General features: G+C 44.1%; 2 protein-coding genes across 2 annotated transcripts; one reads left to right on the top strand and one right to left on the bottom strand.

Annotated features, from left to right (window-relative positions):
* Window positions 1-6,651: 6,651 nt before the first annotated feature.
* On the top strand, window positions 6,652-14,733 carry LOC140105817 (pepsin A-like). The gene is made up of 9 exons (XM_072129919.1): window positions 6,652-6,782; window positions 6,903-7,056; window positions 9,059-9,176; window positions 11,435-11,553; window positions 12,780-12,979; window positions 13,845-13,961; window positions 14,055-14,199; window positions 14,278-14,376; window positions 14,472-14,733. The coding sequence occupies exons 1-9, from the start codon at window positions 6,727-6,729 to the stop codon at window positions 14,619-14,621; spliced, it is 1,158 nt and encodes a 385-aa protein (XP_071986020.1). The 5' UTR covers window positions 6,652-6,726; the 3' UTR covers window positions 14,622-14,733.
* Window positions 14,734-18,748: 4,015 nt separating this feature from the next.
* Window positions 18,749-48,471, bottom strand: TMEM132A (transmembrane protein 132A). Its single transcript, XM_072131112.1, has 11 exons — window positions 48,198-48,471; window positions 38,760-38,977; window positions 37,847-38,053; window positions 35,423-35,724; window positions 35,200-35,343; window positions 33,590-33,776; window positions 31,583-31,726; window positions 31,315-31,496; window positions 28,521-28,818; window positions 25,395-25,589; window positions 18,749-22,220 (listed from the first exon to the last, which is right to left on the bottom strand). The coding sequence occupies exons 1-11, from the start codon at window positions 48,253-48,255 to the stop codon at window positions 21,075-21,077; spliced, it is 3,081 nt and encodes a 1,026-aa protein (XP_071987213.1). The 5' UTR covers window positions 48,256-48,471; the 3' UTR covers window positions 18,749-21,074.
* Between the last annotated feature and the right edge of the window lie 5,488 nt (window positions 48,472-53,959).

Below are 53,959 nucleotides of genomic sequence, written 5' to 3'. Positions count from 1 at the left end.
GTTCTGGAGGAACTGATGTGTGTATTAAGAGGTTCTGGAGTAACTGATGTGTGTATTAGGAGGTTCTGTAGTAACTGATGTGTGTATTAGGAGGTTCTGGAGTAACTGATGTGTGTATTAGGAGGTTCTGCAGTAACTGATGTGTGTATTAGGAGGTTCTGGAGTAACTGATGTGTGTATTAGGAGGTTCTGCAGTGACTGATGTGTGTATTATGAGGTTCTGTAGTAACTGATGTGTGTATTATGAGGTTCTGCAGTAACTGATGTGTGTATTAGGAGGTTCTGGAGTAACTGATGTGTGTATTAGGAGGTTCTGCAGTAACTGATGTGTGTATTAGGAGGTTCTGCAGTAACTGATGTGTGTATTATAAGGTTCTGCAGTGACTGATGTGTGTATTAGGAGGTTCTGTAGTAACTGATGTGTGTATTATGAGGTTCTGTAGTAACTGATGTGTGTATTATGAGGTTCTGCAATAACTGATGTGTGTATTAGGAGGTTCTGGAGTAACTGATGTGTGTATTAGGAGGTTCTGCAGTAACTGATGTGTGTATTATAAGGTTCTGCAGTGACTGATGTGTGTATTAGGAGGTTCTGTAGTAACTGATGTGTGTATTAAGAGGTTCTGGAGTAACTGATGTGTGCATTAGGAGGTTCTGCAGTAACTGATGTGTGTATTAGGAGGTTCTGTAGTAACTGATGTGTGTATTATGAGGTTCTGGAGTAACTGATGTGTGTATTAGGAGGTTCTGCAGTAACTGATGTGTGTATTAGGAGGTTCTGCAGTAACTGATGTGTGTATTAGGAGGTTCTGGAGTAACTGATGTGTGTATTAGGAGGTTCTGCAGTAACTGATGTGTGTATTATGATGTTCTGCAGTAACTGATGTGTGTATTATGAGGTTCTGCAGTAACTGATGTGAGTATTATGAGGTTCTGCAGTAACTGATGTGTGTATTATGAGGTTCTGCAGTAACTGATGTGTGTATTATGAGGTTCTGGAGTAACTGATGTGTGTATTAGGAGGTTCTGCAGTAACTGATGTGTGTATTAGGAGGTTCTGCAGTAACTGATGTGTGTATTAGGAGGTTCTGCAGTAACTGATGTGTGTATTATGATGTTCTGCAGTAACTGATGTGTGTATTATGAGGTTCTGCAGTAACTGATGTGTGTATTAGGAGGTTCTGCAGTAACTGATGTGTGTATTATGAGGTTCTGCAGTAACTGATGTTTGTATTAGGAGGTTCTGCAGTAACTGATGTGTGTATTAGGAGGTTCTGGAGTAACTGATGTGTGTATTAAGAGGTTCTGCAGTGACTGATGTGTGTATTAGGAGGTTCTGGAGTAACTGATGTGTGTATTAAGAGGTTCTGCAGTGACTGATGTGTGTATTAGGAGGTTCTGGAGTAACTGATGTGTGTATTAGGAGGTTCTGGAGTAACTGATGTGTGTATTAGAAGGTTCTGGAGTAACTGATGTGTGTATTAGGAGGTTCTGCAGTAACTGATGTGTGTATTATGATGTTCTGCAGTAACTGATGTGTGTATTATGAGGTTCTGCAGTAACTGATCTGTGTATTAGGAGGTTCTGCAACAACTGATGTGTGTAGTATGAGGTTCTGCAGTAACTGTTGTGTGTATTAGGAGGTTCTGCAGTAACTGATGTGTGTATTAGGAGGTTCTGGAGTAACTGATGTGTGTATTAAGAGGTTCTGGAGTAACTGATGTGTGTATTATGAGGTTCTGTAGTAACTGATGTGTGTATTAAGAGGTTCTGCAGTAACTGATGTGTGTATTAGGAGGTTCTGGAGTAGCTGATGTGTGTATCAGGAGGTTCTGGAGTAACTGATGTGTGTATTGTGAGGTTCTGGAGTAACTGATGTGTGTATTAGGAGGTTCTGCAGTAACTGATGTGTGTATTATGAGGTTCTGCAGTAACTGATGTGTGTATTAGGAGGTTCTGCAGTAACTGATGTGTGTATTATGAGGTTCTGCAGTAACTGATGTGTGTATTAGGAGGTTCTGGAGTAACTGATGTGTGTATTAAGAGGTTCTGGAGTAACTGATGTGTGTATTATGAGGTTCTGTAGTAACTGATGTGTGTATTATGAGGTTCTGCAGTAACTGATGTGTGTATTATGAGGTTCTGCAGTAACTGATGTGTGTATTAGGAGGTTCTGGAGTAACTGATGTGTGTATTAAGAGGTTCTGGAGTAACTGATGTGTGTATTATGAGGTTCTGCAGTAACTGATGTGTGTATTAGGAGGTTCTGCAGTGACTGATGTGTGTATTAGGAGGTTCTGTAGTAACTGATGTGTGTATTATGAGGTTCTGCAACAACTGATGTGTGTATTATGAGGTTCTTCAGTAACTGATGTGTGTATTAGGAGGTTCTGGAGTAACTGATGTGTGTATTATGAGGTTCTGCAGTGACTGATGTGTGTATTATGAGGTTCTGTAGTAACTGATGTGTGTATTATGAGGTTCTGCAGTGACTGATGTGTGTATTAGGAGGTTCTGCAGTAACTGATGTGTGTATTAGGAGGTTCTGCAGTAACTGATTTGCGTATTAGGAGGTTCTGGAGTAACTGATGTGTGTATTATGAGGTTCTGCAGTAACTGATGTGTGTATTAGGAGGTTCTGTAGTAACTGATGTGTGTATTATGAGGTTCTGGAGTAACTGATGTGTGTATTAGGAGGTTCTGCAGTAACTGATGTGTGTATTATGAGGTTCTGAGGCAGCTGAGATGTGTATTATGATTGAATTAGGAAAGTCTACAGCAGCTGACATTGGAAATATGAGGTTCTGTGGTCTGTATTGTTTTGCAGCAGCTTTCATGCCAGCGTCATGGGGGACGGGCACAAATCTTGAGGTTCACCCTGTTGTCTGGATGACCCAGAAGCTGCCTTGATGTATACAAAATGAGAATCTTCTGGTGATAATAACATACGACCTTACTTTCTGCATTTCACCTTAGGGGCGGCACCTGTGGAGAGTTTTGGCAATGGTTCTAGTAACACAGTAGAGATAACGTTATTAGCTCGGGTTATCACTCGTGAGCACCAATAGTTTTATGCTCAGCTCATGTCTATGAAAGATTTTATACTGAAACAGTTATTATGCCCAATATTTTCCAAGATATTTCGGAGCAGTGCCACAAATTTTTTCTTGAAAGTAACTAGAATTAGAAAATATGCAAAAAGTTTTGAGAATCAGTTTTTATGCAGATTAAGCTGTAAATGATTATATGCAGAAAGGGCAGAAAGTTTATAGGTTTAACCTGTTTTTGCAATTCAGTTTTTTTTGCCCCAATACTGAAAACTAAGATGTCTAATTTCTTCTGCAGATGCTTATACACAAGTATATATGTTGAGTTTTTCAGCACCAAAAATGTGCTAAAAAATCTCACCTCGGCTTATAAACGATTCAATATAAAAAAAATAAAACTTACTTCCACTACTGGAAGTGGCTTGAAAAAATGATGAAGAAAAGAAACTTTATATGCATTGATGGAATTCTACCCCCACAATTTACCAAGCACACTTACATGACGGTGTGTGCACCTCCGGGCATCATCCACTCTTCTCTCCGCTTCTTATGCTCTGGTTTTCATGAAAAGAGGCCTTAAAATGTATGCAAATAAGCCTGTGTTCCATAGCTGCTAATCGAGCCCAGAGCCCCTCAGGCTCATTTGCATAATATTGAAAGCCTTTTTATTTTGTATATGCCAGGGCATAAGAAGCTAATAGAAGAGAAGATCCAGCATGTAAGTGCGCTTGGTTCTTCTTGATCCTGCCCCCAGCATGTAAGTGCGCTTGGTTCTTCTTGATCCTGCTCCCAGCATGTAAGTGCGCTTGGTTCTTCTTGATCCTGCCCCCAGCATGTAAGTGCGCTTGGTTCTTCTTGATCCTGCCCCCAGCATGTAAGTGCGCTTGGTTCTTCTTGATCCTGCCCCCAGCATGTAAGTGCGCTTGGTTCTTCTTGATCCTGCCCCCAGCATGTAAGTGCGCTTGGTTCTTCTTGATCCTGCCCCCAGCATGTAAGTGCGCTTGGTTGTGCTTGATCCTGGTAGTAGATTTTCTTTTAGCCTAAATGTGCAGGAAACTTTCTTATTATGTTAGGTTTTCTGTTCAGCAGTCTCTCCATTACATCACAGATAGGATTTCAATAAACATGAGGGGGAGGGGACATTTATCAGGGCCCTTTGAAGATATTGTATAGCTTTTGAACATTTTTTGGGAGTGCAAATTCTTGCCGAGAAGTATGAGTTTACAAGGTCACAAAAAGTTGCATCATGCTTTTTGGTGGCAAAAAGTTGCAAAGAGCATTTCATGCCTGAAAAAGTCGCTGCAGAGAAGGACTTTGCATTTCGCATACAAAAATTGCAAAGCCACTCGAGTACCCGCACCTCAACTCCACCCCGCCCCTCCCCTCCCCCTGATGTATGTGTCGTCTATGTAACTTTTTATCATAACTACAACTTAAATTTAAAAAAAAAAAAAAAAAAACTGAATATAAAAACACTGCTGCCACATTGACTCATTAGGGGAAATTAATTCATGTGTGACAATGCAGAGCTCAACACTGGCCTAGTGCTTCTCTCTAATCCTTCTCTCTCCTCGTTTCTCCTCTGCCTCTCCAATGGTTTCCCATTTCGCAGCGATTTCAGTTTAAAATATTAACCATATGGTGGAGATGCAGAGAGGAGGAGGGGTCCTTTCTGCACATGTTTTGGTCCTGTCGGGTCCTTGCTCCGTTCTGGGGAAACCTGCAACGTTTAATCTCCTCAATCTGTGGGGACTCTGTGACACTAGATCCTCCTCTCCTCGTCCTCCATCACTGTGACGTCTCAACGAGGACATACAAGAGATCCCTCTTACGCTTCCTAATAAGCTACCACCATTGCAATGTGGATTTCTAAAGTGAATGACATCATGCACATGGAGGACCTCACCTCCTCTATACATGGCACATATGTTAAATTCAGTAAAACTTGGCAGCCATGGATCCTCTTCCAACAATCTGCCGAGTACATGCAATCTATTTGGTTATTCCCCCACTTCCCGACCTGAGTGCCTCCACCCCACCTTCCCCGTCCACCTCCGCTTCTTTCCCTCCGCCCTCAACTCTTATTAGTATCTTCCTACTCTCCACTTCTCTTCCCGTTTGTCGTAGTTAGGTGTTACCGCGGGGAGTTCTCCATAGACCGTCATGGGATCCTGGAGACTCCTTTGGTTCTTAATCCGTAAAAATCGATGGGGGCACGGGAGAAACTGGAACATGAGCTTGTAGAGTCCAAACTTGTTATAATGTTATATGTGACTCCTAATTGATGTATTTTTAATGTGATAAGGACTGTGTTCCTAGTGCTCTTTTTGTGCTTCGGTCTTCAATAAAACAAATTTAAAAAATAGATATAAATATATTAACCATGACTTACAAGGCCGTCCACCTCCTGTCCCATCTATATGTCTCTGAAGTAATCAGCCAATTAATCGTCCCACATGTAATCTCCATTGCTCCAAAGACCCAAAGACCTTCTGCTTCACTCTTTCACCATCCATTCTTTTCACAATCATCTCCAGGACTTCTCCCGTGCATCCCCCTATTCTCTGGAATTCTCTACCAGACTGTTCCGCCACCTTCCAAACATTAAAACATAAGCTAAAAACCTACCTGCTTAGGATTGCCTACAATAACTGCACTGCTATTCTCCCTCAACTCATGTCTCCATCAACCCTCCCGTATACCGTGGATAGTCCTCACAGGCAGCGTCCTCCTTCCATTTGTTCCAGATCTCTGGCGATTTTGTATTTTGCATTTGTTCTGGTCTTAAAGGAAATCTACCACTAGCCGGTAGACATAATAAACTACAAATACTTACCTGCCCTCCTCTGGATGTTGATCCCAGCAGTGTCCTTCTCTGAAGCAGAATTTTGGCTATTTCCTGATTTGATAAAGATTTATTCATGTCATCAAATTCCTATGAACTGTAGACATGTCCATCCTTTTATTTTTTATAAAACGATTGATCTCAGTAGATTTTGGTTAATGAGACCTGTTATTTTTTGCAATCAAGTAATTTTTTGAAAAAATTTTAAAACAAAAAAGTGCACTGTGAATAACAATTACATGATGCGGTAAAAATCCTTTGTTTTGTGATTTTGGTTTTATTTCTACATGTTAAATTGTAAAAAATTCTCTGGAAATCTAAGTGCAAAATTTCCTAACAGTGACATTTTTAAGGCCACCGGCACACGAAGACGTCAAATATCAGCTGTGAAATATTGGACATGATCTTTTTGGCAGAAAGGTCATACGGTGCATTCATGTAACAACCTTGGGCTCTGATCCACTGCAAAGTGCTACATTTAGTGCAATTTTTTGTGCATCTGTTCTAAGGTTTTTTTTTTTTAAGATGTGGAAATTAATTTGGTTGCCAAAAAACAAATAAGATTATCTGTGCCCTCCAGAATGTTATTTGTTTCAGGACTTTATTATAACTTTAACCACACATTGGACGTTCCCAACGAGCCGAGATAACCGGTTCTAAACAGAATCGTATCATATACCCTTCCCCAAGGTGATGGAAGACGTCCCATCAGATGGAGCTTTTCACTGAACGTTAAGGCGGGGCTTCATACACAGATGTATAAAAGATGCCGGAATGTGACAAATTCTATCCAAAGTCTGATTTGTATTTAGATCAGTCATTGGAACATCAAAGATGAAGTTTCTTATTCTCTTGGGACTGATAGCTCTGGCAGAATGTGGTGGGGTGAAGTATGTCACATACATTGTTTTTATGTTACTACGACTGCTTTTAGTTTATTGGGGGGGAGGGTCTTTTACTGTTACTTACAATGTAAATATTAATCATGACAATCGCCTTCTATTTTATAGGGTCCCCCTGATAAGGGGAGAGTCTCTCCGCAGCCGTCTGAACAGACTGGGGTTACTCGGTGACTACCTAACCAAACATCCGTATAACCCAGCAACTAAGTATTTCCCTAGTCTGGCCCAGTCATCTGCTGAACCTCTTACAAACTACATGGATGTAAGTAGAATTTCTACCTGTCTATTTATCTATATATATATATATATAATGCAATTGTATCTTTTGTTATGTATTTCACCTTTGTTACCTTCTAGCGGAAATATAATTAAAAGCTAATTAGAAAAATCAATAGTTCTGTAGCAAAAAACTTCTGTAGCATCAGTCTCCATGGGATGTACAAGCAGCGGACCATCCACCTCTGACGTGTCTGCATTGTACAGTGAGGGGTAAAATGGTCAATCTAGTTTTCCAGTTTGCAGGTATTTACTGCAGCTCACAAAACTCTTCACAAATCGGGCAGTGCAAAGATCTTTGTAATTATCGTTTTACATGTAGGCATTGTCCGAAAGATATAAAAAACAAGCAATGTGGTCGGTGGGGGGGGGGTGTTAAAAACTAAACAAAACAATAATCATGTACAGTACTTACCTCCCGCCTGCGGTCTCCCTCTGCCTCTCCCCTGTTTGTTTACAGCTTGCGGCCACCCACCTGTTCCCTGTATCAGGCGATGGGACATGGTCACGGTGGAGGTGCCTGTCTGACAGCAGCTTCTGTGACCATGTAAACAAACACGGGACAGGACGGGTGCTCAGGACTGCAAAAACAGGGATTTTATAAAAAGTCATTGCCCAAGGGTGTTACATGGAAGTGGGGAAGTAAGTGCTGCAGGTTTATTATAAGCAGAATATGGGATAAAAGTCGATCAAGTCTTATCCATTCTGCCAGCAGCATCCATCACAATGGGCTAGTCCTCCATACCGCACCGTGTGGATGAGGTTTAAAAGGTTTATGTTTTAGTACCTTTAGAAAAATTTAATTTTCTTAGAAAAATAAGTCTCTTTAACCCTATATTCTGACGTTTTGACGCTTCAGTGTTTGGTGTTTTGTAAGGAGGAAGTTTTTGTAGAACAAGCTGACATTTCCATTGATACCTTCTGTAATTCCTTCCCTTTACTTTTTATTTATTGGCGGAAGAAGCATTAATGGACATTTTTTTAATAGAATCTCCCGGATTTTGTAGTTATTTTACCAGATCTGGCGGTTTGGGACAAAGCAACATGAATATATGTTTACAATTCTTTACGATTTTTACAAATGTTTACTGTCAGTGTAAAACACTGTAAAATTACTGTACGGAGATTTCCAAATCATTGAGTCTGGTGAAGTAATTGTAAAGCAGCTGAGGGCAGGATAGAAATCCTCAGATCGTTTGCAGATTTATCATTATAGGGGTCGGCTTTTATATAAATTGTCCAGGTGCCTTTACTGACCTAATACTAATTCCTAGATGTTCAGCCGTCTTGCTACTTACTTTAGTGATATCTACAGACTCTCGGTGGCTCTTTGTTTGCAGGAGATTATGGGAGGCATTTATTACTTTGGTAGCAGGAAACATGCTGTAATTTTCAGTGGGATATAAGTTTCTGGCACCAGGGATTGATGGTTTGGTGGATTGACAAAAAGGTTTAGAACCGTCTCCCCATTGATGGAGGTGAAATAGAACTTCCTACACCAGCTTTCAGCTCTAATTCAGGCTATATTTGCATTGTGGTATGGGGGACGTATATACAGCTGACATATACACACCGTATATACTCCCCCAAAGATGGCAATGGGCGCACGTGTGGCACCGTACCATTCCGTACCATGTGTGCACCATGTTTCTCTATGGAGAGGGGCGGGGGTGAGCGACCCTCCTCTCTGCGGCACCAACGTGTGCCTGCCATACTACGGTACAGTGGGCACACGTTAGTGTGAATAGAGCCTTAGGGCCACAAATTGCGCCAGGAGTGAGAAGCAGGAAGTCGTGTGTACATGCAGAGGGCAGCACAGTGAGAATGGGGAAAGGCTGAAGTTATCAAAGGAGGCAAAGACACAGGTACGTAAACATGCAGAGACATGAAAAAGATTTACCAAAAAGTGGCCAACCCCTTTCATTTCAAGACTAAACCCTTTACTGAATTTGGTTTTTGAAATAAACCTCACATTTCACTCTTTCTAGATTGAATATTTTGGAACCATTTCCATTGGAACCCCACCACAGTCCTTTACTGTTATATTTGATACCGGATCCTCTAACCTGTGGGTGCCCTCCGTGTACTGCTCAAGCCAAGCATGCAGTAAGTCTTTAACCCTCTAAGATGCAGCAATTATTTCATACACAATACTGTACGTTTTAGCAGACATGTTTTACGCATTGTTTCTGGTTCACCCTCCAGTTCATTGATACATGACATCTTGGAGACCATAGTTAGGCTTCCTGGCTGCCATGGAATCTGTCCAAGGGGGTGACCTGGCACAATATCAGTTTTCTTTGGGGAGTGTAGGGACAGTTTTTTGGAGCCAAGTCCATAATACGGCTGGTGCAGCTTCTGTAGGACATTTTGTTTCCCTTCATTTCTGCTTATTCCGTACGCACTGCCCAAAGTCGAAAGTACAGATGTATTTTCTATGTGAATCTTTAAAACTTTTGATATGTTTTTATCCCTTTCCTTATTTTCCTAATACATCCTAACACTATAAGAGTTATCACACTAAATCCCGGCACCGTGATGAACTTTATTTTCCCAATTTTAACGCATGTAGGGGGGGGTGTCACATTTTAGCATACCAAGAAATTTTACTACAGCCGGTCCCCTACTTAAGAACACCTGACTTACAGACAACCCCTACTTACAAACGGACCTCTGGATGATGGTAATTACTGTACTTTATCCTTGGGCTACAATAACCAGCTATAACAGTTATCACAGGCGTCTGTAATGAAGCTTTAGTGTTACTCCTGGTTCTTATGACAACCCAACATTTTTAAAATCCAATTGTCACAGATACCAAAAAATTTTGTCTGGGGTTTCGATGATAAAATATACAGTTCCAACTTACATACAAATTCAACTTAAGAACAAACCTACAGAACCGATCTTGTATGTAACCAGGGGGCCGCCTGTACATGTTTTAAATACCATGGTAAATCCAATCGGTGCAGTCTGTGAGAGCATCTGCCAATTAACCATGCAAAATGGGTGACCTCACAGATCAGAACCTTTGGACTACATTCACATTCTGCAAACAGAACATCATTGACCAAATGACAAAATAGACATAAATGGATAATAAAAATCTTAAATGAAAGCAATGTAAAGTAATATACAAGGCACCGTGTAGCGATATAGATCTATATGTCAGACATACAATGTAACATTATGTAATCTATATAATAAATGTTACATTAGAAGAACCTGTCATCAGGAAAGTCATTTTTAAAGGTTCTGATAGCCCCTGGCATGTTCATTTCAAAAATGCTTTTGCTGTGAAGTGTTTGGTGAGTCCCGGTGGCCCAAACTAAGTCCTCCGATGTACAGGTGGTACAAACCAACACCTTACACAGTAACAGTATATGGATGAAATGGAAAGAGACTTTTTTTGCCTTTTCCGATTGTGGGGCTACTGTAATGATTTGCTATTGTTCTACCAATCGGAAGTGGGAAGAGAAGGTCAAACATGTAAGTCACTGCAATCAAATACATTTTCAGACTACCTGTAAGTTTATATTGCTACATTGCTGTATAAATGGAGATTTCTGCTTCTGGCACTATCCTTTTGATTGGTCAAGTGGAAAACACTTAGCAATTGTGCTATAAGTTATGGTATATAAAATGTGATAAAACAGTGATAATACAAAGAATTTCCATGACATATTGATATGCATTTTATTGTAGTATAATGGCAACCCAAAGTTAAAGGGAACCTGTCACCAGGGACCTCATTTTCACTACAGACGGGTTGCAGAAGCCCATGACACCTGCAGTGCACATCGGCCTCTCTGCCTTTTCTAAGCATTTGCATAACAATATAATTGTGTGTTATAACTTACCTTGCATCCTGAGGTAGTCCTAGGGTAGTCCCAGAGATTGGGCTTTGGTTTGGATGCATTTAAAAAAAAACAACATGTGACTTGTCTGAGCTGCAGTCTGCCTCGATATTTGTGCTCCTGTACAGCTCCTCCCTCCCCCACTGATGCCAGGCTGACCAGGCTGTGACCCCTGAGAAGAAGCAGGAGGAGGAGCTGTACAGGAGCACAATGGTGGGGGACAAGAGTGAGTAACACAGACAAGTCATATGTTGTTTTTTGAAATGCATTAAAACCAAAGCCCAACCCCTGGGACTACACAGAGTATTCTGTCAGGGTGCAAGGCAAGTTATAACACGCAATTATTTTGTAATGCAAATGCTTAGAGAAGACCGAGAGGAAGATGTGCACTGCAGGTGTGATGGGCTCCTACTACCTGTCTTTAGTGATAATGTTTATATATACACACATTTATGTATATATGCTCGTTTATGTTTCATGTAAAAAAACTTTACTTTTTTCACATAGCAAATCACCACATGTTCAACCCACAACAGTCGTCCACATTTCAAGCTACCAACACTCCAGTATCCATCCAGTATGGCACTGGAAGTATGACTGGGGTCCTGGGATATGACACTGTACAGGTAAGGTGCAAGAAACATTGTATTCAATTCAATTAGGGGCAACAAAAAACATATTACAATAATGAATAAATGACAAAAAAATTCTTTATTAATAGAAATGTTTATGTTGGTTTTGCCATTAAAGGTAAACGAAACCCAAAAATATCTGATTTACAATAATGTGCCAAGACTTTAAAGGGAGAACAAAGGGTCGTGTTCACACACTATAATATACACCAGCGATGGGCACCACCTGGAAGATCTTGGTACTTTGTCAGGGAAAAGAAAGAGATGAAGGAAGGGAAAAGTTGTGTAAACTAAAATATAACTTTTATTAATTCTTATAAAATAGTTTCATGTTTATTATATATCCAAAAACCTAGTATCAGTCTACTTTATGATATCCAGAGAGGCTCAGGTGCTGCCCAGGACAACTATACAGGAGGGGACCCCCTAATTCTTCCTGTTACTTCCCCTTTAAATATATATAACGTCCCCCCAATATATATTTCTATAAGGGAGGCAGAGTATTATCACTGTACATGCAGCAGGGAGATGCCGCTGCACAATCTGCTCTCACCTGGTGGTAAATACAATGTAGCGCTGATATTGTATATGCACCAGAACACCTGAACAAGCAGAACAATCATTTACTTGTGCCACAGCGGCTTCACTATATAGTTATATCGCTGCCTCAGAGACACAAAGGGGCACTGCTCTTATGTGTATACAGTAGCCCCTGCTCTTATGTGTATACAGTAGCCCCTGCTCTAGAAGAAGCCGGGGTGATACAGCGAAACGTGTGTTGGGACAGTGTCTGTTATGATGGCCAGAGTTTCACATCACCCTCCATCTGCAGTCATTTTTTGGTCAGGAATCTCTGGCTGATGAGGTAAAAGACAAGATAGGAGGCTTCACTTTACATATGCAGAAATCGGAGCAGAACTAGTAATAGCTGTATACTGGTAAATGACTTAATTGTATGTCTATATTATACTTTCCCTATGAATCCTTCCTTGGCGATGTCGGCAGGCTCCAGGAGCGACCGGTCACATCATCCCACCGGTCATTAGAGCAGGGACTTCCCGCTAGATCCCGTCACTGCTGGCTTCAGGCAGTCGCAGGAGCTTTGTAGTCATCTGTCTGCACATCTGCACCATCATAACCTTCACCATGAGCACACAAAATAGATATTTATACATTAGAGGTGTCACCTGCCGCTTTCTGAATTTTCCTTCTTTTTCCAGGTTGGAAACATACAAGTAACAAATCAGATATTTGGTTTGAGCGAATCTGAACCCGGCTCCTTCCTGTACTACTCTCCATTCGATGGCATCTTGGGACTTGCATTTCCTAGTCTGGCATCTTCTCAAGCTACACCAGTCTTCGATAATATGTGGAGCCAGGGTCTTATCCCCCAAGATCTTTTCTCCGTTTATCTGAGCTCGTGAGTTCAAAGTTCAATCTTTTAAAGAAAAGTTTAAGCAATTAGCAGGAATCTTTAACTATGAAAAAAGTTATATGTTATGTAAGGGGAAAACTCCTGATAAATACTGGAGCCGTCTGGAGGATTATTCAAAGGAAATTTCATCTACCGACCGATAGATCAGAATTTATGATGATACTTTTAGTCCAGTGAGTAAGACAAAGTGCAGGGGCCCTGAGGATCAAACCGGGATATGGGAGGAAAAGGGTTTAAAGAGAGATTAGATTTGATAGATCTTATGAAAGGCCGATTTAAAAAATGAGTTCAGCTACGAGTGCGGAGCCGACTCATTCTTCTACACTGTCTATAATTATTAAAGGGAACCTGCCAAAGTGTTTTTGTATAAAAAAAAATAGGTTTTAAAGACAAAAACATATGTTATATATGACCTTCCAATACCATGTGCTGTGTGACTGGGCACTCATCCCTGGGAGGGGCTATAGAGGAGCAGTCCCCTCCCCCACCCTCGGGAAACCGCTCCTCCATGTGTCCTTTTCAAATATATGAATAACTCCCATCACTCGGGATTGGCTGTAGAGGAGCAGGGGGCGTCGCTAAGCCAAGTAATGGGCGTCTTCATATATCTGAAAAGGAAAAATGGAGGAGGGGGGGAAGCTGCTCCTCTAAAGCCCCACCCAGGTGACGAGTGCCTAGTCACACAGCACATGGTATTAGAAGGTACAATATAACATCTTTTTTTCTGTTAAACTATTTTTTATACAAAAACTCTTTGGCGGTGCATGTACTATGCTCTGTGGGGACTGGGGGAGCGCTAAAAATGGCTCTCCTGGTGACAATTAAACACTGATCTCTTTCTCGGTTTCAGCCAAGGACAGAGTGGCAGCTTTGTTCTCTTTGGTGGTGTGGACACTTCATATTACAGTGGAAGTTTAAATTGGGTCCCTCTGACTGCTGAAACCTACTGGCAAATAACAGTGGACAGGTGAGGACAGACTTGCCCCTTCTCTATAAAAGTCCAATTTTTTTTAATATTTACTATGGAAAGATACAAACTTTCATTTTCATTTGCATATAGCATATCAATCAATGGACAGGTCGTGGCATGCAGTGGTTCTTGCCAAGCCATTGTCGATACCGGAACCTCCCTCCTTGCTGGACCCTCTACTCCCATTGCTGACATTCAGTACTACATTGGAGCCAGTCAGGATTCCAATGGAGAGGTTTGTTGTTCTCATGTAGTGTTGGCCAATTACAATGAGTGATCCACAGACTAATAGACTTGTCTTTCTTATTTTCAGTATGTGATCAATTGCAATAACATAAGCAGCATGCCCACTATTGTGTTCACCATCAACGGTGTTCAGTTCCCACTGCCGGCCAGTGCCTACGTGCGCCAGGTGCGTGTACATTGCCTTATACCTATTATATAGTGGTGCTGCCGTTGTATTACAGTAAAGCCTTGTGTTCTGATATGGCTTTTGTTATTCCACAGAATCAGCAAGGTTGCACCAGCGGATTCCAGGCCATGAACTTACCAACCAACTCCGGGGATTTGTGGATCCTGGGAGATGTATTTATCCGTGAATATTACGTAGTATTCGACAGGGCCAATAACTATGTTGCTCTGGCTCCACTTGCATAAGTAACATTTCCCCACGGTCCCTTCTGGACATAGACACCATTGACTGAAGAAACTACTTCTATAATGTATTGAGCAAGATGACCGCTAATAAAATGCTCGTTCATAACAACAATCTAATCTTTCCAGCTCTTTCTTATTACTAGCACACACATAGGGATGGTTATGATTAAAAAAAGATCTTTTTTTTTCATTATTTTTTCTTTGGGGACAAAGGGGTTAAAGTTACAAAACCTAGATAAGTCTTTCTGTAATGTATAGTATACAATTTTTCAGTTTTCAAATCAACTCAGAATGATCGTCCTAAATTAATTCCCTAGTGTGTGACTGTTTTGGTATATAATGGGCACATTTACTGTAGTTCCCCGAAAGTGCATTGTCCGTGTATGATGCGGTGTGCGGGGAGTCACTAAGATCATGCACCCGATATCCTGCATGTGCCGCTTCCCCGCTCAGGTCCCCGGAGTTCACCTTCTTCTTCCTGGTGCATGTAAGTGCATTGTCCGTGTATAATGCACTGTGCGGGGAGTCACTAAGATCCTGCCCCCGATATCCTGCATGTGTCGCTTCCCCGCTCAGGTCCCTGGAGTTCACCTTCTTCTTCCTGGTGCAGGTAAGTGCATTGTCCGTGTATAATGCGCTGTGCGGGGAGTCACTAAGATCCTGCGCCCGATATCCTGCATGTGTCGCTTCCCCGCTCAGGTCCCTGGAGTTCACATTCTTCTTCCTGGTGCATGTAAGTGCAATGTCCGTGTATGATGCAGTGTGCGGGGAGTCACTAAGATCCTGCGCGTGTCGCTTCCCCGCTCAGGTCCCCGGAGTTCACCTTCTTCTTCCTGGTGCAGGTAAGTGCATTGTCCGTGTATAATGCGCTGTGCGGGGAGTCGCTAAGATCCTGCGCCCGATATCCTGCATGTGTCGCTTCCCTGCTCAGGTCCCTGGAGTTGACCTTCTTCTTCCCGGTGCATGTAAGTGCATTGTCCGTGTATAATGCGCTGTGCAGGGAGTCACTAAGATCGTGCACCCGATATCCTGCATGTGTCGCTTCCCCACTCAGGTCCCTGGGGTTCACCTTCTTCTTCCTGGTGCATGTAAGTGCGCCAAAATCCCAGTGTACACATTTGTTAAATATCTGTGCAAGTAATCCCTGAAAACAAAGCACAGTCTGATGAAAGTGAGCCCCAATATGAGCAGTCTCGTACAAACGTGGCAACTATGGCAATCTTTTTTATAGTGTAAAGAAGGTCTTAGACTCCAAGGGGACATTTCCACAATTTTTTGCATATATAAGACCCTCAGTTACAGAGGAAAACAATCCCCTCTGATTAACCCCTGCAGACCTGGCCATCATGTGGCCGCCGGATCTATAGAACCGATGTAGTGCCAACTCTGCTACTCACTGCATAACACTTCAGCACTGTATAGTGAATAAAGGAGAAGGCAGAAGCAGTAATAAACGCCTTTGCCTTCACCCTATGGCCTCCAGCTCTGCTCCTGCAATTAGCGTTGGAACAGAAGAAACTACAGCAATGTCGAGAGTCGCTGTAGATTCGGGACCTGCACTCGCCGACGGTCAGGCTTAAGTTAATATAACAATACTATGAAACATTAAGAGAACATAAACATAACAAAAGTAAAAAACTGTAAATAGGCCACAAATGTTTATTAATCCAAATCATTTTACTTTGTGCTTTTATTGGTCAAAATTGCTTGTAAAATACAGTCTGACATTTGCTCCGAATAGACAAACGTACAATATCACCAGAAACCACAGGAGTGTATGAAGAGGAAATCATTCAATAATGATAATAACATTACAAGTGACATCGTTTGACGTGATACAATGTAGACTAAAAGGAAAATATGGTTATTACAAAAACAGCCAAAAGAGGCTCAAATATGGAGACAAGAGCCACAGTGAATCTTTCCGCAGTCCACAAGATTTCTCAAAGTTAGAATCAAAAAGACTAGAAAAAGGTTTTAGTTTTTCCCCTTATACAAGGTTAGGCGGCCTCCACACAAACGTGGCCAAAATTGTCTGATTTGTCACAGTCTGGCAAACTGTTCTGACTGGGACGTTCTGTACTTGGTAACGGATAACTCACGTGGTCTACTGAAGTAACGGCCGTGGGCACGGTCATTCTCTTCATTATGAAAAGGTTTATTCTCAAGGAATTAATTTACTACAAATTGCATCCTTACTCCTGACTCCAGACGAGGGAACCTGATGGTTGGGTTCTAGTTCGGCCACTTTACTTAAATATTTCCAGATTGACGGCCAAACAGCTAATCCAGCACCCAGCACCTAGTATGGCAGATTGGCCCCCTTGTCAATCACAGCCATGGCCAGTTGTTAATCCAGTAAAATGTCCGAGTAAGGCGGCCGAACCCAAGCATTGGGCCTCATCTCTACTCCTGACCAACAAAGTGGAAAGTTTTGTGGTTATTGCGTCTCAACATCTTCATCCTGCAGATAAATTTTGAAGGTCACAATCACATATTTCCACAGTACCAGGTACATTATATTGTACAGGCAGTCCCCAGGTTACATACAAGATAGGGTCCGGAGGTTTGTTCTTAAGTCGAATCTGTATGTAAGTCGAAACTGTATATTTTATCATTGTAGATCCAGACAAGAAAAATTTTTGCCCCAGTGACAATTGGAGTTTAAACATTTTTTGCTGTAATGGGACCAAGAATTATCCATGAAGCTTCATTACAGACACCTTACAGCTGATCATTGCAGTCTGGGACTATAGTAACATCCAGAGAGGTCACCAGAGGTCACAGGGGGCAGAGGGGTCCGTCTGTAACTAGGGGTCGTCTGTAAGTAGGGGATCGCCTGTACTTGAGTACAAGCCATGAAAAAGTAGCAATTTCTTGCACACAGCCAGAATTTGCAACATTCCTTTACGGCACCTTCACACCAATGTGGGCACGGAGGGTCGGGGATTGGGCCATACTTAGACACGCACAGGGACACCATGCACCAGTGTATCAGTTATAGCGCATTTGTATTTCAACAAAATAGAGAGAAAAAAAATTTTTTTGCAGCTCACCAAACATTGAGATGCTGATGAAAAATCAGTCGCACGGAGTGTAGAAGTCAGGCCACTCTGAGACTCTTGTAGAAAAAATTCGGGAACTCCAGCGAGGATTTTGTATAATTTCCTTGTGGTTTTCTAGATACATCTCTACTTGCTGCCATTCTATTGGAAGCTTCATTGGTTAATTTATGGTTAAAAACTGGTTTATGTTCATGTGGTGTCACACAGGTGCACCAATACTAACGAGCTGCGCACCTGTGTGACACCACATGACCACGGAGCAGTTTTTATCCATTGGAAGTAAACATAACGCTTCCTATACAATAACAGCAAGCAGAGATCTACAAAACCCTGAGGAATTGATACACAGACTATATTGGAAAACTTTATTACTTTTCATATAAAAACATAATAAAAACATAATAAAAACATAATAAAAACATAATAAAAACATAAGCCTAAACTTAGTTTGGGAAATTCAGAATTTTTATGCAGTTGTAATTCACCCTCCAATATCCATCTGCTGAATGATGTATCCACAAAAATATTCAGAATACTTCAATCTGATCAAGAACTCGCAATGTTTTTAGATTCCCGTTTCATGTGCTGAATCGAGTGATTGTATCAGGACTCGAAAATGGTTTCACACAGAATGTTCTTTGTCTGCCGGCAACGATCCTAAACTATAGGTTCATGTCACAACCTGCCCCTTTCCCCGCCCCGGAAACCGCGCAATTTCAGCACAGCGTTCAGTGACCAATGCATTCTGGGGGTTGTAGGCAACTGGGATTGGGGTGAGGACTCCTGACTCATGCTGCAGCCACATCTGCAGAAGGAAAGGGGGAAAGAGATTGTGATTGCGTCAGACTAGATTGTACAAACTCTGCATCCAACAGCAACCAATCCAAGCAAGTTCAATTATTTCTTCTTGCATGTCTGTATAAAACACAAATCTTTCATATCCCAACTCATACGATAAACTTAACACAAGTTTTTAAGCACAAGCTGAATGAAGCATCATTGTAGCCAGTGCAAAACGTTTTGCCTTACTCTGTTATAATACTTAAAAGAAAAAAACTTAGATTGTCATAAAAAAAAACTACTTTTATTTTCACAGGTCAAAAAACATATTTACAACACCGTGTGATTGTGACTTTGTGAGATCTTCCCTTCATAATAACATTTTAATAAATACGTAAAGGGTTATTCTCATCTTGAATGGGACATAAGGAGAATAGAAATATAAATCATCCAAACTTAAATTCTAAAATAAATAACATTCTTCAACCAAATTTAACTTTAAAAGGAGTTGTCCAAAAAATCCCCCCATAGGCCACAAGCAACATATCATAAATTATTTACCTTGTTTTCCCACAGAAAACAATGTGATGGACCTCTCGCACTGTCCGCGGTCTCTTAGGCGTCGGGAGGCTCGGCACCACCACAGCCAATCAGGGCCGGAGCAGTGATGTTCTGATCACACTGGCCTGAGGTCCCACGGGTTCTGAATGTTGGGAGTCCTCAGCCCCAATTTGCTGTAGTGTTGCCGAGCCTCATATTAAAGACACGACCACCGTGGGGGTGTGGCTAGAAAGAAAATAACAATTACACTGGAATCCGCAGCGCAGCGTGTATTATATGATGCAAACAGTTGGAGTCTATGGACGTGGTGAAAGGTCCAGGGGTGTCCGTTTTAGCAAGTGACAGGTTCCAGTAGCCTTTGCTCTGCCAATTTTAAAAAAATGCCTTTGTCAGAATTCCGAACCATTTCAGCACAGGCGGTCCCCTACTTAAGAACACCCGACTTACAGACGACCCCTAGTTACAAACGGACCTCCGGATGTTAGTAATTTACTGCACTTTAGCCCCAGGCTACAAAAATCAGCTGTAACAGTTACAAAAGGTGTTTGCAAGATCAACTAAAGATGGCGCATGGACATTCTTAAAAGTATGCTAAATTTTTTGTCCAACATGAAACACCGTGATAAATCTGGTGCCGTAACTGTAACAGTTCTTACAGTACTAAGGTTCGGCTGGCAGACAGGGAGTCCTTGCGTCAGATTTCTGTATGATGCAAGGACACCAGCCCTGTGCAATGTGTTCAGTCTGTGGATTTGGACAAACACACGGGTGTATTAGCAGAGGCTGAACATGTCCATGTGCAGATGGCTTTAATTTGCGGCACTTTTGTTAAATCACCCCATGGTGCTGTAACTTTGGTAACCCTCCTAGAAATATATTTGTAATGTAACTACTGGTTTTAAGAAGTTACATGTTTAATTAGAAAAGATCAGATTGACAGGACACAAAGGAAATTAAAATACTGAATTGTTAAAGGGCCTCTAAGTATTCAGCACATCATGTCATGTGCCCAGGGCAATGTCATCTAAGTTCCTGTTACATCTGCAGCACCTACCCCATGTATGTATCTGATCATATGAAATCATAACACGCCCCCATTTAGGCATGAGGAGGAGTTGCTAATCCGTGGAGGCTGCTGTCATGTGACATAAATGGGGTAGACGTTGCAGGTGTAACAGGACCTTAGGTGACATCACCCTGGTCACATGACATGAAGTGGCCAATGAAGAGTTTAACTAAAACTTTAAATTTTAGTTTTTATTTCAGAAGTGCAGATTATAATACAGAGGTAAAATTTGCAATATACATGATCTTTTAATGGGTTTCTGAAAGCCTTCTCAAGTTAGGCTTGAGATTGTCATGATCCACACCATGAAGTCTGCTTATTTTGGGGAGAGATGAGCAGAACCAGGTTCAACCACTTGATCCGGACAGCTAATCTGGCAGATTGTCGTCCCTTGGCCTTGGCTATGATTTGTCTCAAGGTGTCCAAGCCCAAAAAATACACCTGACCATCAGGTCCACTCGTCTCTGGTCTTGAGTTCATAAGTGGGTAAGTGTTGATTAAATAGGCCCACCAAAGTTTTTGTACCTTCTTAACCAAGGAATGATGCAAATACTTTTATAGATATAATACTGTCATGTACACTAGAAAGGCAACAAAGCGGGAAGATTGGGATAGGTTGCTCTTCTAAAGTAATACTATGGAGGAAATGAACGCACCTGTGACATCTCCGAAAATCCTACAGACAAGGGCTGTGCTTTATATCATAAATATTCTGTTATATCTCACCCCAACAACTTCTAGTCTTCTTCCTTGAACAAACAATCCACATGACATATATATTAAATGTTAGCTTTATTAAGATTGTCAATAGGATGTGTAGGGTTTGGATGGGGGTGCCATCACACCAGCTTAAAGACGTGATCTGGGAACATCGATCCAGAATGGGGGTCCTGACACCTCATTCTTCTTCATACATTGTGGCTATTGCTTCTGTAGATCTCCTTACCTGTCATTTAACCACCTTCATTAAGGTTTGTAATATTACACGACTCTTTTTACTTTTGCTCCCACCATTTCCATCCCTCGGCTTCTTAGTCCTTCTCGTTTCAGATCCTCCGGATGAGGCGTTTCCGCTCGGATTCGTTCCATGTAGCTTAGAATCTCTTGAGGTTCTCTCAATCCCATATCTTTACATACCCAGACAATGTCCTCCTCACTGGCAACCAAAATAGACTGCACGTTTGGATCGTTGGGCACTCTTTCCACCCGTTTCCCTGCATTACAGGTGGTTTTAAATGACTTAACCTCAGATCTTTTTGCTTCTAAATAAGCCTTAGATTGGTTTGTAGAGGGAGAGAACGAGCTGCTATCAGAATGACCTTCACTGTTGGTCTCGGCCTCCTGTAAATTTCTTACTGGATGAAAAGTACTGGTCAAACTTTGAGATCCCAAGTTCCGGGCGTCCCAGTGTCCCCTTTCCTCCTCTTCCTCACCCACTGGTCCCTGTGATTTTGGTCTGTCAGTATCGGACCCTTCTAACCATACCCAATTTGGTGCGTCAGGATTACCAGTGCCTTCATGTGCTTCCTTTTTCCTGTGCCTTCTTATAAAAGCCAGACAGCTTAAAAAGAACAGAAGGGTCAGAATGCAAAAAATTGCAAGGAGTCCGTAAAGTCCTTCTTCTAAACCTGGTATTCCCCATCGCGTTGTAACAATGTCATCTGCGCCAGAATGTGATTGTTCGTCTTCTATGGTTGTGTCATCACTGCGCAGGATGATGTCACTGGTTCCTGGAATAACATTGTTAGCACCTGAGATAATATCCCCGTCCCTGGTTAGCAGGACAGTGTCCCCCTGTACCGAGTCTCTATCGATACCTTCATCGCCCCTCGTCCCATTCCTTGGAAATGAAACTCTGATATATCCGGCGCTGATCAAACCACTGGTTTCCTTTTCTCTACATCGCTCCGGCAATAAGAGAGACAGACGCAGTAGAGGGTCTTCTCCGGGATTCTCAAAAACAAACACTGGCATCGACCAATAGTTTGATGAGATGACAGAACGGCCAACGGACAGAACCGAGGGGTCGGAGGACACAACGGATAAGGAAAGCTCCTGAGGATTGTAGACGGTTATTGGAGCCAGAGACAGATCGCTGAAATGTAGCCAGACTGAGAGAATAGCCTCCTAGAAATAATTAAAAAAATGTAATCTTTTACTGCCAAGAGAAGTCTTAAATCTCTGATGTACACAAACAGAGAGAGAAATTCATAGAAAGGACTGTTGCCCCTCACCCATCCATGTTTATCAGGATACAGCTTTATAAGCCACTGGGATTCAGGTGCGACACACATGGGTAACAAAGTGCAGGAAAACAAAGGAGCTTGAATCCAGCACCAGTAACAGGTGAACGCGATATGAAATAACAACTGAACATCATAAAGAGGACCCGTCACCAAGAAATTCGGCACTTACTAAAGTAAGCAGCTCCTAGTGCTAAAACAAACGCCGCAGTGTTTGAACGATCGCGTTATCGGAAACCTCCATCTAACACTGCGGCGGAGTACAATGTAAACAATGTATTCATGAGGGGGCGATCCGAGGTGCTGCGTCTTCACCGGACCGCCCCGCACGCTCCACAGGCCGGCGGTGACTGCCATCCGTCATGCCCCCCGCCCCCTCATGAATACTCGGACTGCATTGACCAGCGTTTCTATTTTACTCCGCCGCAGTGTTAGACAGCATTAATCAGAGGTTTCCGATAACACTATCACTCTAACACTGCGGCGCTTGTTTTAGCACTAGGAGCGGCTCACTTTAGTAACATCTCCTAGTGCCCAATTTCTGGGTCCCCTTTTAAACAGGTACAAGATATGCCCCATATTCAGGCTAGGTGCAGACACAGATGAACTCACCATGAATGGCAATGAATAAGAGCGCGGTGTGATGCTTGAAACGTGTTGGTGTCTGCACCTCGACCCGAATATGGGACAGATCTTAAATATGGAATCTATATTGTACCTGTTATTTTATATAGAAGAGATCATCTATTTCTTGCACAACGTGTAGAATGCATTTTGGTCACAGTATCAAACATATGTAACACCAACCAGGGAATTAACAAAGATCATAATATATGTATATAGTCTGGGGCAAATATGGCAATTTTTTTTTATAGTCCAGTGGGGGATTTTTTTAATTTTATTGGGGAAAATGAATGTTTAAATACTTTATGTAAAAAAAATGGCATCACCTATTAATACCGGTATATAAAGTACAAAGAACAAAATACATTGATTCTCATATTGGTTGATTGATTTCCATATGCAGATCAGTTGTATTCTGAGGAAGACTACATATATATCCTGTTTCCCCGAAAAATAAGACAGTGTCTTCTATTAATATTTGCTCCTAAGGAGGCGCTAGGTTTTATTTTCAGGGGACGTCTTATTTTTCCATGAACAAGAATTTACATTTATCATTGAACAAAAATTCTCCTTCTCTAACCTCCTTATGACTCTCCAAACTCTGAATTTGGCCGGCTGTACACTACAGGGGGGCTGGCCGGCTGTACACTACAGGGGGGCTGGCCGGCTGTACACTACAGGGGGGCTGGCCGGCTGTACACTACAGGGGGGCTGGCCGGCTGTACACTACAGGGGGGCTGGCCGGCTGTACACTACAGGGGGGCTGGCCGGCTGTATACTACAGGGGGCTGGCCGGCTGTACACTACAGGGGGGCTGGCCGGCTGTACACTACAGGGGGGCTGGCCGGCTGTACACTACAGGGGGGCTGGCCGGCTGTACACTACAGGGGGGCTGGCCGGCTGTATACTACAGGGGGGCTGGCCGGCTGTACACTACAGGGGGGCTGGCCGGCTGTACACTACAGGGGGCTGGCCGGCTGTACACTACAGGGGGCTGGCCGGCTGTACACTACAGGGGGGCTGGCCGGCTGTACACTACAGGGGGGCTGGCCGGCTGTACACTACAGGGGGCCGGCCGGCTGTATACTACAGGGGGGCTGGCCGGCTGTATACTACAGGGGGGCTGGCCGGCTGTATACTACAGGGGGGCTGGCCGGCTGTATACTACAGGGGGGCTGGCCGGCTGTACACTACAGGGGGGCTGGCCGGCTGTACACTACAGGGGGGCTGGCCGGCTGTACACTACAGGGGGGCTGGCCGGCTGTACACTACAGGGGGGCTGGCCGGCTGTACACTACAGGGGGGCTGGCCGGCTGTACACTACAGGGGGGCTGGCCGGCTGTATACTACAGGGGGGCTGGCCGGCTGTATATACTGGGGAGGCTGTGACCAATGCATTGCTCTTCCTCGGCTTATACTCGGGTCAATCTGTGTTCCCATCTTTTCGTGGTAAAACTATGAACCTCGGCTTATACTCAGTCGGTATATACTCAGGTATACACGGTACTTGATAAAAAAAAAAAAAAAACCTTTAATCGGAAAAATTATTTAGCTGGGACTGCATATGGGCACTGTATGTATTACTTTACGCAATAACATTATAAAGTTGAGCCACGGGCAGTTTCCACTGCAGCACATCACAGCTTTCACCACAACACTAACGCTGCAGCAGCACCTACTGTACTGACCCCTAGGTGTGTAGCCTGTGTCCATGTGTTATAGTCACTAGTATCTTTGTTACTACGCAATGGCTTGTGGTTATGTTGTAATTAGTTAACCTGTGTTATGCTGTATTTCTGTACGCAATTGTATTATTTATCTAATTGTGTGTAACAATTTCTGGGACACAAGAATTTCCTCCAGGGAACCAATAAAGTATTCAAAAACAGAAAAAAGTGAAAATCACGGTCAGCTCAAGAGAGGAGGAAACAAACGACTGTGCAGGAGAAAAATAAACCTTCCCAGCACTCCAGGATGGCAAAAAAAGCCGAAAAATTTATTTATTATTATTCAAAAACATTATAAATTGGGGTACATCCAAAACATGAAAAGTAGGCGGAGCTACACATTTCGAGCATTTATATCCTGCTCTTAGTGGGCGGGATTATGCATTAAGAACAGGATGTAAATGCTCAAAACACAAAGGTCCGCCCACATTCCTGTTTTTGGAACAGATTTTAATATTTGAATAATAATAAAGAAACATTTCCACTTTTTTACAATCCTGGAGCTGGGAAGTTTTATTTTTCCTTTCACGTTGCTGAATATCCTGAATTACCATTTACAATATGTGATACATTATGCCCGGAAAGTAGAATTAGAAGTAGAACACGTGACATTTCCATGTATGGATAAGATGGGTCCCCAATAATCCCCTGCTCTGCTCCTAGGCACGTGGCACAGGACAGTGACCGGTCTGTCCACAGGTTCTTACCTGCTTAGGGATCATTATTGCTTCTTGAGTCTTGTAAGAAATAGTAAAAATGCCGGAATGTTTGATGTCAGCCGGGGTTACAGAGAGGGATATGCCCCACAGCAGGTTCGCTCGCATTTCCAAGATGGAGACGACCTCTGGAGAGACGGAGATTATTTGCTCCCCAAGAATGGAATGAGAGACCGGAGAGCGCACCTATACAGACAAAGGGGAAAACATCAGAAATAATTCACTTGGATCATTGATATAGGACTGGAACATAACACCTTTCCCCTGCGAATGTTATTAACCCCTTCCCGACACTGACGTCATAGTACTACATAGGAGGTGCCTTCCCGCATTTTGCAGTACTATTACGTCAAAGCTTCTGGCGCCGGCTCCTGGAGCTGCGGGTGTCGGCTGTATATTATAGCGGACACTCGCCCCTAACACCCGTGATCAGAGATTCCTGCAGGTGTTAACCCCTTACATGCCGCGGTCACTCTTGGCGGCAGCGTGTAAGGGGCACTTCAAGGTGCTCTGATCATAGTTTCTATAATAAAAAAAGAATTAAAGCAAGTTAAAGTTCCCTAAACACTAACATGCCGACACACACACACACAGCCCAGCCGACACACACAGCCCAGCCCAGCCGACACACACAGCCCAGCCCAGCCGACACACACAGCCCAGCCCAGCCGACACACACAGCTCAGCCACACACACACACAGCTCAGCTGACACGCCGCCATAGAAAGGCGTCACGTCAGAATAAGTACCCTTAATGACCACCGTATAAAGCCGATAGGGCGGTCATTAAGGGTTTAAGCATCAAACAAGAAACAAAAACAGTAGGTTCTATATGGAATTTTTAAAATTTGCCAAAATGTTTATTTAGCCTTAAAGTTTACCTGTTCATACTGGATAAAATGAGAAAACATTTCTCAGACTTTGTTATGCAGTTTCTCTCAAGTCTGACAACACCCCAGATGTGGATGTGAACCACTTTATGGGCCAATAGCAAAGCGCCGAAAGGAAGGAGCAATTTTTTTACTTAAAATCTTTTGTTTTTTTACACTGTCTAGCATAGATATCATGTTATTTATGTTCTATTGGTCACTATGACTACAGCAATATCCCATTTCTATAGCTTTTTTAGGTTTGAATAATTTGCAGAATAAAAACGCATTTGGAGCTAAAAATAACTGTTTTTGCATCGCCTTCTTGTAAGAGGCGTAACAATTACATTTTTGGTTGATTGAGATGTATTAGGGCTTGTTTTTGTGTGATGTGTTGTACTTTTTTTTGGAATCGTTGTGGTGTGAATGCGACTTTTTGATTGCTCTTTATTCCATTTAGTGTCCCTTTCTGGGACTTGAACAAGCGATCATCTGAATAGCTTTTCTTGTATTGCAGGGGGAGGGGCAGGAGGCAGAGAGCATTTCCTGTCTAGCAGTAGTGTGCAAAGGTGGGCAGCGCAAATCACTTCTATGAGATCTTATGCCATGACCTATTCTAAGGCACGGTCATAATTTTAATTTATTAAAATTTTGTTGAAACTAAAAGGAAAGCAGCTCTACAGACAAGACAAGACAAGCTCTTGATCTGAGGGAAGAGGGAGACACAGCACACAGCACTAGAGGGATCATGAAGTGTCTGCTCAGAGAGGCCCCGCCCACACTTTGGGATCTTACACTGACCATCACTGAGTGATAGGACCAAACACAGGGATAAAACTGAGTATAATTGTAAAGTAAGGGGTTAAAATCATTTTTATTGAGTAAACATCACTTGGGGGTTAAACATCATGGGCAACCCCTTTAAATAGTAAATTGATTGCGTTAAATAGCAACTGATCCACGACCATGGTATAAGGACCATGGTATACATGGTATAAGGACCATGGTATACATGGTATAAGGACCATGGTATACATGGTATAAGGACCATGGTATACATGGTATAAGGACCATGGTATACATGGTATAAGGACCATGGTATACATGGTATAAGGACCATGGTATACATGGTATAAGGACCATGGTATACATGGTATAAGGACCATGGTATACATGGTATAAAGACCATGGTATACATGGTATAAGGACCATGGTATACATGGTATAAGGACCATGGTATACATGGTATACATGGTATAAGGACCATGGTATACATGGTATAAGGACCATGGTATACATGGTATAAGGACCATGGTATACATGGTATAAGGACCATGGTATACATGGTATAAGGACCATGGTATACATGGTATAAGGACCATGGTATACATGGTATAAGGACTATGGTACACATGGTATAAGGACCATGGCATACATGGTATAAGGACCATGGTATACATGGTATAAGGACCATGGTATACATGGTATAAGGACCATGGTATACATGGTATAAGGACCATGGTATACATGGTATAAGGACCATGGTATATATGGTATATATGGTATATAAGGACTATGGTATATATGGTATAAGGACTATGGTATACAGGATTTTTTACGTTAACATAAGACCTCTATGGGAGAAACGGACTTCAAAACACGGCAAGGTAAAGGACCTGCGCTGAGTTTTCTACAAAAGTCCTTACATATCATTCTCTGCCACCTAGGATCGTTACCTTAATTACAGCTGCTTTATGATATGCAAATGAGCACACCTGAGGCAACTTCTAAAAAGAGTAAAGTGACCACACCTCCTTATTTTGACTGACAGTCCTGTGCGTCTACAAGTCTCGACGTGAGCAGAAAGGACGCCAGCCCCCGGTTTTTACCAGAATGTGGTCCCTCTCCCTCCCAGGGAAACTGCAGTTCATCTCACCAATACAGGTCCTGTTATGGGCAGGTCCAAGCTGCGGAGCCACCTGCGACAGGGGGCCCAACACACTAAGGGAGAAAAGTTTGGGGTGACATTTCAATGATTGGAGGAGGCAGATTTAAGCTGGGACGTCTGCGTTGGGGGTTGTAAGGTCTATTGAGTCTGTTCTAGATGACAGGTTCCCTTTAAGTGCCATTTCTGAATCTTCTGGAATGATGGGAGTTCTAGTAGCGGTAAAGGCGCTTTACAGCCGTTCAGTGGAAGAAATATTATAAACAGCCAAAACGTAAAGAAATAATTGTAAAATCACTTTACCTCGACAGATGTGATACCGGGCTGCTGTCCAATGAGAACGCTGCCTTCCTCTTCCAGGCGGGCGATCCGCGGATCTCTGATAACAGCCTGACTTCTAATCAGAGGAGACACATCCAACACCCAATCAGATCCCAGCAAATAAGTCAGCTGATTACCGCCATTCATAGAATGTGCCACAAAATAAGCCAAAAACCGCACTAGAGCCCTCTGATACTGCGGGCGGCAACTTTGACCTCTGTGATCAGGGGGAGATTTACGGGATTCAGGATTTTCATTTTCCATTCCATTTCCTAAAGACCTGAAAAGACAGTTTTGGGCACATTGTCATTAGGGTGCAGTATACAGCGATACACACCTACGATTATTTATGTAACAAATTATGCAGGTATAAAACAACTTTCTGTTGTGAGATGCATTAATGCGGCGTCGCAGTTTTTTACTGGACCATGTTGTTACACTGTCTCTGATTGGAGAGTTCCATGCATTGCCCGGCACACACTATCCTCTTGTCCTGTATACAGCAAGGCATCCCCTGCGTACAGACCGAGCGTCTAATCATGTAAAACAACAAGTACATAAATCCCATTGATCATCAATGAGCGGCTGTAACTAAACTAATGCCTCCATCTGAATTATAAGACAATATTTAAATGAATTCATTTGTTGTATCACAAGAGGTTTGCAAATACTTTAGCCAGGATTTAACCTCTTCTTGGCGTTGGACATAATAGTACTGCACGGCGGGAGGCGACACCCTACAAGATGTAGGATAACAAGTCCAGCTTATCCACGACTGCAGATAATACTGATCACAAGTGTTCGCTTCTTACAGGCCGCAGTCAAACAAATGTCTGTTGTGGTACTGGGCAGCAGAGATAAAAATACAAATGCATCGCATGTCATCATTCGCTTCTCAGCGCTTTTCTAAAAAATGATGATGGTGGAGAGGGGGGGGGGGCCTAAATTGTAAAAAAGCTGTACCGTATTTTTCGGACTATAGGGAGCACCATCAATTAATGGCTGCTAAAACGTCTAGGTTCATATAGAAGGCGCACCGGATTATAAGGCGCACCTTTGATTTCTGAGAAAATCATACGCCTTACAGTCCGAAAAATACGGAAAATTACTCTTACTTTTGGATTTTTCATAACCTCCACAATAGCACTTACCGGAGGGATTCCCCGCCCCCAGGGATGGGAAACAACATGGACTCTTTAACCCCTTAAGGACCAGGCCCTTTTTTGTTTTAGAGTCTTTATTTTTCTCTACCCACCTTCAGAAATCTATAACTTTTTTATTTTTCCATGTAAACAGCTGAGTTTGGGCTTGTTTTCTGCGACTTCATCATAGTGACAGTATTTTAGATTCTATGCCCTGTACTGGGAAGCGGGAAAAAAAATTCTGAATGCAGAGAAAATAATGGAAAAAAAACGCATTTGCGCCGTTTTCTTGTGGGCTTAGATTTTACGGCTGTCACTGTGCGCCACAAATAACAGGTCTACTTTATTCTTTGGGTCGGTGCGATCACAGGAATAACAAATTTGTACAGGTTTTATAATGTTTTCATACATTTACAAAAATTACAACCTCCTATACAAAAAAAAAAAATTCTTCATTTTGCCGTCTTCTGGCGCTAATAACTTTTTCATACATTGGTGTACGGGGCTGTGGTGTCATTTTTTGTGACTTTTCAATGCTTCTCTTTTTAGGACTGTACGGCCTTTTGTTCACTTTTTATAGAATTTTTTCTATTTTTCAAAATGGCAAAAAATGATCATGTCTACTGAGGCGTCTACTATGGAATTAGTAGTTTTCCTAAAAAGAGTTAAATGGGCTAGAATTTATTCCCTGATAGATGTTCCTCCAGGTGATCCAGTCCCCGTGTATATCTTGCAACGTTAAAGAGGTGGAGCAAACGATGTGTTGCACCGCCCATACACGTTTTTAACCAATGAAGTGTTTTTTAAGGTGTAGGCGTGTCAGAGCTACGTAGTAAGACCTTTTGGTGGCCCGATTTAAAAACCAGGCGAGAACGCCAAAACATCTAGGCAAGATGAAGCGCTAGGATAAGGGCAAAACGATTCGTCCCCGAAACACTCCAAATGCATTTATTCTTCCCTCCCTGCAACACATGTCAATTTTAAGAATGTAAAAAATAACCTTTCCTTTCCGTTTTTGATGATTATTAAATGACTCTGTACTATTTGTCCCCCCGGGTTTGAGCATCACCACACAATTATATACGTCAGTATCCTCCGACGGCTCCAAGATCTGGACTTGTGCCATCTGGAGGAAAGGACTGGCAGCACTGCCCCTCTACATCGCTTTCCTTCTAGTAAACATAGAAGGTTTCTATAAAGAAAATATATTGGAAAATTGTATAACTTTTCATTACAAAATAACAAATTATTTGTAAAAGTGGACGAGCCCTTTAAGGCAAAGCTCTTTCTCCAATTTCCTTATATGTTGACCCTTTAAAAGTAGCCGGTTATTCAACTCCTTGTAAAGAAAATAGAATTTCTACATCAGTTGCAACAGAAGATAAAAAAACTTGTCACAATACGATTTCCTTTACCCTTAGGGTGGGCAGCGCCAGCGTATGGGGGGGGGGGGCCTAAGCCCAATCGCCTATGTGTTTCTGTGGATAAGCAAACAATGTACCAATCACACGCACATATGATCAGGCCGAGGGCCGCTCTTGTAATCGCAGCGCTAGCAGTACGTATGACCGCACCCTTATTATAATGTGTAGCCTTTCATTACACGGTCTGTCAAGGACTGTACGGTAACTTACCCTGAACCTGGTAAACGCTGCAACTTGGTATCCGACACCTCAACTCTCAGAGGAAGGAGAGGCACCCATATAGAAAGTGAAAGAGAGGAACGCAGACGTTCAAGCCAAAATTCGACTTTTACACCAACAGCTCCTTGAGTCTCCTTTCCCCCAACAAACAAGAAATCGCAGCCATCCGACACCTGCCAGAAAAAAAAAAATTAAAAAATTTGTAAAACTTCACTTTGTAAGGGTAATAAAGTGCGAATATCGAGCATATAAACGGCACCTGTATGATCTGGGCATTAGGGGTCTCACAACCGGCTTCTTTTGTGACATCCATGACGGATCCGCCGGCTTCTAAGGCGAACACCCGCACTGGAATTTTCTGCGAAATACCAGTCAGAGGAGCCGTATTCAGGATCTCGTGGGACTGTGGGAGAGAAGGAAACAATACATTTTTTTCTATCAATCAGTACAATTTAATAAGATTTTTTTGTGCACATAATTTAAGTTTCATCTAAAGTAAATCTCTCACCGGGAATGTAATATTTAGCTGCTGACAGGTTCCCATAGCTTATACTATGCTCAGTGCTGCTACATCGATTTCAGGCTCAACCAATGTTTGATCTCAAATTCCATTTATTCATAAAGTATTGAATAACGAACTACCCGTTTCGGGGGCGGAGTCAAGTTCTTAAATATTCGTGATCTGGTTGGAGGAGGAATATTGCTGACTGAAAAACAGTGGTGATGGGAAGTGAGGCTGTTGGGTTGGTGTGGGGTGCACGGCTTACCACCTTCCACTGCAGCGGCAGACCCCACTCTCCAGGGGATTGTAAAAGCTACTAATACTATCAGGCACAAGCTAAAAATTACATTCCTGGTGACAGGTGCTCTTTACCAGCTTTTATAGTTTGCAATTTTTTGTATTCATTGTATTTATATTACACAACATTCCAATATGCCTCCTCATTCACAACCTCAAGTTTTTTTATGATTGTTGCAGTCCATCAAAAATGTTTATGTGAGGTCACACGGCCAAGGATATAACGAGCAGTGCACCTGTGTGATGTCACACGGACAAGGATATAACGAGCAGTGCACCTGGCCAAGGATATAACGAGCAGTGCACCTGGCCAAGGATATAACGAGCAGTGCACCTGGCCAAGGATATAACGAGCAGTGCACCTGGCCAAGGATATAACGAGCAGTGCACCTGTGTGATGTCACACGGCCAAGGATATAACGAGCAGTGCACCTGGCCAAGGATATAACGAGCAGTGCACCTGGCCAAGGATATAACGAGCAGTGCACCTGGCCAAGGATATAACGAGCAGTGCACCTGGCCAAGGATATAACGAGCAGTGCACCTGGCCAAGGATATAACGAGCAGTGCACCTGGCCAAGGATATAACGAGCAGTGCACCTGGCCAAGGATATAACGAGCAGTGCACCTGGCCAAGGATATAACGAGCAGTGCACCTGTGTGATATCACATGGCCAAGGATATAACGAAGATACAATCGGGTTAAAAGTGGAGTTGCATGGGGTGATTGACTGGCCTGCAGCTCCGCATTATATAATTTATAGGGAGCCATCCAGGAGCCAGAAGAGCTCTTCTTAGTGAGGAACCTAATGAGCCAGTCACTAAAAGCCGTAATTAACATCACTACCTACCATGTGATGTGATGCATTATGAAGCAAACATACCCTGAGACTGCTGTAGCTACACTGATGCAGTATGAAGCAAACATACCCTCTTGTAGCTGCACTGATGCAGGATCAGATCTTGGTTATTTCCTGAGCTGAGGGGTTTTGCTGATAAAACAGATATAACATGATAATTAAGCTCTGTCACTTCTATGGCGGGTTCAGCGCTTCTCATAGCAGGAGAGTTTCTCTCTGCAGGAGAGGGTGTTGCAATCAGTTTTCTCCCTGCCAGACAGAATAATCAATTGCTGCACCATCCCCCAGCTGCTGTGTAGGAGTGATCCAGCTCAGGTTGATTAGTGCTTTACTAGTAATGCTTAGTCATGCTTTACTTAGCAGCCATTTGTAATTCCAAGCTCCTGTATGTAATGCGTTATATGCTCACCCAGCTTTCCCAAGGTTCTGAAGGTTATAATTGTTTTTTCAGCAAAATCCCTCAGCTCAGGGATTAACCAAGATCTGATCCTGCATCAGTGTAACTACAGCAGTCTCAGGGTATGTTTGCTTCATACTGCATCACATCACATGGTAGGTTTCCTTTAAGCTATACCCATTGTAGCATCCAACACGAACATCACTGTACCTTTACAAGTGGGACAATAGCTCTTAGGTCGTGATCAGAAACCAAAACTTCGGCGTTGCCTCTAACCCCTCCTGTGGCTGCAGCAGCTCCCGGAACTTCCAGCTGGAATGCGATTCTCCGAGACGCGGCAAATCCGACCGAGATATTACTCACAAGGAAATCCAAATAAGCCACAACTGGAGGAAACCTGAAAGAAAAAGACGCAGAAAATATGTAATTAAGATTTTTTGTTATTGATCCTACTGTTTATATTTCAGGAACAAGAAACAAGTTTTATAATTATTTTCATCAACAAAAACCTCTCCATTCGCAGGGTCAATGGCATCTTCAATCCAAAATGTCGTAAAACCTTCATTTTTATTTTCAAACGTAAGTTGTATTTAATATTTAAACTCTTTAAAACCGGCACGCGCTCTCCTAGGTCGTCTCTTTAGCCGATTTCAGCAAATTGTTTATAGTCGCCTTTCTATTGTACGCAGCACTGTATCCATGATTGTTGGTAAAGCTATAGTATCATGGTATCATATGGCTGTCCATTAAAGGGTTATTCCATCGTAGACAAGCGCCGACAACCAGGCGTGCGGGTGTAGCGAGGGTTTAGGGCTCACCGCGCACACAAGAGGTTAGCTGCCCGGTGAGCCAACGTCATAGAGGGGGGGTTAGGATCTGATAGGATGTGGGAGGGTTAGGACCTGAACCTAACAGTTATGAAATGTACTAGGCCAGCGATGGCGAACCTTTTGGAGACAAAGTGCCCAAACTACAACCAAAATCCACTTTTATATTGCCAAGTGCTAACGTGACAATTTGAGCAGTAACCTATTAATCTCTGCTGTATCACAAGTGTCAATCGTATGAGGGGGCGGGACTGTGGGCGGGTTTAAAGGGCGGTGACTGTTGCATGACGCGCGGCAGTCAGCGCCGGCCTATGGAGTGAGCAGGTCTGAGTGGTATTTTCATTGTACTCCACCGTAGTGTTAGTGTTATCGGAGGTTTCCGGTAACACTATAATTCTAACTGCAGCATTTAAGCACTAGGAGCTGCTTACTTTAGTAACCTCTCCTAGTGCCCAATTTCTGGGTGACAGCTCCTCTTTAAAGGGAGGGGCCTGGAAGATGATGTATATGGAGGCAGTCAGCACAGATCAGGTCATGCTACTATAAGGAAGGATTAATTACGCGTTGGCGCATGGTACACCAGTAAAGTATGTAACACTTCCAGTATGGCCGGTGTTGTGGCAAGATGCCATCTCTATGAGGTAATGTGCAGTGATGGCAGTTACACATCATTACTATGACAACACAGCAGGACAGTCTATTACATCATCAGTGGATCAGAACGTGAGAGGGAGGAGCTGTTACTGAGACCTGAGGGTTCATGGGAGTTGTAGTATCCTGTGAGGGCCATCTGGGAGATAACTAGATCTATTTTAAAACATTGTGAATTATAAAAGCAAAACTATTGAAGCTTTTGTGATTAATGACATTGACTTTTGTTGTAGTTGTTTGTTTATAGCATTACTCAGTATCAGATGCTCATATTCCCGGAATACCCCCTTTAAGTAAATCTTTGTATTCACAATAGAATAATACATAAATGAGCGTTCTCACCTACGCTCTAAAGATCCTCTTTGTGTCAAGTGTCCTGCTACGCTGTGGTGTTTTGCACCTCTCTGGATCTCGGTCTTTATCGCCCAAGTGTTTGGTGCTGCAGAACGTGCAAACAGGAGCTCCAGCCCGATGCGACAGCGCACCCTGTACATAGACAAAGCATGATATGGTAAATCCAGAACACTATAGTGAACATATTTATTAGGAATAGGGTTTATCTCACCTTAAAGTAAAACTAGGTTGTGTCCAATTATGTCTGAGGCTAACAGAGGCGGTGAACACCTCTCCAGGTAACAAAGCCTTGTCCGGAAGTGCGATCGTCATAAAATCCCCCACATTTAGATGCTGAACCTTGGGAGAGCTGACACCCATCATTTGTACAATCCCTGCCGTCTCCGATCCTTCATGTGAGAACTTGCAATCTTCAGAGACGGAGTAATTCAAGGTCACATTCACATGTCTTGAGGCGTGCATAAACCAAGGAGGAGAAAAAAGAAGCTCCACAACACAAACATCAAAAGGAAGCTGAAAAAGTGGAAGATCATGTGTTACAGTTCAGTTTCAGGTTAAAACAAAAAAAGGTAACATTTATAAAAAAACTAAATTTCCTCATAGGTCGATTCATAGAAAATATGATACCAATTGTTTTAATAGAATATCTACATAGACATAACATTGAATGACAATTGTGCAAATAACTAAACCTTCATTAGACTCTTATCCAGTTATTTAAAATGTTTCACTTTCATCACCTCCTAAATTCAAGGAACTAGTTAAACAAATCACGCAATTAGAAGGGAAAAGTACATTTATTTGAAACGAGATCAAGGAAGAAGTAGTTGATGGAGTGGCACCGGGTCGTATGGATTGTAATCCGATGTGGCTGCAGGATTCAGGGAATCTGGCTCAACAAAACCCAACAACAGGGAAGCGGCTCCAGAATACATAGTGAGGTTTATTTCACTTGAAAATGGCTACATAGAGATCGCTGAAACGTTGTATCTTTTCCACTGGTGAAATAAACCTCACTATTTATTCTGGAGCCGCTTCCCTGTTGTTGGATATTTGAAACGAAATCATATAAAGAAGTTCATAAAACATTGTGGGAAATGGATCCTCACACCCGGCTTAGCCGCCATGGCGCGGGTTAGTCCTGGGTTAGGCCTGCAAATTAAGCTCCGCCTCTCTCTCTTGGTATATCTGGTGCCGCACATTGTGAGCGCGTCTGAGATGGATCTAATGGTTGGTCAGATATTGAGACAACCCTCTCTGGGGCGGGGGATGGGGGGGTTATGCATGAATGTTTTTTTCTATGTATTTTCTTTCGTGTGCGGTTACAAAAAAAAAAAAAAAAAAAAGTTTGAAAATATTAAAAACTACTTGATTTAAAACAAATTCAATGTTTTATACCGGGGAGGGGTTTTAACCCCTTAGTGCCCACCCAAAGGTTTTTCCACCAGCCTAGCCTAAGTTCTGCATGGGTCCCCTGCGCAGGGAAGTGCAGTGACCCAAAATTACATCCAGACTCTTAACCCATTAGATCCCACAGTCACAACATTGACTGTGGGGTCTACGAACCTCCCTCGTCCTCCCGGCACCCCCACTACCGCATGGCAGGGTGCCGTCTACTCCGATGGACAGCCGCCCCTGGTCTGCCTGTCAGCCTAGGCAGGTGAAATACATGCTCATTGCAGTGCATTTGTATGAACAAGTGATCAGATGATCACTCGTTCAGGTCACGTTACAGTACTAATAAAAAAGCTAAATTTTAATTTTTTTTCAAGTAAATTTCCCAAAATCCCCAATACACAGGAATCAATATAAAATAAAATAAAATAAAAAAAAAACAAAAAAAAACACACAACTGTGTAGCCACCTTTCCGTAAAAAAAAAAAAAACGAGTTTTCATTGACTCGAACAAAGCTTGAGTTAGGGTTTTTCAGCACATTTTTTTGTAATAAAAGCTCGGCTTATATCAGCGGGTCCTAAAATTCCCAGTGCTTAACACTGTAATGGAAAAATGCGCTCAAATGTCAGAACTGCCACTTTTCTGTAATTTTGCTGCACCTAAATCTGTTAATAAAAAGTGATAAAAAGGTCACACAGGCCCCTATATTGTAGCATGGAAAACATCCCGCAAAAAATGACACCTTACACAGCTCCGTTCTGTGAAGTATGAAGGATCTGTGAGTCACGCAACTCCTGTGATGTCCCGTGTCCCGTGGGCTTCCAGTGGATGGAAGGTACCACAAAGAATGTAAACCCCCTCCATGATAACCGCTCCAATATCAGTGGTTAGAGGAATGACGAGCCTTTGACTTGCCCCTCCCACCCCCGATATGATGGTGGTTATACTGCAAAAGGCGTGCAGAGGATAATGACTACTCTGCCCCGCTCATCTTTTGGGAGGCAGCAGAATCCAGTAAGTCACATTACGTCCCGAGTCCAGCTGTCGGTGGGTCACAAGACTTGGAGCTCCCGTGAACTACAGACAAACTTTATTAGGATAAGGATAATATGGGTGACCCTACTTGAGTCATGTACTTACCCTTGTAAAGTTTGTTGTAAGTGCCCCCCCCTTCAAGAGCTTAACAATGCAATACAATGTGAGAATACACCCTAGAAAACAGACACAATGACGACTCACTTGTATTCGGCAGGATCCTTGAACAGATAAGCTCTCATGTTCGGCTTGTACGGTCACACACTGGTCAAGGGAGAATTTTGAATGCTCATCAATCCCTGATCGGTGAAATAATACGCGAGCCACGGGATCAGAGGGAGTAACAACCGCAGCAACAAGCTCACTCTGAATACCCTTCACCCGAGCGCCCAGCACTTCCCACGGGATACTCTGCAACAAAGAAACAAAACCACATATCAGACAATAAGAAAAACCGTTAAAGCCTCTCGCCAAGTTCTTTTAGTAACGACATTTGCGGAGGAGCGATTTCCACTTAGCAATCGGTGAATTGTGGCACTTGGATACGACCACGGCCGACATGGAGCAGCAGATGAGACGCCCCACAGACAAGATCATGTGTGCACAAGCTGGAAGCCTGCGGCAAAATCTCCCAACTCTGGCCTCTGGCACACAGAGCGGAAATAGAAACCACAGCTTCAGAAGAATCGATGAAAAATAATCATCTTTATCGAAAAATGAAAATCATAAAATATATAAAATTATGACATCTCAGAAAGAGACACATACAATGCACGCCGAGGAATAGTACACATTGGGGCAGGCCAGCCCGGCCGTACGCTACATGGGTGGGGCAGGCCGGCCCGGCTGTATACTATAGGGGGCTGGTTGGCTATATACTGGGAGACTGTGACCAATGCATTTCCCACCCTCGACTTATATTCGAGTCAATAGGTTTTCCCGGTTTTTGGTGGTAAAATTACGTGCCTGGGCTTATACTCGGGTCGGCTTATACTCGAGTATATATACGGTATGTTTGATTCACAATACATAGAAGTAAATGATAGATTTCCATTGATACACATGTATACATTTTGGATATAATCTTCGTTGGGTTTTCCACACGCCCCTATCTTACCTCTTGACTTTGGATGTGTTGAAGAGATGCCCTTACATGCGGCTCCCGGGCCCCAAGACGTGGAATAAAAAAGGTTTCACTGTGCGACTGCACCGACAAACTCTGCGGCAACGCAGAATCCACGCCCGATACGGCTTTCTGTAGGCGGAAGTATTGGGGAACATCTTTAACCTCCAAGTTTATTGGTAACATTGGAGTATTCAGAGAATGGCTGGCGGCTGCAGAGACAAAGATACAAATAGATTATTACCTTTTCTATAGAAATTCAAGCGATATGTGAGAGCAGCGGGAAGCAGGAGGAACAAATCCCCTCAAATATTCCATATTCCATAATACGGAGCAGATCACAAGAACACACCCAGAGATGACCCGAGCAGCTAGTCCTGGTACCGGATAGGACCTAACCTGAGCTCCATCTAATCTCCCAGTGTTATGTTAAACAGCTCTGGCATTAACCCCTTCACTTACAGCTGATGTTTACCATATAGTACGATTATAGCATAAATATAGCATACTACAGCCAGGGAGAGAGCAGGAATGGGCTCAGCTAACACTCCCAGCAGAGGAGACAGAGACGGATTAGCCATAGCAGCTCAGATATAACATTCTGACTGAGGGGCAGTTGGCAGTCTAATTCCCTACAAACGAAGGAAAGATTTATTAAAGGGTTATTAACACGAACTAAAGTTAGGCCCTAATAATGGGAGAGGGCCTAACTTGCTGATCAGTGGGGGGGGGGGTCTCCGTGCCGAGACTCCCACAGATCGCGAGAACGGGGGGTCCGTCAGAGTAACGGAGCAGACGGCTGCACATGACCGTTCTGCTCCATTAATCTCTATGGAGCTGACAGAGATCAGGGAGCGCCGCGCTCAGCAATCTCCGCCAGCGCCATAGAGATTAATGGAGCAGAACTGTCATGTGCAGCCGTCTGCTCCAATAATCTGATGGAGTAATGTGACAATCCCCCCCCCCACACACACACACACTATATTTTTAATCAAAAAGTGCAAAACACTTTACACTGTAAACATTTCATATTCTCAGATAATATGTCACACCGATCATTTAATCATTAAACAATACTGACTTAGGTCGTAAAGATAATTCTCTAAAACACCAAAAATCAAACATAATAATCTGCACACGAGTCCTTCCATCTCCAACCTAAACTTCATTCTGCATCAATTTTCCAGAGAATAGCGAATTATATGCACAATGTTATGTTGAATTAATTAAGAATTCCATCCAATAAAACAATTTCTAAAATTGCTACAAACTCTCCTCCAAATAATCTGAGAACCACTTGTCGGGCGATTTCCATGTGTCTTCTAGTTGTCAGTGCAATTAATTGAATTAGTCGATGGCTTTGTATCTGATCATTGCCGGTATATCCTCCAGCAAACAAAGCAGTACCCAATGGGGATCGGATGAAGAGACAAGCGACTATAGGGCAATGCCAGCAGATATGTCACCCAGGGTGCTACAGCCCCGGAGACAAGTGTTGGGCAGATACATAGTAGCAGGTTTGGCAGGTATATAGTAGCCCTATGTAGCAATCTACGGGAAGGTTTCCATTAGCAAAACCTATCGGCTACCTTTATGGTTTTGCAGCAGTGTCTCCATCTTGACAAAGAGAACTGGCAGCCCAGGTCGCCCTCCCACGGTCCCATGAAGCGCGACGTCCGGGGGAGAAGCATTAAAGATACAATAGAAGAGGGGGATCGTCCCTCTACCAAACGGATCATTTATACATGTGCTGCCATCTAGCCACGGATCGGCGCTCCCCGTGACGTCATCAGGGAGCGCCGATCCGTCACCATGACAGCCTCGGGTCTTCCGAAGAGCCCAGGATGTCTCGTTTTAACCCATTCATTACAATGTGCTAATTGCACATTATAATGAATGAAGAGTAAAGTGATCAAAAGGCCGCACAGTCCTAAAAATTATAGCAATGAAAGCTGCATCAAAAGTCGCACAAAATGACACCACCCACAGCTCCGGGCACCAAAGTATAAAAAAGTTATTAGCGCCAGAAGATGGCAAAATCCCCCCAAAATATTTTTGTACAGGAGGTTTTAATTTTTGTAAATGTATGAAAACATTATAAAACCTGTACAAATTTGTTATTCCTGTGATCGCACCAACCCAAAAAATAAAGTAGACCTGTCACTTGGGGCGCACAGCGAAAGCCATGAAATCCAAACCCACAAGAAAACGGCGCAAATGCGGTTTTTCACCATTTTCACTGCATTTGGAATTTTTTTCCCGCTTCCCAGTACACGGCACGGAATCTTCAATATCATCACTATGAAGTGCAATCTGTTACACAGAAAACAAGCCCCCGCGCAGCTCTGTATGTGGACTGTGGGGTCATTTTGGTGGGGTCGGAGTTGTGATAAAATGGACCAACTCAAAAATATAAAATTAATTGGTACAGAATGATCGATGTAGAGTGTGCGGAATACATTCAACACCAGCAGAGATCGAACTAACAATTATACATTATGGCAGTTTTCATTTTTAATGAAATTAAGAGTGCACAACCTTATATCGTCTCCTCAGAAATGTCAACCTACAGAGCAGACTATGAAATCGGGCCCTAGACACCCCTGTCCATACTATGGGTGACGCCAGACCCTCTAACCCCCCCCCCCCAACTGGGGGTTGGAGGGAGGAGAAACAATGTAATTTTTTAAAACTTTTTTTCATAATTTTTAATAATTCTTAAACTTGGGCTCCCCGTAGCAAAAAATTCCTTCCTGACCCCTAATATGACGGTCAGAATAACTCCCTGGATCAAAAGAAACCACTTATAAGAAGTTTTATTCCCATACAATGTGATCTTATTGCTCTCCAGAAAGTCATCCAGGCGGCTCCTAAACAAGTACAAAGTATCCGCCGTCAGAACCTCCTGCAGCAGAGAGTCCCATATCTATTAAAGGAGATCAAACATCGGTCTTACTGATGGTAGAAGTGTCCTACCAAGAAGTTTTTCCTAAAAAATTAGGCCAATTTTCTGGGGTACTCCGACTACTCCACCAGAGCACCTCAACTTTTAATTTATTCACTTCCCCCCGTTCCGATACAAGTGCATAGAGCAGGTAACGGAACAGAGGGACTGAACAAATTATAAGACGTGGAGCTCTGGTAGAATGGCCGGAGAGCTCCAAATTAATTTAGGAATTAACGAACTTTTAGAAACGAACTTCTTGGTAGGACACGTCTACCATCAGTAAAACTGATATTAGATGTCCTTTGGTATGTACTATGCTCTGTGGGGACTGGGGGGGGGGGTGTGCTAAAAATGACTCTCCTGGTGACAGGTTGCCTTTAAGCTATTAACTGGCTAGGTCCTGAAGGGGTTAAAGGATATCTGCCATTGAAATAAAGTAAAATGAAAATAAACATACTTACCTATAGTCTTCATCCCGATTCCGGCGCTTGTCCTCTTTAATGCTGACATGTCGCTGAAAAAAAAATAATAATAAAAAGCAGCCCGGAGGTTGGGGACGCGATATCCGGTGCTCCATGCTGTTAATTATTCATGACTCCAGTGTGACGTCATCTTCCTCTCCTACAAGCCAGTATATCTATTCCAAAAGGAAAACATTCCCACCTGTAGAGAGCACTGTTTGGACATGGTTACGTCTCTTCAGTACAGCGTAGGGACTCCACACGTCTGCAAGGAAGCCTCAATTGGCAAACTCTCCATAAGGAGAACTCTTCCCGACCCTAGACACAAGCCTCTCACTCTAGCTAGTTCCCTACACTGTACTGAAAAGATGCAAACATGTCAAAACAGCGCCGTCTACACTGGTGTCTAATGGATATACTGGTTTGGCTTTAATCTTACATCAAGTCATTAGGCTTCTTGAAAGTCAAGCTTGATGGTAAGGGGTCTGCCTTACAAACTAGCAAAACCGGTGTGGCCTCCTTGTAGGAAGTCCACCACTTTGTTTTCTGATTCTCTGAGTGAGGCTGCAGTCAAGGTCTCTAGATGCCCCGTTGAAGATTTTCCCAGATACTTCCATTAGGTCAGGGAACGAGTGTCTCCTTGGCACCGAAGTAACGACAGTCGTGATATTGTCTGATAGACCCTTCACCTTCCTGATGTTAGGTTGTAGCTGAAGTCTTTTCAGAGTATTCAAGACCGTTGTCAGTTCTCTTAAGTTTTAAGATTGGCTTCTCATCTGGGGAGACCATGTACCCTGCAGGTAGGTGTCGAGGAAGAAGGCTCCCAGCCTATGAGGTTAGCTTCTGTCTGATTGGATACAATCCTAGTTGTCTCAAGGTTAAGAATGTCCGGTCTCTCTGGACGATCAATAAAGCTGCAATAAGAAGATTGTCCAGGGAACTACTACCCGTCCTCCTCGGGAACGTAGGGACTTCCGCCATGACCTTTGTAAAGATTGTTGGCGAGGATGAAATCCCGAAGGGTAAAGCTCTGGAATGGATGACCCTTCCTTTTTCTTCCACTGGAACAGGTACAATTACATTCATTGTGAGTAGATCCCGATATGGGGTGGAAGGGGAGCGGAATCCTAGATTATAGCCCGATACGATTTTTAGAATCCACTTGTTCTGTGTGACGTTCTTCCATGATTACGAAAAAAAAGAAGTCACCCCCCCCCCCCCCCCCCCCGGGCATCACCGTTTTTTGTTTTGTTACTGAATATTGGAAAACAGGAAGAGTCTTCCTCTGGCTCCTTTAGAGTAATCCTCAGCGCCCCCGCTTCCTTTAAGCTGGTCCTGGGTGTCTCTAGGGCCCCAGAAGGAAGGAGTCATTGTGGCCCTTCTTACTTCTGGGAATCCTTTTTTCTTGTCAGCCCCTTTTTCTAAAACATGATCCAGTTTGACTCCAAACATTTTGGGATTTTTCATAGTTTCGCATTTCATCAGTTATTGCCTCCCCACGGTCTTAACCACAGGGCGCGGCGATCTGAATTAGACAGCGCAAGATGGCGTCTGCAAGAAACCATGTGACAGATTCAGGAAGGGGAAAAGCCTGTAAGAAATGTTTGTCTGCTTTGAGATGTTCGAGTACATCCAGCCAGTGCGTCACTCTCTCCATATTCCATTTCATATTAAACATGGCGGATTCCCATATCTTCGTGAGGAGACTCATATTTACGAGCCTTTGGGTCAGATAACTGGTAACATCTTCCAATGGACGCTCCGTCTTTTTCACAACTTCAGATCGTTAAACATCTCCCTTGGGCATTCGTTCTTATGTCTCAGTCTCTTTGGGCATCAAAGTGAAGCGTATTCCCAAATTCCGTAGAAACGTAAGCTTGATTTTCCGGGTTGTTCCATTCTGCCTGGATAATATCCTTGAGTGTCTGGTTATTTGGAAAAACCCTTTTCTTTTTGGCTTTATGACCCCCATCCTCTAGGATTGATTTATGTTCCACAATATCTTCTGCATTTCACGTATTTCTAACTGTTCTTAATAGATTATCGTCATCAATACTATGTGGTGGTCGCGTTATTCACGGCACCCAGGGACAACGGGGAGGAGCCAGTGTCGTCCGCCATGAACGGGAAGGATTTACACAGCATGCGGTGACCCCTAGGCTGGAGGCAAGGAGCCCAACATGGTGGTATGGCAGGACCATAGTTTACACCGACTCGTGTAAGCTTACACCCAACAGAAGACTCTGCAGGACGGGCCCCCTGCCGCCGTGGGCCCCATAGCAGCTGCTGCCGCTGTAGTTACACCCCTGGAGTTCACACATTGCATTGTATTTCGAAACACAGTTCAAACACAACGAGGATTGGCTTGTCCCGATCACATATGCGTTTCCTTTGAAAGGAATGTAATAAGTAACAAGCATCATGGGGTTATGTATCGTTTACAGACCAGTCCCTAAAGAGACTGGGCTGCAATACAACACAATGATCAGCGCCTTTCTTTGGGGTGGGGTCAGGTGTTCCCATTGATCCGATATTGACGTCCTATTCTAAGGACAAGTGATAATGAATAAAAGAATCCTGGAATACTCATTAACCTGCTGATTAACACAAACAAATAAATACTTTATAAAGAAAACTATGATTGACATGCGGCATTTTGAAATGCAATAGAAAATCTAAGAAGAGATTTGCCCGATTACATTGCTGTCATACATTAACACTTCTCCCGAGCTGCACCAATTCTCTGGAATGTCCTTCCCCGGACTATCAAACTAATACCACACCCCCAAAGCTTCAAACCTGCTCTTAAAACCCATCTCTCTAAGCAGCCCATCACATCACTAACTGCATGAAATGTCACCTCTTTACTAACCTATCCTATGTCCTATCTCCCGTCTGTTATCCAGCAAACAGCTGATATATACCGAGCTCCAGGCTTCTCCGCAGTCACTTTCACCTTGGACCATGTAAATAAGATGCGGCTGATGGCTGGTTCAAGCAGCAGAATTTTTATTTATTAAATTTTATACTGTTCCCTTTCTAAAGAATGGGCTGGACAATTTTCAACCTCTTGTGTCCCCCCCTCATCCTCATAGACTGTAAGCTCTTGTGTCCCCCCCTCATCCTCATAGACTGTAAGCTCTTGTGTCCCCCCCTCATCCTCATAGACTGTAAGCTCTTGTGTCCCCCCCTCATCCTCATAGACTGTAAGCTCTTGTGTCCCCCCTTCATCCTCATAGACTGTAAGCTCTTGTGTCCCCCCCTCATCCTCATAGACTGTAAGCTCGTGTCCCCCCCTCATCCTCATAGACTGTAAGCTCTTGTGTCCCCCCCTCATCCTCATAGACTGTAAGCTCGTGTCCCCCCCTCATCCTCATAGACTGTAAGCTCTTGTGTCCCCCCCTCATCCTCATAGACTGTAAGCTCTTGTGTCCCCCATCATCGTCATAGACTGTAAGCTCTTGTGTCCCCCCTCATCCTCATAGACTGTAAGCTCTCGTGTCCTCCCCTCATCCTCATAGACTGTAAGCTCTTGTGTCCCCCCTCATCCTCATAGACTGTAAGCTCTTGTGTCCCCCCTCATCCTCATAGACTGTAAGCTCTTGTGTCACCCTCATCCTCATAGACTGTAAGCTCTTGTGTCCCCCCTCATCCTCATAGACTGTAAGCTCTTGGGTCCCCCCTCATCCTCATAGACTGTAAGCTCTTGTGTCCCCCCTCATCCTCATAGACTGTAAGCTCTTGTGTCCCCCCCTCATCCTCATAGACTCACCCATCCATCACGGCGGGTGTCGGCTGCATAACACAGATGACACCCGCCTGTAACTGCAGCGGAAAGTTCACTGGTTTTTCAATGGAACGCAGACCCGCGGTGGGAACGCCCTGCGCCCGCCCCCTTCACTGCTGCCATTATTTCACTACTTCTATGCCTGGCAGTGATAAATCTCCCCCATAAAACTCTGTTTACTTACTATTAGAAGTATAAAAAGCTGTGTACAGGGAGCCTTAGTGGAAGTCTGAGACATCGTTGAGGACTCCGTGTCATGTGTCCAGGGTGAGGTCATCTAAGGTTCTTTAACAAGACATTTGCATCTACCTCTTCTATATATCTGATCACATGAATTTCATGTGATCAGATACATACATGGGGTAGACTTTGCAAATGTTACAAGGTAAAAGACCTTAGGTAACATCACCCTGGTCACACGACATTGCTGAATGATGATGAGGCATATGACATGGGGAGGAGTAGATGGGAGGGGCTGGCCGAGCAGCACGCGCCCCCTCTGATACCAGGTAGGATAACATAAAGTTGATTTTATGGGGATGTGAGGGAAACTATTTTTAGCTAAAAGAAAGAGCGTTTCCCACGCTAAGTGCTGCACTCCGCATTCTCTGTCAGCTCCAGCGCAGCTCAGGTCATGCGCAAGCAGATGCTCCGGCCAACTTGGTGGTGCTACAAGGGGTTAAACTGGGGTACACTGCACCTCTGTTCTAGCGATCAGTGGGGGTCCCATCACTGAGACCCCCACTGATTAGCAATCCACAGGATGGGCCCCGACTTAATTTGCTTTTATAAGGCTCTAGGAGAACCTGTCACATTTAAAGGGGTTGTCCGAGACTTCTTAAAAAACAAAAGGTGGCCGGGAGGGGGCTGCTTATAAAAATAAAGATATACTTACCTTCCGGCGCCCTCTGCTGGATTCAACTTCCGGCCGGACCCCACACCCATCCGTCCAGCATATACAATGCTGTGAATAGGGACGGGTGGGCGCGGCTGGTCACGGCCGGCCGGAAGCTGAGTCCAGAACTCCGGCGGCCATGTTTATTTACATGGCGCCCGGAGCGGCAGCAGTGCAGGACACCCAGAGGGTGCTGGAAGGTAAGTATAGCTTTATTTTTATAAGCAGCTCCTCTCAGACACCTTTTATTTTTTTTTTTAAGAAGTCTCGGACAACCCCTTTAATAAAACTGTACAGCAAAGGGTCAGATATTTGAACGAGGCGCCTGTGATTGTCACGGAAATTTCTGGCCACATAGATACGGGACTTATGGCACCAGGTTATTCCCTGTACATTTCTGAGTGATCTCGGTCTCATACGCTGATATATATATATACTGTGCCTGTTCTATGAGAGATTTATTCCATGGCTATTGGCGGTTTATCTAGAGGTATATATATATATATATATATATATATATACACACATGGTGCTTGCCTTCTGTATACGCTCTACACGCTGGGACAGTATATAACTAGATATGACACAATGCATTTACCTACTGACCGGTAACTGCCCCGACCCCTTTGTATGTCATTGTAGCGATGGTACTGTACACTGATGCTCTATGATGTCCTGTGACCCTATTATATTCTCAGGAATGATACTTTCAATGGTCTCTACAGAAGGTCTATCACCGGGGACCCTATGGATCAGGACCCCATGGATGAGGACCCCATGGACCGGGATGAGGACCCCATGGACAGGGATGAGGACCCCATGGACAGGGATGAGGACCCCATGGACAGGGATGAGGACCCCATGGACAGGGATGAGGACCCCATGGACAGGGATGAGGACCCCATGGACAGGGATGAGGACCCCATGGACAGGGATGAGGACCCCATGGACAGGGATGAGGACCCCATGGACAGGGATGAGGACCCCATGGACAGGGATGAGGACCCCATGGACAGGGATGAGGACCCCATGGACAGGGATGAGGACCCCATGGACAGGGATGAGGACCCCATGGACAGGGATGAGGACCCCATGGACAGGGATGAGGACCCCATGGACCGGGATGAGGACCCCATGGACAGGGATGAGGACCCCATGGACAGGGATGAGGACCCCATGGACAGGGTGAGGACCCTATGGATCTTGCGGATTGCTATAGGATAAGATGTAGGCGCTTGTCTCCCATACAATAATAAATGTGGGCGCTGCCGGGTGCATCTGTAGGTCCCTGGGACACACCACACGCCGTAACACGGATCCACAGACAGAAGCCGGCGCGTACCTTGTGCCAAGCTCAGGAGGTGCAGCAGCAGCAGCGGCGGCCGGGTCACCGCGTCCATCCTGCGCTCCGGGCGTCTCCTCACACGCGGCGGGCTCCGGGTGTCATGATGGGCGGCCGGGCGTGTCAGTGCACACAGTGCTCGGGCGGGGGCGCTACACCCCGGGCAGAGAGGTGACCCGCGGGCAGGAGGCAGATGTCACCATTCCTGCGGCGACTACAAATTGTCTCTTCACATCCGACAAAGGCAACAAGAGACAAAAGAGGGCGGGAGGGGGAGGAGGGAGACACAGGACCCGCCCATCCCCCACCTGCCTGACAGTCTCCTGCCCATCCCCCACCTGCCTGACAGTCTCCTCACACCCTGCACCTGCCTGATGGGCCATACACAATGGGGACTTGCCTCAGGGCCATGCCACACGTGGCGTTTTATTCTTTGCGTTTTTGCATCCTTGAAAAACGCATCATATTTGCATTTTAGCTTTTTCAGTGGATTTTCTAAGGCTGCGCTCACACATTGCATTTAGTTTGCATTTAACACCATGTTGACACTTTATCCTGCATGTGTCGCTTCCCCGCTCAGGTCCCCGGAGTTCACCTTCTTCTTCCAGGTGCATGTAAGTGCATTGTCCGTGTATAATGTGCTGTGCGGGGAGTCACTAAGATCCTGCCCCCGATATCCTGCATGTGTCACTTCCCCGCTCAGGTCCCCGGAGTTCACCTTCTTCTTCCTGGTGCATGTAAGTGCATTGTCCGTGTATAATGCGCTGTGCGAGGAGTCACTAAGATCGTGCCCCCGATATCCTGCGTGTGTCGTTTCCCTGCTCAGGTCCCCGGAGTTCACCTTCTTCTTCCTGGTGCATGTAAGTGCATTGTCCGTGTATAATGCGCTGTGCAGGGAGTCACTAAGATCCTGCGCCCGATATCCTGCATGTGTCGCTTCCCTGCTCAGGTCCCTGGAGTTCACCTTCTTCTTCCTGGTGCATGTAAGTGCATTGTCCGTGTATAATGCGCTGTGCGGGGAGTCACTAAGATTGTGCGCCCGATATCCTGCATGTGTCGCTTCCCCGCTCAGGTCCCCGGAGTTCACCTTCTTCTTCCTGGTGCATGTAAGTGCATTGTCCGTGCATAATGCGCTGTGCGGGGAGTCACTAAGATCCTGCGCCCGATATCCTGCATGTGTCACTTCCCCGCTCAGGTCCCCGGAGTTCACCTTCTTCTTCCTGGTGCATGTAAGTGCATTGTCCGTGTATAATGTGCTGTGCGGGGAGTCACTAAGATCCTGCACCCGATATCCTGCATGTGTCGCTTCCCCGCTCAGGTCCCCGGAGTTCACCTTCTTCTTCCTGGTGCATGTAAGTGCATTGTCCGTGTATAATGCGCTGTGCGGGGAGTCACTAAGATCCTGCCCCCGATATCCTGCATGTGTCGCTTCCCCGCTCAGGTCCCTGGAGTTCACCTTCTTCTTCCTGGTGCATGTAAGTGCATTGTCCGTGTATAATGCGCTGTGCGGGGAGTCACTAAGATCCTGCCCCCGATATCCTGCATGTGTCGCTTCCCCGCTCAGGTCCCTGGAGTTCACCTTCTTCTTCCTGGTGCATGTAAGTGCATTGTCCGTGTATAATGCGCTGTGCGGGGAGTCACTAAGATCGTGCACCCGATATCCTGCATGTGTCGCTTCCCCGCTCAGGTCCCCGGAGTTCACCTTCTTCTTCCTGGTGCATGTAAGTGCATTGTCCGTGCATAATGCACTGTGCGGGGAGTCACTAAGATCGTGCGTCCGATATCCTGCATGTGTTGCTTCCCCGCTCAGGTCCCCGGAGTTCACCTTCTTCTTCCTGGTGCATGTAAGTGCATTGTCCGTGCATAATGCGCTGTGCAGGGAGTCACTAAGATCATGCGCCCGATATCCTGCATGTGTCACTCCCCGCTCAGGTCCCCGGAGTTCACCTTCTTCTTCCTGGTGCATGTAAGTGCATTGTCCATGCATAATGCGCTGTGCGGGGAGTCACTAAGATCCTGCACCCGATATCCTGCATGTGTCGCTTCCCCGCTCAGGTCCCTGGAGTTCACCTTCTTCTTCCTGGTGCATGTAAGTGCATTGTCCGTGTATAATGTGCTGTGCAGGGAGTCACTAAGATCGTGCGTCCGATATCCTGCATGTGTCGCTTCCCCGCTCAGGTCCCTGGAGTTCACTTTCTTCTTCCTGGTGCATGTAAGTGCATTGTCTGTGTATAATGCGCTGTGCGGGGAGTCACTAAGATCCTGCGCCTGATATCCTGCATGTGTCGCTTCCCCCGCTCAGGTCCCTGGAGTTCACCTTCGTCTTCCTGGTGCATGTAAGTGCATTGTCCGTGTATAATGCGCTGTGCGGGGAGTCACTAAGATCCTGCGCCCGATAAGGATTATCCATAAAGCTTCATTACAGACTCCTTACAGCTGATCATTGCATTCTGGAACTATAGTAACATCCAGAGAACTTCACCAGAGGGAAGAGGGGTTTGTCTGTAACTAGGGGTCGTCTGTGTTAGTAATCACTGTATTATCTTTTCACAGATATTAATGTGTGAAGGTGAATCAACTTCACCTAACATATCCGTTCCCTTGTCCTCGAAGTTGGAAGACTAATCTTCTCTGGATGTGACTTGGTCGTTCCAACACCTGGAGTCGGTTATTTGTGAATCTTCTTTTGTAGATTTTGCTTTATATTTGGGATCATTGATTCGTTGGAAGATAAATCTTCGTCTCAGCTTTTTCAGACTCCGTGATGCCACCACCATGTGACGGTGGGGACGGTGCGTCCCCCGCAATGTGTGACGGTGAGGACGGTGCGCCCCCCGCCATGTGTGACGGTGAGGATGCTGCGCCCCCCGCCATGAGTGACGGTGAGGATGCTGCGCCCCCCGCCATGAGTGACGGTGAGGATGCTGCGCCCCCCGCCATGTGTGACTGTGGAGATGGTGCGCCCCCCGCCATGAGTGACGGTGGGGATGGTGCGCCCCCTGCCATGTGTGACGGTGGGGATGGCGTGTTGCTCCTAAGCCAAACAAATTGTTTGCCATTATGGCCAAAAAAGTTGGTTTTTGGGTTCCTCTGACCAGAGCCCCTTCTTCCATGTTTGGTGTCTCCTAAGTGGCTTGTGATGCTAATGAGTTGGAGAAGCTCCAGCCTGTGTCACTACTGTCCATTGCAGCTTGATACCCCCTTTAATTGTGAGGTCGTCGGCTGTCATTTTCTGGACTAGGCTAAAACCACTCATAGTGGGGTGGGGGGGGGGGGTGGGGGGGGGCTGAATATATCAAATCCAGACAGAGCCAAGAGTTACATCTGTGACTTAAGCCGGAGAACCTCTGAATCATTTGCATAATTTTGTAAACTTGCTTTTATGAGACTTGTGTCGTTCCTGGATATAACAAACTGTGCCAGAACCTAAAAGAGATGAAGAGCTTCCACTTAGGGCAGCCTGCCATCTGCAAATGGAAACACTTCTTTATTCATCTGAAGCTTTTCATTGTTCGGCTGAACTTGTTGTACCCAAACTTTTACAGGTTAGTTCAATGCTACAGACAAGACATGGAATACATTAATGGCATCTTTGTGGAAATCTAGAGGACCCAATAACACCTGTTCCTACAATACATTTTCATATTGCATGTTCATCACTTCCAAGGACACACCGCTCAGACCATCGTTTCTGGGGCTGGGATGTACCAGGTACCGTATATGGTGGAAATCAGTAGTCTGATCCACTCTATACTGGACTTTTAATGGGTTGGCCAATCTTATGCACGTTGCCCATGTGTCTTTACAATAATTGCTGAATGTTCATCAAGTGATTCAGAAGTACTGCTACTTACTTTTGTGACTCATCCTGCTCTCACCCCCTCCCTAGGGTCTGTTAGTAAGACAAACTTAAAGAAAGGCAGGATGGGAGTCACCAAGAGGAGTGAGAAAGCTGTTGGATCGGCTTGAAGGGCACTTTTTGTGTACCATATGGTCAAGCTGCCCTCACAACAGCTCGATGGGGTGAAGATCTGGTGACTGGGGAAGAAGCAGCAGCTGGTGTCTATCTGTAACAGAGCGGCCCCCCAAATACTTCATGAATAATTTTGAGGGGCTTTGGGTCAATATCCTGCTGTGGGATGAAATTGGCTCCAATCAAATGCTTTCTGTAGGGTATGGCACAGCGATGCAAAGTAGGGTGATGGCCTTCCTTATTTAAAATCCATTTAACCTTGTACAAATCTCCCACTTTACCAGCACCAAAGCAACCCCAGACCATCACATGACCCCCACCATGGTCACAGATGGCGTCTTCCATCATCTTTTCAGTTGTTCTGCATCTCACAAAATGTTCTTCTGTATGATCCAAACCCCTCAAACTTGGATTTGTCTGTCCATAGCACTTGGTTCCAGTCTTCCTCTGTCCTATGTCTGTGTTCTTTTGCTCATATGAATCTTTTCATTTTTTTTAACCAGTCTCTTATATGGCTTTTTCTTTGCCCCCCTGCCCTGAAGGCAGCATCCTGGGGTCCCTCATCACTGTAGAGGGTGACACTGGCGTTTGGCGGGTGCTATTTAAGGACATATGAGGAGTTGGTTTCTCATACTAAAGACTTCAATGTACTTGTCTTGTTGCTTAGTTGTGCAGTGGGGCCTCCCCCTTCTAGTTATACTCTGGTTAGAGCCGCTCTCTGCTCACCTCTGAAGGGAGTAATACACATGGCTGTAGGAAACCTTCAGTTTCTTAGCTATTTTTTTTTTGCAAGGAATGGTTGTAATATCCAAGAACAAGAATGGATTGTCAAGTTTCACATAAAAGTTTTTTTTCTTGCTTTTGTTAGAGTTCATTGAAAACACAGATGTGATGCTCCAGATTCTCAACCAGCACAGAGGATGAGCAGTTTTGTAGCATCTTTAATCATCCAAACTGTTTTCAGCAGTGCTAGCATATTTAAGGGTTTTCTAAAAATCTATTATCTTTGTTACACATTAGCAAACACAATGTACCACTAAACCAATGGAGTGGTGGTTGTTGTAAATGGGCCTATATACAACTATAGCATTAAAAAAAATCAGACATTTGCAGTTAGAATGGTCATTTACCACAGTAACAGTGTATACAGGGTGTTTATGGCTCAATTCATGTTAACTTCATTAAAAGAAAATGTGCGTTTCTTTCAAAAATAAGGAAATTTATGAGCGACTCCAAACTTTTGAGCGGTAGTATATATGCAGAGCCTTGTCTAATGCAACAGATTTATGAAGGTGCCAACCCCTTTAACATTAATTGCACTTCCTTAGTCCTATTAATAAGTGACAAACCAAACAAGGAAGCAAGAATCAGTCACTACAATACATTTTGCTCCAAATGGCGCTCGCAGGATTTACGCTTTATTTTTCGTTTTCTGACTCCTTCTGTTATTAAGAGTAACAGAGAGAGATGAGCCGCATGATCCAACAGCTACTCATTATTGGAGAGAATTTGGGGTCCCGCCTTTCTAATGATCTCCACCCAGCTCTGACCCTCTCTCTGGGAAATACACAAAAACAAAACTATTTAAGTTTTCCTTGAAACATTTGTCCAGTGACTTCAGATTACGGTTCTGTATTATGTAGTCTGAACACAACAATGAATCCTCCCCTCCCTCTGAGCCAGAGGTCACTCGATTGTTACCCCTAATGAGGTACATGTTTGGCCTTTCCAATTATAAGGCCTCATCCCCGGCCATTGGGGGACGTATATATACGTCGGATATACACCG

Source organism: Engystomops pustulosus, chromosome 11, assembly GCF_040894005.1.
Source record: "Engystomops pustulosus chromosome 11, aEngPut4.maternal, whole genome shotgun sequence".
Classification (NCBI taxonomy): Eukaryota; Metazoa; Chordata; class Amphibia; order Anura; family Leptodactylidae; genus Engystomops; species Engystomops pustulosus.
The sequence above is the reverse complement of the archived record's forward strand: the minus strand, read 5'-3'. Positions and strand labels throughout refer to the sequence as shown.

Bases quoted from the DNA above. Each gene is read 5' to 3' on its own strand.
- LOC140105817 (XM_072129919.1), top strand. From the start codon at position 6,727: ATGAAGTTTCTTATTCTCTTGGGACTGATAGCTCTGGCAGAATGTGGT. The intron at 6,783-6,902 runs GTATGTCACATA...TCTATTTTATAG, and splicing joins GCAGAATGTGGTGGGGTGAA to GGTCCCCCTGATAAGGGGAG. The intron at 7,057-9,058 runs GTAAGTAGAATT...CACTCTTTCTAG, and splicing joins CTCTTACAAACTACATGGAT to ATTGAATATTTTGGAACCAT.
- TMEM132A (XM_072131112.1), bottom strand. From the start codon at position 48,255: ATGGACGCGGTGACCCGGCCGCCGCTGCTGCTGCTGCACCTCCTGAGC. The intron at 38,054-38,759 runs GTAAGATAGGGG...TCTTTGTTGCAG, and splicing joins AACACATCCAAAGTCAAGAG to AGTATCCCGTGGGAAGTGCT. The intron at 25,590-28,520 runs GTAAAGTGATTT...TTGTCTGTATAG, and splicing joins CCGGTATCACATCTGTCGAG to GTGCGCTCTCCGGTCTCTCA.